The following is a 72,089-nucleotide window of genomic DNA, read 5'->3' on the forward strand; positions in this document are numbered from 1 at the left end:
GGTTTACATATTTCACTTATAGCCCTGAGGCTGCTCCCATTCTAATGTTTTTGTTTTCTATGTGTTTTGGAAAGGTTTGCCTTAAGATGATAGAGACTGATATGATGGTAGATGTTGGTAGGTGCATTTCCACTCTTTTTATTTTAAGACATATCTAGCCTAGATGTAACCTATCGGTCAAGTTCACCTTTAAATAAACAATAAACATGTTTTGTAACACATTTATCTCAGTTGATCTCTAATTAATGTAACCGCTAAAATGGACAGTCGTACTATTTTGAAACAATGATGTATGTTTTAAATATGTTTTTCTTTTTCATGCTGAAATGACATTAGTGTTGATGATGCTTGAGCTGCTTTACTGACTATAGATTAAATTAACTACTAGTGGGTTAAATTAGCAAATGTGGAGAATTTGATTGGAAGTTCTCTGCGGCGTCACGTGATTTGGGTCACTCGCAGAATATCAAAGCTCTTGGAGCCGGCTGCGCACGTGGGTGATGCTAGGGCCAGCCCTCTCCGGGGTCCCTTTTGTTTAACCATCAAACATAAGCACCTTCCAAGATCCCGAGGGCTTCAGATGAGAAACGGACAGTATCTTGTTCAAGGACCAATACTGACTGACCGCATATAATTCTGCAGCCATGTCTAGGTCCTTTTATGTCGATTCTTTGATTATCAAGGACACAGTGCGACCAGTTCCTCTAAACGAGCATCCTGGACAAGACTTCCTGATCCCTATCAGCATGCACTCGCCCACTATGATGACAGTCACTGGGCCGGTGTGCCAGTCTAGGAAGAACGGCACTTTCTGCGTCTGCCCGCTTTGCGTCACGTCCCACCTCCACTCTCCCCGCGGGGGTATAGCGATGCTGAAGACTCAGTTCCCGGGAGCGGAGGCCCAATATTGTCAGAGGATATCACACCACCAACAGACTCCAGGGCTAACGCACCCGGGACATGCACCTGTCTGCACGCCCACGTACAGCGTCACAGACCCAAGGAGGTACCACTGTCTCTCCATAGGTAAGCCTATGGTCTCTCAACCACCGGTATACAACATTACAACAATACAACAACCTGGTTAATTCGATCTTCAAACAAATTATATATCTTAATTGCAACACTAGATATTCATGTTATTTTCTTTATTTTTTTGCATATCAAATCTACCCAATTACGCATAATTACGCGCGTATTGCATAGATTATAGAGTGCTGATACACTGTACATGTTGATTTGGAAATGTAATATTTGTCTGAATCATTGTCCTGTCTCCAACAGGTGCTTCGGAGAGCAGTCACATTCAGAATGGCAAGAGGATGCGCACGGCTTTCACCAGCACGCAACTGTTGGAACTGGAAAGGGAGTTCTCATCCAATATGTATCTTTCCCGGCTCAGAAGAATCGAAATAGCGACGTATCTGAATCTCTCAGAGAAGCAAGTGAAGATCTGGTTTCAGAACAGGAGGGTGAAACACAAGAAGGAGGGCAAAGGTACACAGAGGAGCGCGCACAGCGGTTGCAAGTGCGCTAGCGGTCACACGGACTACCCAAGGTCTGAGGACGAGGAATCTCTATCCCCTGAATCAGCGTCAGAGGAAAAAGAGATATCCCCTATCTGAGGGCATCCAATCTTACACCACAGACTTCCGTTAAACACTGGCACTTGTTCTACCCTGGTTCAATACGGATTCAGTTACACCAGACGAGCTCAGGGCCCAGAAATGATACTTCCAGAAGAAGTCTTGGGAATATCTCTTTCCCTGGGTTGTAGGCCTATTTTAATTTTAGGTTAGCTGTCCAATATGAACAACTTGTGATTAGACTACATGTTTTATTTGTTAAAACATTTAGAATCATAAATGTGATGTTAAATCCTCCAGAGTTCAAGCCAACGTCAAATGTTGTGAGTAGCTGTCATACAATGTTTTGTATTCTTCCCCATGCGCTTATAGAAACATATCATATCAGTGTGGCTATGACGCTGTTGATCCACTCCGGTTCATATCTGATTTCTGCACGTGAATTTGTATGTGTATATAAACTGATTATGTAAATAATATGTACATTTGTATTTATTCTAATAAAACGTTGCTAAGTTGTATCTCAGTTATATATGTACTGGGTGGATTTTATATTGCTGGTTATATATCGCTATAAATACTTAGCAGGTTTTAGTTTGATTGATAGTTTTGTCAATTTACTTAAAATAATTACAGATTGATTATACAGATTTGAGACAATTTTTCAAGGGACACGTGCATGTTAACCAGTTGATATGAAGAACCAAGATTAAAATGATTGGATTTCCGCTCTTTCACTTTAATTTAATAGCCTGATGCAAAGGAGGTGTTTGATCTTGCGGCTGGGGTTGACCGTGCCCAGCCTAAGCCTCCTTGGTTTAAACATGTTATTTTGTCCCACTGTTTGGAGGTGCAGGTTGATAAGCGCAACCAAGGAGTAAGCGGCCACTATTATTAATGATATTGACACTTAAACAGTTTCAATTTGTTAGGGAAGGTTTCACTTTGTTGTTTACACCTAAAGGCTCTCTGAAAACAGGTATAGGTATCCGAACTTGAGCTGCCAAATTTAAGATGATTTGCCGTTAGTAGACATTGCACGCATCTATTCTCAGCGGAACTCTGGGTAGTCTCATTTACCTTTTGATTGAACGATTTTAGTAAAGTAGAAGGTATACAGACGTATAGGTTGACAATGTCCAAAACCGTAAAAATAACAACACGGTTTTAATGTTTTATTACTTTCCAGAAAATTAAGAGTAGGTTTTGTATGATACTGATTCTGATACTGAGTGCCTTGGTTTCATCTTTGATTCTGAAGTAGTTGACCATAGTGTCGCCATCCAGCCCATGCCTCCAGGAGCCTCAGTTATCAGGCAAGTCACTATTCCTCGCCCTACACCCTAAACAAAAAGGTAGCTAAAGATGTTATTCTGGTGTCCCCATATGATATCCCTTTAAATTACACTTTTCGGCTTTATTTGGAACCTTATTTGGTTTTATAACGTACCGGTTCCTTTATGGAACCCTTGAGTTCCATGAAGGGGGGTTGCCTTCTTGGTAGTTCAATTGTACGAATGGAAGGGTTTGCACGTTTTAACGGGAAATGATGGGAGGGGCGCTACATTCATGAGGTGGGCACATTATTTTATATTACACCTTGAGTTCCAACACCAATTATTTGTTTTGCAACACCTCAGACTCCCTGAGAAGCTGTGTAGCGCAAAATTTGCAACATCTCGGACTCCCTGAGAAGGCGTTTAGCACAAAAAAATCGAAATATATTCTAGTGTTTTTCCTCTTGCCAGAGCTTTAAATAGTGCAAAATGACTTAACAGTTAAACATAACTGGTCAAGTATTGTTTTCCATTGCAATTAATTAATTTGCGTTGGATTGCTATAGGCCTAAACATCGCATAAAAGAAAAGTTAGTCTCAGAATAGGTGCACTAACTTTCAGCACTTAATAATTAGTGTTTCATAAGAGTTAAGACATTCTCAACATTTATTTTACATTCATATCGTGATATTTGGCTTCATTTTATTCGTTTAGGCTACAGGTCTATATTTCCCCTGGACAAATGTGGTGGGGGCCGAATCTCCATACTAAACCAGGGTAATTGCCTTATTTATCCATGTTAAGTTCGGTTTTGAAGAGATTTCCCTTGTCCAAAAGCAGTTTAATTGCAGTTTCAGTCCCACGTTAGTTGATTATGCTGCAATTCCTTCGAAACAAGGAACAAGGATGCGTATACAGAACTGGGCGAAGGCTTTGACAGGTTAGATTGTCCTGCTTTGGGACTCGCATTTTGCGCTGGACCCCCGACCGCTGCAGACTCTGAGGGCTTTGAAGAAACAACTACAGGGTTCCCCCGAGTGCGAGAGAACGATTTAGTCACTGTTTCATTAAGCACTATTTGAACCTTTCAATTTATGGTAAATTGAGGGGTGCCCTGAAAATGGAAGGATTACGTAGGAAGGACGATAGGAAATTAACTAACGGTTAATTTAACTCGTTTCAGTCGGAGTTTGGGATACATTCCTAATTGAGAGGGGAAGCAGGTGAAGTTTTGATCCCACGCAGGCCCATTCAGACCCGGAATAAATGGTCTCTTTTCAGCTCCCGCTGGTGATCATATATTATTGAGGGAAAGCCACCTAATGAATATATACTGAAGTTCCTATTAATCGAATTAGAGTTCCCTCTTGCAGGTGTGAGAGTAAAAGACCACCGGCCCATTAAAACCAATGGACAATGGAGGTAACTGCATATTTGGGTAAGTCTCCCCCTTTTCAGACCAACGGGCGCTGACCTCGAACTGTCAGTTCGCTATTATAGCCCGAAGCTTGGAGTGTATTTGGAGTGTATTAACCTTTCAGGCCATGACAAGATTTTCTGGGGGACACAGTCTAAATTCTTAAAAATAATAAAAAACACGTGTAGACCTGTAGCGTTTTTGGCACCATCGAAAGAAAACAAATAATTAAGCAATAAAAATTAACTGGCAGGCATTAGAAATTCGACGCAATTTAGTTATGACTTATGCTGCCAATCACCACCACGATGTTATGGAATGTAAAATGTTGGTATTTATACCTTAATTTGGATTAATTATGAAACCTTGTAAATACAGCAACCACCAAAATCACCACTAGAAAGGGGATTTAATAGCTAAGCCTGTTTAAAATGTGTCAATTAGGCAACGCATGACAAAAGACAATGAACACGACTGCTTTTCAGCAGTGTGCAGCTGCTGTCTCGTGTGGAGATCTGCTGTAGGAGGAAACAAAGTGCCAATGCGCTAAAAAAAAAGAAAGAAAAAGTTTTGTCTCTGCCCGCGGAGACCTTTGGCTTGGTCATGAATCTGCAAGTACAATTTTGGCTCTCGATAGATGTGACAACCCTCTCTTCTGTGTTTAAGGGCTTGGAGTGGACATGAATCATGCTCGCCCAGTGTAAAGCATGGGGCCTAGGAGTGCCCAGTGACGAGCTTGTTTCCAATGATGATGAAACTGAATTCTGGACACGTGTCTCATCAATGCTGTCTTTGGTGACTTAATCTAGTGGGAGCCCGGTCACCACACAATATGTGCCATGAGCTTTTGTCATGCTCTTCAGAATAGTGCTTTTCTAAAGTGTCAACCACTAGACCATTAAAATGCAATCTTTTGTTGGGTTAGAGCGTGCCTCTTAAATCATCAACTGCATTTAGTGGATGAATAAATATAGCACCCCAAAAGGGCTGAATATTAGGATACTTTATATCGTTAAAACAGACAGAAGTACACATAGCCCAAATAGCAGAACAATTAATAACAATAATGACATAATAACAATGACGAATAGTATTGAAAAACCCAGTAACACTTGACATAACCTAAGAGTAATTACAGCACACAATTATTTGTTATTGGACAATTGTTGGAGGCATTTATAGTGTATAACTAATATTGTGGTGTGTAGGAGGGACAAAGAGAAACAGTATCAATCACTGCCCTACTTAGATATGTTCCCCCTTGTTCCATAAAAGTGCCGTTTATTTTATCAGCTTAGCCACTCATGGTGAATGACAGCTTTACATATTTACAAAGGAAATTAAATACACACCATTTGATTACGAAAGGTGGCTGGACTGCATGTCAAGCAAAAAGTTATTTTACCTCCCTGAATATTCCACCTGACAAAAAATAAAAATGTCGGCCTCCAATGCATCCATGTCGAAATAATATACAGGCCTACAATGCTAATATAAATAGAATTTCATTCAGTAAATATTAAGCATGGCGTGTTAAGGTAACTGTAAGGTTTCGAAGTGGGTCAAGATTATTCTGTTCCCTAACAAAGAGTCTATTCTTGAAGGTGAAAGATGAAGGCAGGTTAATGATGACAATGAAGTAAGTTTGTGATTTATTTACCTCTGGAAATAACTGATTCAACTACCCACTGTAGCTAAAACCCTGGCATATCTGGCATGTAGCCAGTATCCCGTTTCGTGCCAATCACGTGACTAGGGCCAGATATCCACTAATAGGTACACTCCAGGCTGTTGCCTCACTTGAAAGATACATTGCCGTACATGGACGTCATATAAAAAGTACGCCGGGGAAAATATAGGGTACTCAATAATGGATACTTCGGATGTTTATTATGATGATGGGAGAGTTCAACTACCGTCAGCTGAGTATGACTATAACCCTCCCTCTTGTCGCTACAGCTGTGACATTGAGCAGGTACGGATCCCAATTCCCTCTCATGCCTCTGTCCAACACCGGAGCAACCGGACTTTGCTGCCTTCCGAGCTACCTAACTGTCAGTACTCAAATCCTGTTCAGGCACACACCCAGGAACAGGATTTCTTGACTAGTCCTTGTCGTGTGCCTGACCACTACCATCCAGGAGACAGCCCTGCGGTGGGGGCCGAATCACCAGGAGACATGTCATTCCCCTGGATGAGGAGTTCCAGAGTTCAGTCATACCAATCATTCCCAGGTGAGCAAGACACTTTGCTATTAACATTTTTGTTTGTCTACATATCAACCAAACATGTAGTAGCTCTTTTTATGTAAGTCTGGATGTACCTATAGCTCATCTGATTGAATTAGACGGGGGAACAATGCAGAAGGCCTCATAACTAGGCCTTACCTACAATAATTAAGTTTATAGTATTAAAACGAAAAAAAAAAGTACAGCCTTCACAATCAGACAAATACAATAAATAAAAATAATAACATCGTATTTGCATTTTCGTCTTTTAAGGTGTTTTTTCCAAAAACGCAGAAGAAATCAAGCGAAACCGTACGGCATATAGTCGGGCTCAGTTACTGGAACTGGAGAAGGAGTTCCTCTTTAACAAGTACATCTCCAGGCCACGCAGATACGAACTGGCCACTACACTCAACCTGACCGAGAGGCATATCAAAATCTGGTTCCAGAATCGGCGGATGAAATGGAAAAAAGAAGAAACGAAAAAACGAAGGAGTCCCTCTGGTCAACAAGAACCGAATTCCTCCAAAAAGAATGTATAAAACATTTGGATAGCAGCATATGACCACTGGTTTTAAATCCATGCCGGATAGTTTTTTTGCACTTGCCTACATTAGGCCTATGGTTGAAGGAACAGTTTAACATAATTTTCATAAGCATATAGCTAACTATAATTAATTATTTTTAATAATTGCCAAATTTTATTAAATGGACAACTGTACTCGTCTCCTTCATTGTGTTATTTATTTTATACACTTTAGGGGCCATTTTTACCAGTCCTTAACGTAGGCTATAGGTTACGCCTAATTATGCTATAGCCTACATATGATCAATACATGGCTGTGTTGAATAACTGAAATATATCACTATTTGACCCCTTAATTAAAATATAGGCCTAAGTCACAAAATATGTATTGGGCCAGAAGCATGGTTGGTTCTATACGTCCAAAAGCCATCTGCAAAGGGTTAATCGCAAGGTTGTCAAGATGTGTAATTTACATGATTCATTAGTGGTTGAAGATAGGATTACATCTTTTGGTTGTGGGCTAACACTGAACACATTTAAGATAGAAATCATTTTGAAAGTGAAGAACAATGCATATTGCAGCATTTTCTCTTTCAGCAACATTCGGCCTCGGTCAGAAATTACACGAAAAAAAGGGAATAATGACGAAGATCTAAAACAAGTAGCCTAGGCCTATGACTTTTGCCCGGATGTTTGAGCAAACATTTAAGTCACTGTGTCACCTCCACTGGTCGCGCAAGTGCAGGTCGCCCAGCAACACTAATAAACATATATCAACAATACCTTCTACAACCGGTCAGATTAAGGGCAATATTAGTAGAAGTCTGGTATTCGTAAAACATTAACGTTGTTTGATATGAACAAGTATTTTATCATATCAAATCAAGATTTGTCGTCTATTGTGGATTATGATATTTTTATATATTCCTTGGTAGCCTACATTCCCCGTATTACTCCAACATTTAAAATCACCACTATCAGTTATTCAGATCAATTCATGCTTGTACTCAGAGATCATCCTACCAAACTGGTATGCAAAAGATAGACAGACAATCGATTTTCATTTTGTTAAAATGCTACGATTAAGACGTGTTTTTGCTTGGAGTGGATTTAACTGCACCATACCCCCTGCAGTTGTCAGGGCACGTTTCAGAACGCTGGACAGCGCTTGAGTCGACACATAGCTCGACACATACCGACATTGACCACTGGACACTCTCAAGTCTAGGGACATAACCTTAGTTAAAATATTATAATATAAATATACGTAATGTTTGAATGCTTGGTGACCTTAAATATAAACAGTCAATGAGACGAGTTTTAGTGGTCTATCTGCAAATGTGTCAAATTTCCTTAGCCTACATTAGGTGTAGCCTAATATGTTTTCATAGGCCTATAGCAAGTAAATGTCAACGAGATGGTCCTTTTAATTTTCAGATACTTTCATTTTTTTTTGTGATTTTTTTTTTGCCTGTTCTAATGTCAATACAAATATTTACGCATGCATTGAGGTCAATGGAAGATATGTGTGAAGATTTAAGTTGATACATTCTGAGAGACAATTCCCACCAACAAAAAGCAATATCCATTCAGCATTATTAATGATAGATATTTCGGATATTTCATATAGCGCAATTACAAATGGTTTTGCCTAGTACCTACACGTAGCCAAATAAATACATTATACGCTTTCCTAAAACGTTTTAGCCTACACGTCTCAGTGTCAAATTTCCGTTGGCTGATTATGTTATTTTAATGTCAGTTTGACTGATGCTCAAACCCGTCTGGAAAGAAACTTACTCTAGGGGCTCAATTATTGACCAAACAACTCACGTCCATTTGAAACCTAAAACATTTGAAGGCCCCCTTGTGGACGCTGGGTTCTAATCAGATGTATGCCAATTCCACTGACCAATGTGATAATCTTGTGCTCAGGACTTGACTGTAGTGTGCTAAACAAATGTCATTTCCAGAATGGTTATTACAGTAAGTTATGATGTATGAATTTGGACTCGCGGGGAATTGAGTGTGCTCACGAACTATTCTAAACAGCACGTCTGGGTGCCATAGATGACATTTCCCAGTTTGGAATGTTGAATAAACATCCAAATTAAATCATATCACATCCATAAAATGTACTCTTACTTGTTTACAAACACACACACACTCGTTTACAAACATATAAAGTGATAAATGAGGTACGAGAAAGAGCTTCAGATTAACCAGTTATCACAAACAACATCCCCAAGGACCAGCTTACATGACATTTCATAGTTGGTAAAAGTCACACTTAGGCTATTATGGCCATGAAAAAATACAAAGACCAGAAAATGTTCGACATTGAGCGCTAGCTGGCTTATAGATCTATTTATTATGTGGTTGAAAGCTATTTTATACACAGGACTATAAGATATGTCTCAGAATTGTCTCAGAATTCAAAAAAAGTCGAAAGGGAAGGTTTTGGGAGGAACATAAGGGTTAAAATTAAGAGACCACTGCAAATTGAACGCTTCTGTTCCTCACTCAAAACTTTCCTTTTCAATGTTTTTGGAAAGGAAAGAAAAAGGTGCAGTGGTCTTAATTTTTTCCGGTGCTGTATGTCCGTATAGCACTGTTGCTCACAGACAATAACCACTTCCAAATGTTAAATCAAATGGACGTTAATAACTGGACTATTTCAATGGACTAAAGTTTTCAAAGTTTTGTTGTGGAGAGTAAATTGAGAGTAGCTAGGTGCCATAACCTCTACCGGTTTTGTATTCTAAACTGGGATTCGTTTATTTGGAAGAAAAGAGAACAAGGGACCCCGTTCTTTTGAGCGTTTCAGTTGAAGGAACATGTGGAATCAATCGTGTTAGTGGCTGGAGAGACCTGTTGCTCTGCAAGAAAGGCTGCGGTGCGGCCGCTGGGCATCACTGGAAGTCCTGCTGAGAGAGATGTTGGGGGTGATCAGCCCGGGGCTCCATGAACACCGGCCTGGTCGGCTGACTTGACTGCATCGCTGAGTGCAGCGAGATAGGTAATTCATAATTACCCTTTATCCCAGCCTGGTGGGGCCGTTAGAAGAGCCTCAGGGCCAGGGAAAAGGAGGGGTCCGGAGTCGCATAGCCTATCACACTCACACAGTTACAACATGTGCAACAGTATGCCAAAACTGGCACAAAAAAAAATACTTAACTACAATTTATTTGTTTTTCTGAATAAGAAATCGCAACAACAACAGCAACAACAAAGGAATTAATGGACGTTCCTCATTGACAAAGAGTTTAATGAAGTCAGTATGCGGTTGAGAGAAACATGTATTCAGTGGTGTAGTGCGTGATGTTGGAGCGCCCCCTGTATGCAACGGAGGCTTAAACGTTCATGTTTCTAAGCCTCAGTTTTTTGAAAAACTACCGATGTACACAAATGTTGTTGGAAGAAAACGTAATCGCGTAAATCTAGTTTTACTATTTATAACTATTTGTTACCGAACAATAACATTTAGCCGATTGTTTCAATTCTTAAAATGGTAGCCTATATTTTAAAGTCTAAGCTATTGCTTAGTTTTGCGTCATAGATCAATGGTCATGTACACTCATTAATTGCTTTATGAGTCAACTTTATGTTGTTTGTTTGTAAAAAAAAATATATAGCATAAATAACCGAATATTGTGCGTTGTAAATTCCTCCCTTTTCTACATCACAAAACAACAAAGAAATTTGACTCCTGTTCCAGTCGCACTCAGAGAAGTTAGGACTCTTATTTTGAAGAGAAACTCAGTGCTAGGGGGAAGAAGAGGGGGTCATTTCCTGAGAGTTATTTACTTTGAGCCAGATGATTAGTTTTTTTTTGGGAAGGATGGACTGAAACATTGAATCAATTACTGGTCGCTGTAGCTCAAGCGCATTTGTGAGCGCGGCTGTAGACGCGGACGCTGGGGCGCACATATGCTAGCTCTCACAGTGAAGGATCGTGGCAATAGGATTACTAATACAACTGCAATTGAACCGATCCGAAAGATTTTATGCTCCAAATTTCCTTTTACTGGGATTTAATACTGGCACATAATCCAAGGGAATATAAAAGGTTTGTATTTTAGACAAAATAGCATATTTTCCTTTTTATTTTAACGAGAAACGTTGGCCTCCTAATTGAGAGAATTTCAAATCTGTAAAAATGTAAGTTAAAAAAGTTACTCTGGACTAGACAGCTTATAGACATAAATATGTCCTACCTGAAAGTTCTCAAATTTGTCAGTTGTTTTTATTACGGCACAATACAAGAAATTATTTTAACTAAAACAAGAGTAAATCTTTCCGGATTATTCACACTTTGGGGTTTTTCATTAAGCCTCATTTCGCTACGAGGACACGTTTTACCAAACTTCGTGAAAGTTTGAAGATGAATACGTATCAAGAGATGCATAATGCATTATGCATTGGACTGGTTTGACTTTTCCATGCAACATATGGTCTCCTCCAGTTGCAGAGCGGAGAGATGTCGCTGACTCGACTGGATAAAAGCGCTCAATTTCGGCCTCACAGCTGGAGGTGTCACCTCGAGGACTGAGGCTCCATTGTTGGATGCTGCTGCCTGCCCTGGCACCTAATGGGAAACACATTGGAAATTGGATTTCAACTTGTATTCGTTTCTGCGCTTGGAATGTTTGGAATTAAATGGAATATTGGGCATTGGGAGTTGCTGGCTGATATGAGGCACAGGCTGTATAGCTGAATGGAATTTTAATTTTACTGAATACTTGGAACTTAAAAAATGAGGGTAATCAAGAAGACCGGATTTCTGATTGGATTTCATTTCAGTGTTGCGCCAGAAAACACAATAAGCGACCCGTAGGCCTACATTGGCGAAAATTCAATTATTAGTAATTAGCCTACAGTTTAATTATCGTTTATAATAGCCTATGCACAACATCTGGACATATTCCTTACTACTGCAAGTATATATATATATATATATATATATATATATATATATATATATATATATATATATATATACACACACACACACACACACACACACACACATACACACTGCACGAATGTAACTGTCAAGATGAACAAAAAAATCTGTGAAACTCACTCCAATGCTCCAATTCTGAATGCTATCTTTAGATAACTATTATAATTCCCTTAAAACATTTTTATACACGTGCACATTTTTAAGTATATGCGGGGGACAGTGAGCGAATAAATTCCCTCAGCTGATACGCCTTTGCTCCAGTGTCCAGGCCTGAATGCGGCGTTTGGTAGGCTGCGTTTGGTAAGAAAAGGAGAGGGACAGCCAAGCCGACAATAGGCTACCCACATTTGCACATCCAACTGGAAGAGAAACTCCCTTAAATAAAAGGAACAGGGTAAAACACGATGTCCGTAAACGTTTGTCAGTGGATAAATCAGCATTTGCACTTAAATCAATTTAGAGGGGTGTCTCTTAATTAAATTCCACCAGTAACTCTATATTGAATGGTTTTAGATGAGACACATCGAACTAGGTAAATCAAATAAAAATACAAAAGTAGCAGCATAGTGTTTTGATCCATTTAATCTTGCTAATGGAATATTAAAATTAGAAGGTAAAAAAGTATTGTCGCTAGTCACATTCGGTTAGTAATCATATTCGACAAAAACCTGTAAAACAAGGCCTGGGTCTACACGATAGCAAAGTCCTCTGCCTCCATCGCGGGACACTTATCTCAGCTGCGTCTCTCTCCGCTCTCGCAATCATGTAGGCCAATCCATGGTTTGAACACCGCGGGGTCGCACACGCAAGGTAGATGATACAGCCAGACCAGGTGAACCACTTTTGAACAGGGCATGACCAAACTTCAACACACAAAAAAACATAGGCAAGCTAATTAACAGCGACTTATTTACTATTTCATTGTTTTTAGAGCTCAACACAATCAATTTGTGTTGATTGATGGTAGATTTCCAATTCTCTTAGGTTTATAAACCTATAAACCTGAAAGACGATCAAACTCAAAGTAAAGACCAGATTTCAAAATGCAAAACAATAAGAGATGTTTTATTATTGCGGATCCAACTATGTTGCGCCTCTCTGTATGGATATAATAAATCGTTGCAAGTTTGTAGCCCACCCTGCCACATTCAATCTATTTGTAACGGGCTACAAGACACTGAACAATGCAACTGGCCTGCTGGATAAAGACGTTACACCCAGCATTTAAAGCGTGTACTATGTCGCCCCCTTGCGACATCAATGTCTGAATTGAACTCAAGTTCATTTGCTAAAAATAGGCATCGGCGCCACTACGATGATTCGACTTTGTCCAATGTTTTTATACACATCCCCCTAGACAAAACCAAAGCAATCATCACCCTGCTCCGTTTGGTGACTCAATGTCTTGATGTGACAGTTTAATATGAAGACAATAGAAAGCCTGTCAGTCTAACTGCTGGGCTAGAGCAGCAGGCTGCAATCGATCTATTGATTATAATATTATCAAAATTACTTAGGTATTGGAGACAGTGATATCTTGTCACAAGAAGTCAATGTATGTTCTCTAATAGTTTTACATTTTTTTTTGGTACTTGATGGTTGCAACGGCTGGTGGAGCCAATTCTGACTTGCTGGTATTTCTATTTTTCTAGCTGAATTAACCATCCCTGACCATGGATGATGCAAGGACATGTCTCATCCTTGGGATTATTTTATGCGGGATTATATCAGGTACGAATTTAATCTAGATAACACTTTTGATTGGTTCCTTCTACTGGCTGTCTCCAATAACGAAATTGTTGGTAATTATCTAGTCTGCACAACATCCAATTAACAGTTTTTTGTGTTTTCTATTAGTTACCTGTGGACGGACGCCACCAGCAATTGTATCAACTGAAGATACGTTTTTTGTCAAGCCACATTCCATGTTCAACATCAGCTGTACTGGCAAAATGCAAGTTATCTGGGTCGAGCCCCTGCCGGACAACGCATTCGTTATGCCTGGATACTACACAGCCACGCTCTTCATCTACAACGCTTCCGTGGCAAACACCGGACATTACACCTGCAAATATGAAGGCGATGAAGATGATAATGAGGAAAATATGGCGTCAATATACATTTTTGTCCCAGGTAAATATGGTACAAAAAAAAATATATATATATTTATTTTCCATCATCTATACATAGAAGCTTTTGCCAGAGGATTCGGACTAATGGGGGAAATAAAATGAGCCAGCTGTTAACACCCAGGCAGTGCATGATTACCATTGAGGGAGAGAGAAAAAACGAAGTGACCTCACTGCATGAGAAATGATGTCATGTAATTTGTGCCATGGGTGATTACTGCACAGGGTTGTTGTCAGAGTGAATGTGACGGCATCAGCCTGCAGGGTGACTTCATGACTGTCAGGGAAAGCAGTTGGCCATACAGAGGCCTGTTAAGATGACCGTCTGGTCGCTGGTTGACCTTGGCTCTTCCCTTCTTGTTGGTAATACAGAGATTGAGGACTTCAATGTAGAGGTGAAGGCCAGCGAGGAGGCAGTGAGACTTGGGGAGTCCTTCAACATCACCTGTGTAGCTCCTCTAGGACTGCCCTACCAGCAGCAGTGGCTCCACCCCAGGAAACAGGCAAGGACCTCATCTGTGTGTCTCTCCTTCTCTGTCTCCCCATCCTTGCTTATACTTGTCTTTGAGTATTATCTGAAGTTTTCTATCTCTGTCATTATTTCTCCATGGGGGTTAGTGTTTCTCATTGGGGGTTAGTGTAATATGACACTGTGGACGGGGGAGTCTTAGTGGATAAAGGTGTGTGTCACTACGTACAGCTGGATCCCAGCGGCGGGTTTACTACCAGGGCTGGAGCTGAGCCGGTCCATAATGCTAACTTAACCCAAGCCCTCTGGCAGACAGACAGCAGGACTGAGTGAGACAGGTGTCCACCCTGGTTTTCTGGCAGTCAGACAGACAGGGGGAAGGCGGTAAGACGGGTGTTTGTTAAAAATGAGTCAAATGAGAAGGAGGAAGTTGAAAGAAGAGGAGCGACAGTAAATCACTTGACCTATGTGACCTCTGGATATGTAGAACAGATATATGGCTCCTCCTCCTCGTAACCTAACCTAACCCTAACCCTTACTTAGGATGTGTGTATGTGTGTGACCACTGACTTTAGGTCCAGGTGGGTGTATGTGGGTTAACTGGTGTCCATTCACGTGGATGGTTACGCTACATTTAGATAATTTAAGTTGACGGTGATAGTGAGGGGAAAGGATGCCTTTTTTTCCTGAAATGGTGTCTGCGTGTGCATAGATGCGTGTGTGTGCGTGTGTGTACGTGCGCTGTGGGGTAATCCCTGCAGCACGTTGTGACAGAGCGTCTGTTTTAGTGGTGGCATTCCTCTAAGCCCTTTTCCAGAGACAGTTTGGCTAAGAAGAGCGCAGGATTCCTGACTCCTGGTAGAGGTCTCAGTTGCAATTACATGCTTTTAAAGGCTCTGTGATCCTGATTTATCTCCCATGGACCAGCACGTGTTTTAACCATCAGTTTACAAAGACCCGTAGAAACATTCTCTGACAGAATTTAACTCTTAACCTGGAGAAAGGTGGAGAAGCATAGAGACATTGGATTTCCTTGATATGTAGATAGACAGTCTGCAGGATCGTGACTATAGGGTTTAATATCCCATCCTCTTGTTGTTGTTTTTTTAATCTAGGCTGTGGATGCCGTCCAGATGAAGCAGACCATGCCTGACAGAGTGGTTTACATACTCAGTTTCCCAGCAGCCTCCTCTCAGGACAGTGGGGTGTATGAGTGCTCCATCGCCAATAACTTCACTGGAGAGATCAGAGCCAACCGGGTGTCGGTCACTGTTTTTGGTATGCTCTCACCTCCTTACGGCCAATCCCCTTAACTCTTATTGGAAACATTAACATAAGCAATGTCTGTTGCCAGCCAAAGCAGATTTTTTCTGTCAGTTCATTGGCTTCCCTTCAACATTTCTCAGTGCTACAAATTCCACTTTGTAGTGGATGTGTTAAACAGAACCAACATGGGAATTTCGGAAGACATTTTAATTTGGATACTTTTTTGGGGGCGACTTTTAAAGTAGTGGGTGAATTCCTCCAGTCCATCTCTGTCTGGGGTGTGAGATGGAAGCCCTGCGGCTGTCTCTACAAGACAGTAGAGGCATACCTCTGCTTTCATCATCAGCAGCACTAACCCTGTATGGGATGGCTTCAGCAGATTTGTGCCAGACTTAAATTTTTTGTTTTCTGTGTATCCCATCCTTCTTCCTGTACCACACATTTTCATCGCTGTACCTCTCCCTCTTTCTTTCCCCCTCTTCCCGTTCTCCACTTTTTCTCTCCGTAGGGGAGAGCTCCTTTGTTAAGTTAGACCACAGGGGGATCGGAGCAGTGGAGTTTGTCAGTGTGATGGAGGAGACAGAGTTCAACATTTTTATGGAAGCATTCCCTGCCCCTAAAGTCACCTGGCTGAAAGATGGTATCGCCGTCACCGAGAACAGCTACCTACTCACTAAGACCAGCCACCTGGAGGGCAGCCGGTAAGATCCTTGTCTTTACTCCACGACTGGTTTATTTGTCTGTATTTGTGGAGCTCTGTGAGCTAGGCTGAGCAAAGTGCTTCTTTGTCCATCTCTCAGGTATCAGGGCACTCTGACTCTTCGGCAGCCCCTAGAGAAGGACAGTGGTAACTACACCGTTGTTGTCCTGAGCAGCCCTCACGTAGCCCAGTTCTCCTTCACCCTCAAAGTGAAAGGTGAGCAGACCCAAACCTAAGTAAGTGAACGCGTCTGTATCTCTGCAGTATCTAGCTAGGTCTAACTGTGTGTGTCTTTCAGCCTCAGGTCTGGACATGTTCCAGCCTGCTTCGGCCCCGGTGTTGTTCCCCCAGGAAGAGGAGATGGTTGTGCCCCTTCACACCCCCTTCACCTTGATCTGCCGGGGCGAGGCCGAGCTGGCCTGGGACACACCCGTCTACCTACCCGAACAGAGGGAGGAGGACAACAGCGGCCTGTTCGTCACCACGGTTACCGTGGATAACGCCACAGCAGCCCACACGGGCCTTTACAGCTGCTACTACAACAGCGGAAACTCTACCGAGGAGGGCGATGAAAGCAGCATCTATGTCTATGTGCCAGGTGTGTAGAGGGAGGCCCTCCGCGATCAGGACAAGTCTGACGTTTGAAGGTCTGTCGTAACGGGCCCTCTCCTCACTCCCACAGATCCAGAGGTGCCTTTCGTGCCCTCCCCGCTGGTGTTCAACAATCACGTCCTGAGCGGCCACGACGAGATGGAGATCCAGTGCCGCGTGTCGGACCCCGCCGCCAACGTAACCCTCATCAACGCCGACACCCAGCAGCCCGTGCCAATAACCGCTTACAACAGCAAGAGGGGCGCGGTGGGGTTCTTCAACGCGGGAACCTACGTGTGCGTGGCCGTCATCGACGGCGAGGAGCACTTCAGCGAGGAGTACATTGTTCACGGCTGGGTGGCGGGAATGGACCTGCGCGTGGAGCTGAAGGCCCAGAAGACTGCCCTCCTGGTGGGGGACACCATCACTGTGACCTGTGTGGCTCGAGGCTCTGAGATCCTGGATGACCACTGGAAGTACCCTGGGAAACTGGTAAGCGACGGCACATAATGACTCTTTGGAGAGAACATTTAAAACTGAATTTAGGTGGATTGATTGTGAATACATCCTGTGCTTGTCAGGCCAACCGTGGCTCCAAGGCGGTGCGGGAGAACAAGAGGGACCAGGAGATTGAGTACACCCTGACCATCCCCCGAGCCACGGCCAAAGACAGTGGCGTCTACGCCTGCTCTATCACTGACATCATCAGCAACGAAAGCCAGACCAAGGAGCTGACCATCAATGTCTATGGTACGCAGTTATTACCCACAACTGGGGGCTTTCGTTCCATTTTTATTAAACTCACTAAGCATATATTGAAAAGAATAACTTACTCCCTCATTCGAAAACAGATTCCCAAAGGGTTATTCAGCCGTCCCAAATAGAGAAATGGTTCCCCTTTGAACCAAAAAAGTGTCATCATACAAGGAGGGTTATCTATTTTGCCAGGAAGTGTAACTGCTGTCTTTTTTCAACTGGTAGATTGTTTAAACTGGCTGTCATCTGTACCTGTATACATTGTATTCTTGGCTCTCTCCAACCCTGCCTGGACAGAGAGGCCATTCGTGTCACTGCATCCAAGGTTCACCTCCCAGGAGTCAGCAGAGCTGGATGAGGTCAAAGATTTCCAAGCTGAAATTGACTCCTTCCCCAGCGCCCAGGTCACATGGCTCAAAGATGGCCTCCCCCTCAACGACGTGGCTGCTGAGATAATCACCACCATCCAGCAGGTTAGCGAGACCAGGTGAGAAAGACTTCCTTTACTATTGCTAAGAAGCCCTTCAGTAGTTGCAGACTGGCTAATTTGCTAATATATGTTGAGGTCAGTGAAGGACAGGACATAGCCGTCTTCCACAATACACTCTGTAATAATATATGTTCAGGTCAGTTAAAGACAGGACATAGCCGTCTTCCACAATACACTCTGTAATAATATATGTTCAGGTCAGTTAAAGACAGGACATAGCCGTCTTCCACAATACACTCTGTAATAATAGGTTCCTAGTTCACCTATGAAGGATATTTAGATGTTTGTTATTAAGGTCTGCTGTTGTTCTGAGATGTTTTAGGGGAACTGGTCTGTGGTTACAGCACTCATGTGAGTTTGTAACTTTCAATGGTGTTTGGTAGGTACCAGAGTGTTCTGACCCTGATCCGGGCCAAGGAGGAGGACTGTGGAAACTACACCATCCGAGTGCACAATGGAAACCAGACGCGCAGTCACACCTTTAGCCTACAGGTCAAAGGTGAGACAGTTATGCTCCAACCCCTCAATTTGGATTTACCTTGATGTCGCTGGCTCCTCCCATTAACACCAGGGATGCCATAACATTGTGTCTCTCGCTCTCTCTCTGTATTATTGTGTGACCCTGTTGTCTTGGCATGTGTCCAGTGCCTGCAGTCATTGTGAACCTGATGGACCTCCACCAAGGCTCAGTCTCTGGTCAGTCCGTAGTGTGTATTGCTGGGGGCATGCCCACTCCTCAGGTGGACTGGTTTATCTGCAAGAACATCAAACTGTAAGCATCTCATCATTCTCTCTCTTGTAACTCCGACAACAGCCGTTTTCCCTCCGTTAATTCTTGAACAAGTTAAAAAGAAATGAAAATGGTTTCTTGTTAAGTAAACTTAAAGTATGATGTTAATCCTAATGGTGACAGTCTCTTGGTATATGGCCTGACGTCTCTACCCTTCTGATCCTGTCCAGCTGTGCCAACGATTCATCTCAGTGGTTGCCCCTGCCAACCAACAACACAGAGATCACCGTGGAGACGCACATTGACCAAGACAACCTGCTGGAGAGTCAGGTGATCTTCGGGCGGCTGGATAACACCCTGGCTGTCCGCTGCCTGGCCAGAAACGAGATGGCCACCGTCAGCAGGGAAGTCAAGCTGGTGTCAGCAGGTGAGACATCCAATCAGTCGCTCCTATCACAGTTAAAAATACAACCTGGCTGGCAGATCCTGGTAAATAGCTTCACAGCATCGATGAGGGACAGTTTGTCTCAGACAGTATATATTTCCTATAACCTCCCTTTTTATTACCTTATCGCTTCCCTTTGTGACACTTGGAAGTGTGATGGCTGTGCTGGCCTGACAGTGCTGAGGCAGCTGTCCGGTAAAATGCCTATGGTGGGGACAGCTGATCTCAAGCTGTCACTGTGCAGGTCTGCTTTATCCTGGTAGACTTTTACTGTGAAAAGTGAATACCTGGTCGCTTTGGCCATTTGGCCCCTCCAGCTGTGTTCTTTTTTCCCCGCCCCTCCCCTTAATCCTTTCAGAACACCTTTTGGTCTGGATAATCTGATCCCCCACTGGCCTGGCTAATTAGGTGCGAGGCTCCATGCTGTAATGTACTAATTAAATAGGGTATTTGGATTATTGCAGTGCTTCCTTTGGGACCTCATATCGGGTTTTTCGTAGGAACTCATCTTAACTAACATTTCCACACCGTCTCACATTGACGTCTCCGTGCTCTGCTCTTCATCTCGTGTGTGTGTGTGTGTGTGTGTGTGTGGTGGTTCTCCTGGACAGGCCATCGCTCTGAGCTGACCGTAGCCGCCGCTGTCCTGGTACTGCTGGTCATTGTCATCATCTCACTCATTGTCCTCGTCATTATCTGGAAACAGGTAGCGCGGCTCAGCAATGCGTCTCACACATGCAAAGCCTCTCCCTTTCATCCACTCTCCCTCTCTCCCTCGCCGACTCGCCCCTTCACTCAGACCTTCACGCTCCCTCACAGGCTTATTGACTCATTCAACTGATCCCATCCAATCTGTCCTAGATTCGGAGTGTTTACCCGTTTGCGTGTCCTCTGTCCTGCAGAAGCCTCGCTATGAGATCCGTTGGAGAGTGATCGAGTCGGTGAGCCCTGACGGTCATGAGTACATCTACGTGGACCCCATGCAGCTGCCCTACGACTCCAGATGGGAGTTCTCCCGCGATGGCCTCGTCCTGGGTAAGCCGACCGCTTCGCTCCCTCTCCCTCTGCTGTCTCACGGTGGTCGTTTTGCGGTCGGGGAGTCACATCACTGTGGTCGTGTTGCGGTCAGAGAGTCACATCCCCCAGTGGTTGTGTTGTGGTCAGAGTCGCGTTGCCACAGTCCGGCGGCCATGTCGTGCTTGGCCTGTGGTCTGGATGTCTCCCTGTGGTCTTTGATCATATGATAAGGCCATCTGGTCTGGCCTGCAGAGAGGCTGGGGTGGGCTGCCTGGGCTTGGCCTGTGACTCACTGATCAAAGAGGAACTCACCCACTGGGGATCTGGGAAGTCTTAGATGACAGGGCAGAGGCAGACTGGTGTGTTTGCGCATGCCTCTGTGTGTGTGTGTGTGTTTGTGTGTTTGTTTGCCTGTCTATGTTTTGAGTACATTTTAACCATTTGTGTCAACTGTTGGCGTCTCCTATCTCTTCTCGTGTCGGCAGGTCGTATCCTAGGCTCTGGGGCCTTTGGGAAGGTGGTGGAGGGAACTGCATACGGACTCAGCCGCTCCCAGCCCGTCATGAAGGTGGCTGTGAAGATGCTCAAACGTAAGTTGACCACAGGCGGCTAAAGAGTTGACCGCAGACGGCTAAAGAGTTGACCGCAGACGGCTAAAGAGTTGACCAATGACAGATGTAGAGACAGAAATCTCTAGAGACAACCAGCTCTGGAGACAGACAGCTACTGAGTGAACCACAGGCATGTATAGAGGAGACTGTAGACACTCATACAGACTGACAGCTATAAATAGCCCCATTATAGCCTGGCTAGCGGCGGGCTGGAACTCGTCAGTCTCAACGCCACCTTGCATTGTGATTGATGGAACTGTGACAGTCCCTGATGGATGCTGTTGGTGTTGATATGTTTGTTATGGTCCAATAGCACTGTGATTGATTGGTTGAGTGATATTCTGGTCCTCTCCACAGCCACAGCCCGTTCCAGTGAAAAACAGGCCCTGATGTCAGAGCTGAAGATCATGACTCATCTGGGCCCTCATCTCAACATCGTCAACCTGCTGGGGGCCTGCACTAAGTCAGGTGGATACACGCACACACACACACACACACGCATGCACGCGCACACACACACGTTACCCCACACAAGTAAGATTTTAACAACCAAGAAGGGTGGTTGCTACTCTTGGAACCTGTGTTTGCTGTGCTATTTTAGTAGGTGTTTTGTGAGAGTGTAAAGGCCTCTTGACAGTGGTTTTAGCTTTTACGAGACACTGATAAGATTAGCCAGCAGACTGACGCCCCGTTCTCTATCTCTGCGCTTCATTGCCATGCAGGCCCCACCTACATCATCACTGAGTACTGTTTCTATGGAGACCTGGTCAACTATCTGCACAAGAACAGAGAGAACTTCCTCAACCTGCACCCGGAGAAGACCAAGAAAGACCTAGATATCTTTGGCATCAACCCTGCAGACGAGAGCAGCAGGAGGTAAAGACATATGGTTGAGTCACTACATTATTTTGTAGTGCTACATTCTGTGGTTGCATAGGTCGGCCCCTCCCAAAGTGTTGCAGTATAGAGAAAAATAAGTTAGAATTTAACAGGTGTTTCTTTCATTTTGAGTGGGAAAGGGAAGTTTCATGCCATGAATTAAACATCACTTTACTAAAAATGACTACGCAAGTGAAACCCTTGCTGTTTAAAAATAAATTGCAAAGCAGGATTCCAGCTGAGCAAATTAAGAAATAACCTTAAAACCCATTTGAAATACTTTGCTCATCCTCAGGGTGGGGACATTAAAGTCTAGTGTGGATGGCAGGAATAATAATAAAAATGATCGAAACGTCCTCAACTAAAATATTACAGAGACAGATGCTATATAAATGTGGGAAGCAATCATGTTTTTAGTGTACAGGATAATTTCCAGGATATAATGAAATATATTCCCAACTAGATTAAAATTGTCTATTGTAATAACTTCAAGTTATTAGGGGGAGAAAAACATTATTACATGAGGTAGTTTAGAGGGAAACCTAACATCTTGCTGGGCGTACTTTGCAATGTAAAGAAAACAAGTGAGTTTGACAGATGCTGCTGTCAGTTCGAGAACGAAAAACTGATTAGAAAAATCCTTAAAATGTAGTTAAACTGCTCATCAGCAAGCTGGGTGCATTTACATGTGGTGGGGAAGGCTGGAATAATAATTATCATCTAAAATTCCTCAACTGAAATCTTCTGGCAACTATACATTTGGGAGCTAAGTGTTTAAAGGCATAGAACCATCTCCCAAAACATACACACAGTGGCACTCACACACACACAAACACACTCTCTCTTTATACAAACACACACACATGCTCCTCCTCTAATCCCCATTCAGTTGCTTGACGCAAACCTTCCCCCTTCCTTCCTAATGGAAGAGGAAGTCATCTGGTGTCTTTCGCTTATCAAATCTGGGCCTGAAGTGGTGCTCGGCTTTCATCCTCATTACATTACCCCTGTGTGGTACCTGTTAATGGTCTCCGTCCAGACGAGCAGAGGGGGAGGCACTAGGAGATGCCTGGACGCTCTGCTCGTCTGTGTTGACGGATGACTCACAATGACCACGGCTCAGAGTGGCACCATGATTGAATCTCCACCACCACCGCGACTGTCCACCACACCCAGCCTCCATGCACAGCTAGAGGCCACCTCACAACAGGCACCGGGTCAAATATGCGCTTCTTCGTATATGTCCGGTTCCAACACGATTGCGTTGGTGTGAAATGGAAACGTTTTTTTACTTTGTTGCGTATTCCCGCTCGCCATGAGAGCGACAGATCGGCCTCTGCCGTGGTTGTCATCGACCTCTTGTCTCCGTGCAGCTACGTGATCCTGTCCTTCGAGGCTGGCCGAGGGGACTACATGGACATGAAGCAGGCAGACACCATGCAGTACGTACCCATGCTGGAGATGAGTGACGCCTCCAAGTACTCTGACATCCAGAGGACTGAATATGACCACCCGCCATCACAGAAGGGGGGTGAGTACACAGACTAACAGCCTCCCTCCCTCTTCTCCTGCCTTTTTCTCTGGCAGCTCAGTTTGGTTGGCCAAGGTGCAGGGTTTGAGTCAGCGCCGGTTGTGTTTTTCAAGGGGTCCACCCTCCTCAGTATGTAGGGCCCAGCAGAGCCCAACTGTAATTACATAGATAGGGTAATTGTAGCACATAATAACGCCTAGTTCTCCCTGCCATTAGGAAAAGCCGTGTACAGTAGCCAGTGCTATATTTACGTGTATATAAACATGCAGTACAAACACACAATATTATTTTTTTCCACGGGAAACTAAATGTACGTGTGTGCTCGTGTTTTCCCGATCCAGAGAACGAGATGGACAGCCTCCTGTCAGATGACGGAAGCGAGGGCCTCAGCACCTTAGACCTTCTCAGCTTTACCTACCAGGTGGCCAGAGGCATGGAGTTCCTATCCTCTAAGAACGTGAGTGGCGACAAGGTTATGAGATCAGTGACAGTAATAATGCAAGGTTAGCTCAGGGCGGAAGGCTGGAGAAAACCAACCTCCTGGAATACAAAAGCAAACCAGGAAGTTGATGAACTAGACTAGAGACACCAATGTGAGCCTACGATGCCTTAGTTAAACTCAACATCCCGACTTACCGACTAGCGAAGGAAATGGAGGTCAAATCTTTTCCATGGGCTTAGCAAGCCGGTGTCCTCGCTGTTTGGTGCCCAGGAGGGAGTGGGTGGGTTGCCACGTCAGCCCTTCCCGCCTGTACGTTCCGGGGCTAACCACGGTAATGATGGCAGGCAGGTTGTGGGCTGCCGTTGTGCTTGATGACAGCTGCGAAAGCCAAGAGGTTGGCTAAATCAGGGGTTGGGTGATAAGCGGCCCTGTGAAGGCTGAGCTCAGTGCTCAGGAGACAGGCCAGGTCTTTATATAGAAACACCCAGTGGGCTGGAATTACACTGGGTAGAAAGCAGCTATAAGCTCTTCATGCAGGCCTCCATCCTAGTTATTATACAGGAGTGGTCAGTCAAGGCCATGTCTTAGGCTGGCCTGTTGCCATGGGGAGAACCGGGAGAAATCCAAAGCCCGAGCGTGTTTTCTTTGTGCCGCTGAGTGATTGGGCTGTCTCTGTGTTGGCGGTGTAGTGTGTGCATCGGGACCTGGCAGCCAGGAACGTCCTTCTATCTCAGGGGAAGATAGTTAAGATCTGTGACTTCGGCCTGGCCAGAGACATCATGCATGACAATAACTACGTCTCCAAAGGCAGTGTGAGTATTTCTCTGGGATCATACGGGCTGTTTTGCCTGTGAAGGTTGAATATTTCATTCTGGTCCAGCTTTGTGTTGACCGTGTTCTGTCCTGCTTTGTGTCTGACCGTGTTCTGTCCTGCTTTGTGTTTGACCCATCTGCTCCCACAGACCTTCCTGCCTGTGAAATGGATGGCTCCTGAGAGTATCTTTGACAACATGTACACCTCCCTCAGTGACGTCTGGTCCTACGGCATCCTCCTCTGGGAGATCTTCTCTCTAGGTGTGCATTAGACCTGTGTAAAGCAACCTTTTTAGAAGACGGCTGACCCCAGAGCTGTGTACAGCAACCTTTTTAGAAAATGGCTGACCCCAGACCTGTGTACAGCAGGGTGTTAGGAGACGACTGACCCGAAGCCCTTTGTACAGCACTCTGTTAGGAGACAACTGACCCCAGACCTGTGTACAGCAGGGTGTTAGGAGATGATTGACTCCAGACCTGTGTACAGCAGGGTGTTAGGAGATGGCTGACCCCAGACCTGTGTACAGCAGGGTGTTAGGAGATGGCTGACCCCAGACCTGTGTACAGCAGGGTGTTAGGAGATGGCTGACCCCAGACTGGCTCCAGTTGGTCATGTAGATTCAGCATGGGTTAACAGAAAACCAGGTGTACTGATGGCAGTGTGTTTGGCATTAGGTGGGACTCCATATCCAGGAATGGTGGTGGACTCCAGCTTCTACAACAAGATCAAGAGTGGTTACAGGATGGCCAAACCAGAGCACGCCCCGGCTGATTTGTACGTTCATGTTTTTCAGTAAAGTAACTTGACATTGTGTCGTGCATATTATAATGTTAAAACATTTCCATCACATTTTGACATGCTGGAGTCAGGAACATTTGGCCTAGGAGTCATTCATAATTTTTACATTTGAGACATGTGGCAGGAGAGTTAGCACTCACGAGCGCATTTATTTTTTGTACTTAATCGAAATAATACTGAATCCTGATATACTACTTCTGTAAACATCTAACATAGCGGGCAAAACTGAGACATCAAATGCCATGACGTAAGACTAAAATATAAACCTGTTCTCTTTATCTTGTTTGGCAGAAATTCTAAAGTATTATTTTCTGTTCACCATTGAATTTGCTGCTGACAGGTTTATAACAGCCACATGGGACCTCAGTGGGACGTGGCCATTATATCATGGCTGATGGCAGTATTCAGTCACTGGTTTTGTGCCCTAAGCCATGTTATAATGGCAATATGCCACCCCCTAGATGACTTAATTATAGCATGCCATTCAAATCTGTACTACTCTGTTCTTTCTGATTAACCTGGGGATGTTCTCCATTCCAGGTATGACATGATGATGAAATGCTGGAACAGTGAGCCTGAGAAGAGGCCCTCCTTTTACAGCTTGAGTGAGAGCGTTGTGTCCCTGCTGCCCTCCGGCTACAAGAGGGTATATAGTTTCCCCTTATGACATTTGACATCACTGGCCTCTCCCCGGGCCCTTAACACCTGCTTTGTCCCTCTCTCTTTCATTCCTGACTTCTGACCTCTGATGTCTGGAACTTCTCCCTCTATAACCATTCATATCTGTCTATTTGTATTTCTTGTATTTCTATTTCTTCAGTAGCCTACTAACAGAGTGAAGAACTTCTTTTCAAATCAGACTCATAAACTTTAACCACTTCCACCCAACTCTGCCAAGCTGTGTGTGTTTCTGTGGGCTCGGCCAGTTGAGTGTGTATCTGAGTGTGTTTCTGCGGGTTGTGTCGAAGCCCAGCCCAGCGGTGATTAGAAGGCCTAATGCTCCAGCTGGCGGTCATGGTGGCCAGGCCCAACCAGGGTGGCGACGCAGCCCCAGGTCCCGGGATTCATCTCCCTTCCACAGGCTAGGCTAACCATAATAAGGCTATTAAAGAGTGCCACACATGGCACATCAAACTTTCTGCCTCCTACCCCCAATCTGCTTTAATGGGCCAGGAGCGTGGAGGAACAGGCTACCGGTTTAACACCTCGGCCTGGGGTTGGCTGGGCTAGGGTGGGCTGGGACGTTCACTGTATGACTCTCACCACTTGGCTAACAGACTGACTGAAAACACATTCACCAGTGGTAGGGATTCATGGGATTCATGTTTTGTGATTATACAATTTTGGAGTGATGAATGGAAGTTACCAGAATGCTAAAAACTCAGGCCAAAATGTCCTACCGACACAGCTACTCTATGTTTTTGGTTTAACATGGTCCTGTTAGTGGACTTTCTGCTCCAATACTTAAAAATAGGTTGTTTTTCATTAATTATGCTCTCTCTATCTTCCACTCTGTCTGTCTCTCTCTGTTGTGCAGTGCTTTGAAAGGGTGAACCATGAGTTTCTGAAGAGTGACCACCCGGCCGTGACCAGGGTCCAGGTGGAGAGTGACGATGCCTACATTGGGATCACCTATAAGAACCAGGGCAAGTCCAAGGACAGGGAGAGTGGCTTCGACGAGCAGCGCCTCAGCTCTGACAGCGGTTACATCATCCCGCTCCCCGACCTGGACCCTTTGTCTGACGACGAGTACGGCAAGAGGAACCGCCACAGGTGTGCGAGCCCTTCAATCACACACTTCCGCCAATATTCTCAGACTCATACACTTGGTAGAGATTGACAGGGCTTTTTTTACAACATGGCAGTCAGGTTTAGCAAATAGAAACGTCCGGAAAATGATATTCCATTCTTATTAATGAACTTTATCCTTGTAAATTTGCAACTCTGTCCGCTCGCATATGCCGTTCAGCAACCTGACGTGTTCCACTGTCCCGTGTAGCTCCCAGACATCCGAGGAGAGTGCCATAGAGACAGGCTCCAGTTCCACACTGACCAAGAGGGAAGGAGAGACCCTGGAGGACATCACCTTATTGGATGAAATGTGTCTGGACTCAGAGCTGGTGGAGGATAGCTTTCTGTGACAAAGAGAAGACTAAAACATGCCAAAGAGATACTGGCGGGTTGAGGTGGAGTGGGGGGTGAACAGAAACTCTCAGACCACCCCCAAAGAACCCGCCCCGCCAACCGCCTATCTCAGTACCCCCCTCCTCCCCCGCCCGAATACCTTCCCTTTGAAGGGGACAGAGCAAAACCACTTCACTGCTTGGACGAGTCTGTGGACAAATTATGGTATGATCGCCTGCCATTCCCTCCTCGGACAGACGGCGCCCCCTGTGGGCCCGGGGGTGCAGGCAGCGTGGTTAGTTGGTATGCTGAGTACTCGCCACTTTCCGGAGGGCGGGGCCTCTTTGGAACGTTCTACTGTTGGGTGGGACTAACTGGACTTGAATATGGAGGAAGATTGTTTTTGTTCGATAAATGTACTGAATCTTATCCTAATGGGCATTCCCGAAAACAGCAATATAAGCGTGGATGGATGAAGGGATCGGAATGAATCCGGCTTGAATATCGAAAACCCAGAATGACCAGCAGTTTATCTCAGCCGTGCTGAACCACTACACCCAGACCCACTATTTAAAGCCCGTCACACCTGTACCAGCTTACAGCAGGCTTTACATCCCAACTCCCCTACCTGGAGCTTACAATAAATACACTACATCTGATGCTGGCACAATCAGTAGCTATACTTTAAAGATTAAAAGCACAATCTGTATGTTTATATACATGACCATATGACATACAGTAATTGAACTCAATAGCTAAATAAGTGCAGCAGTTCGAGTATATTTTTGTACTTTTTATCCTTTTATCCCGTATAGTGTTTTAAAGATGTGTTATTGGTGATACTGGGTTGAGGAGGTGATGGTAAGTTTCAAAGACGACTATAACTATCATAATGTGCAAGTCGCATGCAGCTTAATGACATTAGCGAACTCCAAAGACAAGATGTTTATACTAATACGTTTCCCGTGTTTTCTCCTGTCACATATCTAGATATGTATAGGAAAGGCCCCAGTGTGATTGTAATGTAAATAGTGGTAGAGTTTTATATATATATGCGAAAAGAACTGGAGGTTAAATGCCAGTATCATATGCGACCCAATTTGAACCTGTGAAACCTATCTTTCAAAACTATAGACTCCTTTTCTGTAACCCTCACGATATACACAAATAACCATAGAGCATAATCCATTACATTTTGAATCTGTAACTTGTGTATGTTGTGAAATTTGACCCTTTTTATTTTTTTTATTCACATGGTAAAATGAGTGTGAATGACATTGAAGCTGGGCCAAGGTACATGTATGTGTGTGTTAGTACAGCATGAAAGACTCGTTGTTGTTTTCAAGCTTTGAGCTAACACCGTTCTAATAATAATACTGTTCAACTGACCTGAATTATAAACACAAAAGCTGAAAACACCAAAACCATTTGATTTGATGCTTGTGCAGTCCTCAGGCTTCTTAAAGCCGAGGAACTAGCGGAAAGGTAATCATCCAAATCAAAAAGTTTTTTTGCTATGGGCAGCAGTGAACTGAATGATGTCATATCTACAGCCCACTCACTGTCATGCACGGTGGAAATGGCACAGGTGTTGTAATCAATGTATAATACACTAGTTTACCAGACATAACGTGAGGTCATACGTCATTAAGTGTATGCTCACTGTTTAATCCTTCAGTATCTCCTACCAGCTGTCCTCACTGCCTCTGTCCGTCCCTACTGTCAAACTGTGCTGTTCTCTGACATCACATTTAGACTGTTGCACTTTTTTTTCCCTTTAGTTTTCCTGGTATATGATGTGAGAAATGACTGGGTTTTTTATTTGAGAGAATGGCTCACTGGGCTCTGGAAGGTTTCCTCTTTACTGCAGCAGCGTTGTGAATGTGGAAGAGAAGAAAAGGGGGAAGGGCGATGAAGTATAATCCATGGTACAGTATCTGTCTTTATAGGTAGTTATCCCCAATGCCTGGAAGTTATCCTCATGTTTCATTATGCATTATGTACATTCAGATGATTTATATTTCAATAAAAGATTTAATAGTGTCTCTTTGTTTTCTCGTTTGACATTTTTTTGTCATCTTGTTTGTTTTTCTTTTCCCCCCTCTTTTACAGTGTATATATTCTTCCACTGTGACTTTGATTGAATTGAGCCCTAAACATTTTAATAGAGGGCCCTGTGTAATTATGGTTTGGTAGATGAGAGGAGTCAGGAGTTATTTAACCTGGCTGACGTCCCTTCTTATTTTCTTACGGTGTTCCAGTTGTACTAGCCAAAGGCTTTGACCACACTGGTCATTCTTTCTTAGCAAATGTTTCTTTTAATTTTAGTTTCAAGTTTATTTGTTTTTATTCTTGGAACTGGCTTGTTTTGTTCTGCTCACCGTTTCTTAACTTGCACTGCAGTTAGTCTACAAAAGTAAGATGTTGAAGAGATTGGATTCGTTTATTCCTCTGTATTTCTCTCATTTAAGAACTAGACAGAGCTAGTTCTAGTCCTCAGGTAAGTAGTCTAGTGGTGTGGATGGTTGTGCCAGTACCTGGAAGGTTGCTAGTTCTAGTCCTCAGGTAAGTAGTCTAGTGGTGTGGATGTTTGTGCCAGTACCTGAAAGGTTGCCAGTTCTAGTCCTCAGGCTAACAAGGTACAAAGGGTCTGTTGGGACCTTGAGCAAGGCAATTTGTCCTTTTTGCTTGTGTAAATGGCCTCAAGAGCATTTCATTTCCAAAATAGTATATGGGTGTGGCAGATCTCAAAACTCTTCAGTGGTGGAATCCACATGAACATCCTCCATTGGCGTTTTAAGAGGGGACCGCATTCTTCCCTAACAAATTGACAACTTCAGCACAGTCACAGATGGGAGAGCATTTAGGTGGGACATCTGTCCAAATTACATAAAAAGGATCTATTTAATCAAACCTCCATTGCACAGTAGATGTTTCTCCGATGACGAAATGGGTACTGTAAAAAAGAAAAAGCAACATTTTCGAGGATGATACATCACACATATGCTTTACTGTCTTAGAAGTGTGCTTACATGGAAATGAATGTTGAAAATAAAAGCTCTGTGTACAAACAAACATGATCCCTTAAGAATAACATCACTGAAAGCGGTCTCAGAGATGACCAATAGGGAGCATGATATACCCACCATGCAGATTATTAGTCAAATCTATTAACGCAGATTAAAAGTAAATGGTTTGTGGATTTTTGTATTATTTCATAAAAACACTATACAAAATATTGTTGATTCATAAACAAAATATTTTCAAACATCAGTATAAATCTATAATTAAATGTTTGAATATCAACTCACCACCAGAGGGAGATATTACATAAATTGTTCTTAGATACAAATGGCCAGTTTTACGCCTAAGAACGGTGGCCTCACTTAAATGTTGGTTTAGAAATTACTTTCAAAGAAAAAACACAATTCAGAAAATGCTCAATGTTTGTGGTATGTTGTGGATTATTTGGCTCTGAAACATTTTTTTTGAAGCTTTTGAATATATGAAATAGACTTACAGACTTTGGTAAAATTTACTCATCTTCTCATAGTGTTTGAGTTCATGTTCAGTATAATAATTCATGTTAAACAGAATGTCAACATGTTATAATAACATTTGGTTAGGCTATGTATTCTTGTGTGTTTTTGTGCGTGTGTGTATGTGTGTGTGTGTGTGTGTGTACGTGTGTGTGTGTATGCGTGCGCATGAGAGAGAGAGGAGGGAGAGCAGGGATTATCTAAACACCTTTTGTCAGCAGCATATCGATCACCTTGGTCTTCCCATGGCCAGTTGTTTGGAGGTATACAAATAGTCCATTGTTCACAATCACATCAACAGTTTGGAGGGTGTATCTTCACCAGTATGGAAAAGACTAGGCTGATGCTGATTTCCAGGGAATGACCCCAGAGAGATAAGCCGTCTGAGCCTGGAGAGAGAGTAAAGCTGGAGGTGTCTGTGTTTTTCTCATGAACTATGCAAAGTGCTCTGCCTGAGAGACAAGGCAAACTCACCTCTTCAAAATAACTTACTGCTAGAGGGTGTGTAGAAGTGGTGGAGTGGTGGAGTAAACACAAAGAAACTCAATTGACCTGCCCTTTTTTATATTCCATGAATGATTACCTCCTTTAGTGGAAAAAGCATTACAATTATTGGAAGCTACAGTTAGGCCCGGAATGTTTCTTTCTGACACAAGTTTTTAAATGTTGTCTGTTTACCAACATATATGCAAGTTACAGTTAAATAATGAATATGGGCTTGAAGTGCAGACTCTCAGCTTTAATTTGAGCGTATTAAGAATTACAGCTCTTGAATATGTAGCCTCCTCTTTTTCAAGGGACCAAAAGTAATTGGACAATTTACTCAAAAGCTGTTTCATGGACAGGTCTGGGCTATTCCTTCGTTATTTCTTCATCAGTTAAGCAGGGAAAAGGTCTGGAGTTGATTCCAGGTGTGGCATTTGCATTTGGAAGCTGTTGCTATGAACCCACAACATGTGGTCAAAGGAGATTTCAATGCAAGTAAAACAGGCCACCATCAGGCTGCAAAAAAAACTATCAAAAAGATAGCAGGAAAATTAGGAGTGGCCAAATCAACAGTTTGGTACATTCTGAGTTTGGTACATTGGTGAGCTCTGTAACACAAAAAGGCTTGGACATCCACAACAGTGGTGGATGATTGTAATGTAGGATCCTTTAGGGGTGAAGAAAAACCCTTAACAACATCCAGCCAAATGAAGAACACTCTCCAGGAGGTAGGCATGTCATTATCCAAGTCTACCATACAGAGAAGACTTCACAAGAGCAAATACAGAAGGTTCACCACAAGGTGCAAACCATTCATAAGCCTCAAGAATAGAAAGGCCAGATTAGACTGCCAAAAAAACTCTAAAAATGCCAGCCCAGTTCTGGAACAGCGTTATTTGGACAGATGAAACTAAGATCAACCTGTACCAGAATGATGGGAAGAAAAAAGTATAGAGAAGGCTTGGTCCGAAGCATACCACATCATCTGTAAAACATGGTGGAGGCAGTGGGATGGACTGGGCATGCATGGCTTCCAATGGCACTGGGTTACTAGTGTTTATTGATGATGTGACAGAACACAGAAGCAGCCAGATGAATACTGAAGTGTATAGGGATATATTGTCTACTTAGATTCAGCCAAATTCAGTGAAGTTGATTGGACAGTGCTTCACTTAACAGATGGACAATGACCAAAGACATACCCAGGAGTTTTTCAAGGCAAAGAAGTGGAATATTCTGCAAAGGCAGAGTCAATCACCTTGTTTGCAGGAAGACCCACAAACAACAATGGAAGACAACTGCAGTAAAGGCAGGGCAAAGAATCACAAAGGAGGAAACCCAGCGTTTGGTGATGTTCATGCGTTCCAGACTTCAAGCAGTCGTTGCCTGCAAATGATTCTCAACAAAGTATTAAAAATGATTTATTTATGATTGTGTTAATTTGTCCAATTACATTTGATCCCCTGAAATAAGGGGACTGTGTATGAAAATGGTTACACTTCCTAAACGTTTCATACAATATTTTTGTTCAACCCCTTGAATTAAAGCTGAAAGTCTGCACTTCAATTGCATCTTGGTTGTTTCACTTCGAATCCATTGTGGTGGTGTACAGAGCCAAAATTATGAAATTGTGTCAGTGTCCAAATATTTCCAGACCTAAATGTATGTCTTTTTAACATGATTCGGTCTAGACTTGCCAAAAGAGGAAGCTATTTGTTCTAATACAGATGAGGGTAGTGTTATTTGACTAAATCCTTTGCCACATTGTCTGTGGGAGATGACAGCTTGGTATTTATGTGCCCCTGTCCGACAAGAGACTAGACGAAGAACAGTCTGAACAAAAAACTAATAGTGGAACTGGTATAGCCAAGCTCCCTGATGTACAATGTTATTATTTTGGATGTGGTAGCTTATGAATTGGCAGGTAAACATCATTTCAAATAGCAGTCAATGAATAAAAACAAATGCAAACAAATAAACCAGAAGATAGCAACATCATTTCTTTAATGTCTACTATCAAATTGATATTGGATCAGATATAAAATGAGGAATATGGATCCGATTTAACGGTAAGCCATTCTGGGCCAGAGACCCACAGTGCCATAACTCAGATGGCCAAGTGGGGCAGAAAAAAAGGGAAATTCAATTGTAATGTTTTACTTTATGAGAGTGAGAGAGAATCAGATTTTGATGTATTTGGCCGTATGAGCGAGTGCGAGACAATTAGGTTAGTAATCTCTTTGGCTTGTTTGATATGTAACATCAGTCTCTTTGGTGAAACTCGAAGCCAGGCGTCTGAGAAAACTGCTGTTGTGGAGCTCCACCGTCCTGTGCTTCTCCACTCCGTGGGGAGAGCTCGTTCAGCGTTTGCACTGCTCTGATGTAAAAGGGATTCGTCTCTTAGGCCCCAGAAGATCCCAAAGGTGCATATCCAGTTACAAGTGTGTCTCCGTGGACTGGTGCTTTGCCAGGCTTTTGTTTAACAGAGGCAACACGTCCAGATTAAAACACAATTTCTGTAAGTGATACTTCCATTGATTCATCACTTAGATCAGAACCACTGCCACAACAATATACAGAACCACTATTCCTGTTCTTGTTCTTTAACTCCATTTGCGATATCCAAATAACAACAATTTTTCCAGGAACATATTTTCACCGGCTGGTCTCATAGAGTCAAATGCAAATATACTCAAATTGGTATATGTTACAACCACTAGGGGAAGACGTGAGCACTATTAGATTGACAGTTTCCCAATTGCTAAGATACTTAAATGAAACTTTTAATGAAACTGGCATCCAGTTGATCTTCATCATAACCTAATAAGCACAGCAGTAGTTTGCTGCCATACAATTTTAACTGAGAAAGTTATGATCCTTACTATTTCGGCCATCCATACTAGAGCTAATGAGGAATGCACCTGAGGTGTTTTTTTAGGCTATAGTCGCATTTTCATTTCCTTTTTTGCTCAGCTGGAATTTTGTTTTGCAATCTACAGCGACATTTTCACCAGGCAACTTTTTTACTGACCCAGGTTGATCACGTTCAATTCATTGGCACAAAACGTAGGCTATACAAAAACATTCCCTTCAGTTTCACTTGGTATTCAGCACAGATTTTTTCATTTTTATTTCTCAAACTGAGAACAGCACCTGTCAAACTGACTTGTTCCAATAGCAATGTGCGAACAGCAGCTTGACCAGCCCCTTATCAGTTTCCTCTATCTAGACGTTTTATGGGTCCCAGAATTTGATATCCTGTCCCCAGATAGCTTTACTAGCAAAATGTCCCTTGTTTGCCATCAGAAAGAAAAAAGCTATTACAGTTTTTCTCAGTTGCAAAGACATTTGTAATGAAAGTCGGAACAAGTTGATCATCATCATAACAAGCAGAACAGTATTCTTTTTCTGCAGAACAGTGAGTAATTGCTCATATACAATGCAAATGCTAAACAAATTTTTGCCAAAGGTCAATACAACTCTCTTCATACAAAAAGTCAAGTAATTATGTCAAACAAAATTTTAATATTTGGTCACAGCTGACTAAAATAACCCCCTAGAATCTGAACCTTTCCAGCACATGTATTAAAATGGTTAAATCCGCATGAATTCCTTATTCATGCAAACAAAAGGTCACCAGTGAGTTGCTATTTGCAAAAATTGACAAAGCAAGAGGGAAATCAAAGAAAAAGAAGAGATAGAGCAGCCCTACAAGAGAGTGGGGTTCAGATGCATGTTGATGGAGTAACTCAAATGAGAACGCTAAGAGCTATAGTCTTAGATAACATTTGTGCCATAATTACTGATCATTACCAGTCAAGGCCATTCCACGTGAGAAGCCTGGCAGCAGTTCCAGCCCTGTGTCAGTAGATGAACTATGGCATCAAATGTTAGAATATCAAAACATTACAATAGTACTGTACACAGTACAATATACGTGCTTAATACAATTTTGAGATGGCTTTGTTTTTGCAATGATTTATAAACTTGGTGTCTTTTATTTGTATTCTGGGTTTATACAGCATTATTTAGTTTGTTAAGGTAATAAATGGAAAAAGGTATAAAAGCCTTCTGCTTTTGGATTTTTATACTCTTGAGTGACAGGGTTTCAGCATTAGCCATTGGTAAAATAAGTTTAAGGAAAAAGAATACAGCCAATGCTATGACAATGTGTTTATTTGGCTTTCATGGTACATACTGCAATTATAGTATCAACCAATGGCACAAACATATACAGTTTATCTCTATTGCTGAAATACTTTTACAGTTTTTCACATTTGTTTACACACTAAAACTGGCCCATGTCTCAATGACCCAAACCTGTTATTCATTTAGCAGAACCAAACATGAAATCACTAATGCTTCTGGCACATTTTTTGCTTTACAATCAGATTACAGAACAGATTATCCAATTTTATTACAAATATTTGGCGAAACACAACACACACAACATTTGGCACGACATTCACAATGAAAATCTCTTGGGTGCAAATGAATAGAAACACTGTTCAACAAGTTAAGCCGAATTAACAATTTATAAATGTAATGTGCAAACACTAATTGCATAAATTTTCACTTTGAAACTGGACCTTTAGTATGGATTAAAAGGCCAACAGTGATTACTTTGGTGTTTGGAGAACAATGAAAGCAAACTTGTCAGAGAGCAGTTGAAGTGGAGGTGGAGGTGGAGGAAGAGGTGGAGGAAGACCGAGACCGAGGAGAGTCATCTCTGATGGTGTTCGGGCAACTGTGGTGGACCATGGGGTCAGCCACACAAGATGAACATTTTACACATTATATTTGTAAATAATGCTGTAAGACTGCCAGAAATCATTGACCTGACCAGCACAGGGAAATGTCACCATGTGCAGAGCTACAAGCCAGAATTCGGTCATCCACCGCAATGCAACCCTTGGACATTGATACAACACTGCCCATCTCCTTCATCTTCTTCTGCCAGAAGAAAGAGGCTCCAGGTGATCCTGAGCAGTATATGTTCTAATTTGAGACAATATGAGTTTCCATCAGGCGGCTCAATTCCGTGACTGTTTTTTCCAGCATGGCAGTGAAAGGTGTATAATTGCAAAGTACACGAATGCGTGGCCCTTCTACAGACAATGGAGGATCCCTGTGGTGACATTCCTGTCAAAGGTGGATGAGTCATGACAGAAGATATTCACCCCTCAGTCTGGACAAGGAGAATATAACCTGCGATACGGATGAAATCAGTGGACGGGCCAAAACATGATATTTCTCTTTGCAATAGAGTATTTGTTTGTTGACATACGATTTTCATTTTATTATATTCTGACAGTTTATTTAGGTGTTCCATACAATTGATGTACCATACAGTACAGCAGTAGAAACAGGCCCTTTTTTTCTTCCTTTGCATATCGCCGCTTTCTGTTGAAAACCTCTTACCTCCAAAAGAGACACTAACATACAATTATGGACCTTCAGAATAATTTTCTCAGAACATGAGTCATAAATGGGTTCTGCCAATAAATGTGTCAATGGGAAGGGGGTCATCTTTCAATATATGTGAAAAAATTGAAAAACAAAATTGGAGTTTGAGTACCTGACATTTAGCTCCTGCAAATGTGTTAACAATTGAGAAAAAATTTAATGAAACTGGACACCTGTTCATCTCCATTATACCCTTATGAGCCCAGTCATATTTATTTATTGCAAATCTGCTGTTACAAACTATTTCCTTAAATCTGAACCCCTTGCACATATATAAAAACCTCTTAGCACACTTGTTAAAACAGCAAATAAGAGAGGTCACCAAGCAAGGGGATAGGAAGAGAGGTTCGGATGGGTGGTGGAGTAGCTCCATGTGAAATAGAAAGAAACATAGTTCTAAATTAAATTTGTAGGCTCGTCAGCAAGTTCTCTCAACATGACCAATGGTGGCATCAGTGTTAAGAATATTCAAGAATGACTGTAGGTACAGTGGGGAGAACAAGTATTTGATACACTGCTGATTTTGCAGGTTTTCCTACTTACAAAGCATGTAGAGGTCTGTAATTTTTATCATAGTTACACTTCAACTGTGACAGACAGAATCAAAAAACAAAAATCCAGAAAATCACATTGAATGATTTTTAAATAATAATTTGCATTTTATTGCATGACATAAGTATTTGATCACGTACCAACCAGTAAGAATTCCAGCTCTCACAGACCTGTTCATTTTTTTTAAGAAGCCCTCCTGTTCTCCACTCATTATGTGTATTAACTGCACCTGTTTGAACTCGTTACCTGTATAAAAGACACCTGTCATCACACTCAATCAAACAGACTCCAACCTCTCCACAATGGCCAAGACCAGAGAGCTGTGTAAGGACATCAGGGATAAAATTGTAGACCTGCACAAGGCTGGGATGGGCTACAGGACAATAGGCAAGCAGCTTGGTGTGAAGGCAACAACTGTTGGCGCAATTATTAGAAAATGGAAGAAGTTCAAGATGACGGTCAATCTCCCTCTGTCTGGGGCTCCATGCAAGATCTCACCTAGTGGGGCATCAATGATGATGAGGAAGGTGAGGGATCAGCCAAGAACTACACTGCCAGGACTTGGTCAATGACCTGAAGAGAGCTGGGACCACAGTCTCAAAGGAAATCATTAGTAACACATTACGCTGTCATGGCTTAAAATCCTGCAGCGCACGTAAGGTCCCCCTGCTCAAGCCAGCGCATGTCCAGGCCCGTCTGAAGTTTGCCAATGACCATCTGGATGATCAAGAGGAGGAATGCGAGAAGGTCATGTGGTCTGATGAGACCAAAATAGAGCTATTTGGTCTAAACTCCACTCGCCGTGTTTAGAGGAAGGAGAAGGATGAGTACAACCCTGAGAACACCATTCCAACCGTGAAGCATGGAGGTGGAAACATCATTCTTTGGGGATACTTTTCTGCAAAGGGGATAGGATGACTGCACCGTATTGAGGGGAGGATGGATGGGGCCATGTATTGCGAGATCTTGGCCAACAACCTCCTTCCCTCAGTAAGAGCATTGAAAACACACAGCCAGGGCAACTAAGGAGTGGCTCCGTAAGAAGCATCTCAAGGTCCTGGAGTGGCGTAGCCAGTTTCCAGACCTGAATTCAATAGAAAATCTTTGGAGGGAGCTGAAAGTCTGTATTGCCCAGCGAAAGCCCCGAAACCTGAAGGATCTGGAGAAGGTCTTTATGGAGGAGTGGGCCAAAATCCCTACTGCACTGTGTGCAAACCTGGTCAAGAACTACAGGAAACATATGATCTCTGTAATTGCAAACAAAGGTTTCTGTACCAAATATTAAGTTCTGCTTTTCTGATGTATCAAATACTTATGTCATGCAATAAAATGCAAATGAATTATTTAAAAATCATAGTGTGATTTTCTGGATTTTTGTTTTAGATTCCATCACTCACCGTTGAAGAGTACCTATGATAAAAATGACATACTTCTACATGTTTTGTAAGTGGGAAAACTGGCAAAATCGGCAGTGTATCAAATACTTGTTCTCCCTACTGTAAGTGACATTCCATACTGTATAGAGTATAGTATGTGTACTAAACATTTCTGAAAGACAGCTTTGTGGGCTTCCTGTTCAAGCCAATTAGTTACATTTAATCAAATTATATATGACATGTACCATAATAGATTGGGGTTCCCTTATGTGGTGTTTTTGCTGGGACAGAACATTAGTTTTTCACATAGATAATTGTTGTTTCACAAAATTCAAACCAATAGTTTTATGGGAGTTGGGCAATATAACCAGACGACACAGCACAGAGTGAGAGAGTTGCGCGCATAGAGAGACATTCCTATAATTACTTAAACGATTCATGAACATTGACAAAGTGTAGATATTTGTAGTTATTCCCCTTTAAGACCAGAAGGAAGAATGCCCAGAATCGTTTTCAACAACATCTGGCCTCCCATCCTGGAACTGATCAGGACAAAACCTGATTTGCTGCAGAGGCAAGCTGAAAGTCATTAAACGTAGAGTATTTTTTACACTTTTATTGTATATTTCCATTCATGAAAATGCTGGTCCTGCACTGCACTGTTTTAGACACTTGTTTATTTTTTTTTGTATAGCAAGTGGTCAACAAGAGCACCATTTAAAGGGATGGCTTGACAATCAGATGACAACATAATGACTGGTCCTGTTAGTGCCATAATACAAGGTAATGGTAGAAGTTATGACAAATATGCCTGGGCCTGTCGGCATTAATTAAGAGGGTATTTAAATCTATGAACTATAAACCGTGTAGGAATGACAGCCTTTTCATCCATAAGCTCCTAAATCTTCTTCAAATTTAGCATGAAGATTATTAGTGTTGTCTGGGAATGCACCATAAAGACACAAATAGTATTTTGTAATTCAATTTTGTACCTTTTCCTCAGAATTGGTTCCATATTTTAGGACTTCGGCATACTCAGATCTTATGTAGTATGCAGAACATTTAGCCGAAGAATTGTAAAAAAAAACAATGGGTTTTGAAAATTATATTTAGAATGCAGCTGCGTGAATGAAATAATTTTCCCTTTTATTAAATAGTTGATGAAATCAGACCAAGACTAATGTCAGTGTAACATAGATTATCTTAGGTAGTGGTGAGTTCTTCCAGATAGAGCCGTACATGAATAAAGTGTGGCCACATTTCAGGAATTTATGGATGAGGTCCCAAATCACAAAGGAGTGTATAATTATAAGGGTTGTTGTAATAAATTTCCCTTTTTTTTTTACTGAAACTAAATGATGAAGGTCAAGGTAGGACAAACAACAGATTTACAAAAATGCACAACCCATTGTCAGATAGCTCTTAACTGGTGGGTTGGCAGGTTAGCCTATTGGTTAGAGCATCTGACTAATAAAAGGAAAGTGTGATGGGTAGAACCCCCATGCCAGTAACACAGTTGAGTAGCCATGTCCTTAAACATCTGACCAGTAACTGAAAGGTAGTTAGATCAAATCCCTGAACCTGCAATGTGAAAAATATGTTGTTCTGTCCCTCAGAAAGGCAATTAAATTGCTTCCAGGTTGTGGCTGAGAGTGAGAATGTCAGTCAACTTGCATGGCAAAATAACAGTAATAATATCTGCTCAGCCCAGCCTCTGTTTTAATTTCATAAAATTGAGCCGATGGTATTAAGCATCCTAAAGAGGGAAGGTGATGAGGATTTGATAAAGGAAAATACTGTCAGTGTTTAATGAAATAACTGGCCCAAACTACAATTCCAGTTGCGATTCCAGTTTAGTAGAAAAATGGCTGACAAAAAGGTGCAACCACTAATCCTTACCATTTCTATATATAGACAGACACTCATCCAGATTGATTTATACATGCAATTAAGCTTACACGCTGAAGGGCACAACGACAGATAATGAGTTGTATTTTAGGTTGTCATCTTCAGGTACTGGACCCACTAGGATCTTGTCTAGTTTTTGAATTTCCCATTTCAGGGAGATCAGCTTCTTGTTAGATTCCTTTCTTTTAGCTGTAGAGAATAATATGATGTGCCTTCTGTCAAATGCCTTAAAGTACACCATATAATAGGTATATACATTCTCACTCTGTTAGTTTTATAAAATGTATTAGGAAGTTGTTTTGAACATTTCAACTTATTCAGCAAATATTAGGAGAATGATCTGACAATTCCAGGTAAGTATTAACATTGGGACCAAAATGTGAGAGGTTGTACGGAATGAAAAAAATGATTCGATAAATACAATGGATTGGGATGTAGTCCCTACGTAGGTGATCTCTGCACCTCACAGCAACCCTGATCTCTAGCATTATGGATCAAGGCCTTGGTCTTCCTACAGAGAAGACTTGTCAAGTGATGTACCAAGGCTACAATTAGAATCGCCAATCCTCAATTACTGGAATCTACTGCAAATTAATCATCTTCAAAGCAATCTCCCATGGGCAAACGTAAAGTTGACCACATTATGCAAGAATTTACTTCAAAGTAATATAAATGAAGAACTTTTAATGGGCCATAAGGGTTGAATTACACCACTTCCTCTTGATTCGGCATGCCCCTTTTCAATACATATCATGCCTCTGTGTCAGATTGTGTGAAATAATGAATCTGAAATGGATCTAAAGCAGACATAGTTTAGGACTCTATCCAACTAATTAACTGACACAAGTTAACATTTGGATAAATATAACTAAGCTTGAATGAATTAATTGATGTAAGTCTTATGCAAATGTCTTGGGATTCTAATGAAAGATTTGTTATAAATATAACACATGCCACTACACAGAGAGAGGAAGTGGAGAGAGAGGTAGAGGGAAGAGAGAACAGCTGATTTAATACAGTTCTGCTACATGGTTGTCATCCAATTGCTGCAAGGTAAGACATAATACTAAGAGAAGAGAAAGAATGCTTATCTTATGACTGATGTAAGACCCATGTGAGACCCTGCTTCTGGGCAGGACAATTCAGGAATTATACAAAGTCCTGTTTTATAATTGTATAGGCCATATTGGCATGAAACCTCTTTCATCTTTAAAACAAATTAATTCGACATAGCATCAGTTAATTAATTGATCCAGTTGAAGTCCTCCACCAGCTGTTCGGTCCAGCTCACAGTGATCCGTTCTAGTATTGTCTTTGTGGTTTGTAGTTTCTCTAATTCAAGAATTCCCAAATTCTACAACAGGATATCATGAACAATTGGAGCAAAGACATTTTGCTCGGAAACAATACACTCATCATCATCATCATCATTTTCCTCCGCTTATCCGAGGCCGGGTCGCGGGGGCAGCAGTCTAAGCAGAGATGCCCAGACTTCCCTCTCTCTAGACACTTCCTCCAGCTCTTCCGGGGGGACACTGAGGCGTTCCCAGGCCAGCCGGGAGACATTGTCCCTCCAGCGTGTCCTAGGTCTTCCCCGGGGGTCTCCTCCCGGTGGGACGAGACAGGAACACCTTCCCAGGAAAGCGTTCCGGAGGCATCCGAAACAGATGCCCAAGCCACCTCAGCTGACCCCTCTCGATGTGAAGGAGCAGCGGCTCTACTCTGAGCTCCTCCCGGGTGACCAAGCTTTTCACCCTATCTCTAAGGGATCGCCCAGCCACCCTGCGGAGAAAGCAAATTTTGGCCGCCTGTATCCGGGATCTTGTCCTTTCGGTCATGACCCAAAGCTCATGACCATAGGTGAGAGTAGGAACGTAGATTGACCAGTAAATCGAGAGCTTCGCCTTGCGGCTCAGCTCATTCTTCACCACGACAGACCGATACATCGACCGCATTACTGCAGAAGCTGCACCGATCCATCTGTCAATCTCCCGTTCCATCCTTCCCTCACTCGTGAACAAGACCCCTTAAACTCCTCCACTTGAGGCAGGCACTCTCCACCAACCTGAAGTGGGCAAGCCACCCTTTTCCGACTGAGGACCATGGCCTCGGATTTGGAGGTACTGATTCTCATCCCCACCGCTTCACACTCGGCTGCAAACCGTCCCAGTGCATGCTGAAGGTCCTGGTTTGAAGGGGCCAACACGACAACATCATCCGCAAAGAGCAGAGACGAAATCGTGTGGTCCCCAAACCTGACACCCTCCGGCCCCTGGCTGCGCCTAGAAATTCTGTCCATAAAAATTACGAACAGAACCGGCAACAAAGGACAGCCCTGCCGGAGTCCAACATGCACTGAGAACAAGTCTGACTTACTGCCGGCAATGCGGACCAAGCTCCTGCTTCGGTCGTACAGGGACCTGACAGCCCTTAGCAAAGGACCCAGGACCCCATATTCCCGAAGCACTCTCCACAGGACGCCGCGAGGGACACAGTCAAATGCCTTTTCCAAATCCACAAAACACATGTGGATTGGTTGGGCAAACTCCCATGAACCCTCCACCACCCCGTAGAGGGTATAGAGCTGGTTCAGTGTTCCACGGCCCGGACGAAAACCACACTGTTCCTCTTGAACTCCTCAGCCGGCTCCCCCGCCGGCCCCTGCTCCTCAGCCGGCTCCTCTGCCGGCCCCGGCTCCCCCGCCGGCACCTGCTCCTCAGCCGGCTCCCCCGCCGGGCCCTGCTCCTCAGCCGGCTCCCCCGCCGGCCCCTGCTCCTCAGCCGGCTCCTCCGCCGGCCCCGGCTCCCCCGCCGGCCCCGGCTCCCCCGCCGGCCCCTGCTCCGCAGCCGTCTCCCCCGCCGGCACCTGCTCCTCAGCCGGCTCCCCCGCCGGTCCCTGCTCCTCAGCCGGCTCCCCCGCCGGCCCCTGCTCCTCAGCCGGCTCCCCCGCCGGCCCCGGCTCCCCCGCCGGCCCCTGCTCCGCAGCCGTCTCCCCCGCCGGCACCTGCTCCTCAGCCGGCTCCCCCGCCGGTCCCTGCTCCTCAGCCGGCTCCCCCGCCGGCCCCTGCTCCTCAGCCGGCTCCCCCGCCGGCCCCTGCTCCTCCGCCGGCCCCTGCTCCTCCGCCGGCCCCTCCGCCGGCTCTCCTGGCTCCTGCCCCTCCGCCGGCTCTCCTGGCTCCAGCCCCTCAGCCGGCTCCTGACCCTCAGCCGGCTCCTGACCCTCCGCCGAGTCCCAGACCTTCGCCTGCTCCCCCGGCTGCCGGTCCTCCCCTGGCTGCCGGTCCTCCCCCGGCTGCCGGCTCCCCCCCGGCTGCCGGTCCTCCGCCGGCCTCCTCGGCTCTCGAACCTCCGCCGGCCTCCCCGGCTCCCGAACCTCCGCCGGCCTCCCCGGCTCCCGAACCTCCGCCAGCTATCCCGGCTCCCGAAACCCCGCCGGCCATCCAGGTTTCTGATTCCCGGCTCCAGACGCCGGACCCGCCTCCGGCTCCCCCTGGTCCCGACCCGCCTCCGGCTCCCCCTGGTCCCGACCCGCCTCCGGCTCCCCCTGGTCCCGGCCCGCCTCAGACTCCCCCTGGTCCCGGCCCGCCTCAGACTCCCCCTGGTCCCGGCCCGCCTCAGACTCCCCCTGGTCCCGGCTCTCCCAGCTCCCGACCCGCCGCCAGCTGTCCCGGCCGGGGCTCCTGGTTCCTTGGGGCCGCCGGATCAGGGCTCTGCTAGGGGGCTCCCTTCGGTTCCAGTCCCTGGTCCCCGTCCTGGGGCCGAGCCTCCGCCTTGGTGCCCTGCCCGTCCCCCCCCTTTTGGGGGTGTGGGCGCGTCCGGGTGTCCGCGCCTTTGGGGGGGGGTACTGTAATGGCCCCTTCCGGAAGGGACCATTCCGCTTCGTGTTTTCTGTGTGTCCTTGTCTTATCCTTATATGGTTTTTCCTGTTCGGAATATTCAGTTCACCTGTGTTTAGCCCCCACCTGTTTCTGTTCTCCTCGTTTCTCAGTGTATTTAGTTCAGCCCTTTTCTCCTCGTCATCGTTGGTCATTGTGTGTGTATATGTGTATGTACACCTGTCGTGCCCCTGTGCCCCTGTGCCCCTGTGCCCCTGTGCCCCTGTGCCCCTGTGCCCCTGTGCCCCTGCGCCCCTGCGCCACGGACCCATTGGACTTTTGGGACTTATCATTGTGCCCGGCACTCAGTTTAGTTGATTCATTATTTTTGTTTAATAAAAGGGGGAAACCCTCGAACTTCTGCGCTTGCCTCCGTCTCCATATCTACCATCGTGACAAATACCAGTGTCAACAGAAATTGAATTTGAGTTCAGAAATAATTTGAATAAAAAAATAAAAAAATAAATTGTAATCCATACATTGAATAATTTAATTCCAAAATTGAAAATTATGTTTGCAATTACATGTCATTCCATGGATTGTTATAAACACAAACCCTTCACACCTTTTGGCCTGTTTCATGATGTTTGTTCACGAGACAAATAAATGTTCTGATATCATCTAGTCTAAAGCTGCACAATTTGGTGAGATCATAGTATGTGAAGATCATCTTAAAACCGCCTGATTTAGCATTATGTGTTCATTTGTCTGCTGATCCAGGTTTCTAAGTTGTTTAGAGCTGTGGATAATAAAGTAAGCTATTTGTTTTTTCTCTTCCCAACAGCTGCAGATGTAAAGTAAAAAATGTCAGCAACCTAATTTGCTGAAGACTTGACATCAACAAGATGGATGTATCCTGGTAGCCAGTGGCTATCTTCTGCAACAAACTGAGCTACAGTAGTTACAGTAGTGGTGAGTATTCATTATATTTCTTTTGCAGGGTCATTTTCTGACACCCTTCAAAGTCTGCCGGATCCAGACATGTGGATGCAGACATTTGGATTTGACACTTTAGCCTCCCTATTATGTGCACTGTATATTTATTTGTATTTCGGTATAACTGTATAGCAATATATAAATATGTACACTGAACAGCCATAACATCATGACCACTGACAGGTGAAGTGAATAACACTGATAATCTTGTCATGATGGCACCTGCCCTTGGGTGGGATATATTAGGTGGCAAGTGAACATTCTGTCCTCAAAGTTGATGTGTTAGAAGCAGGAAAAATGGGCAAGCGTAAGGATCTTAGACGAGGGCCAAATTGTGATGGCTGGACGACTGGGTCAGAGCATCTCCAAAACTGCAGCCATTGATGCACATGGGGAGCGAATGCTGGCCTGTGTGGTCCAATCCAATAGACGAGCTACGGTAGATAAAATTGCTGAAAATGTTAATGCTGGCACTGATAGAAAGGTGTCAGAACACACAGTGCATTGCAGTTTGTTGTGTATGGGGCTGCAAGGTGGCAGACCAGTCAGGGTGTCCATGCTGACCCCTGTCCACTGTCAAAAGCGCCTACAATGGGCAGGTGAGCATCACAACTGGACCATGGAGCAATGGAAGAAGGTGGCCTGGTCTGAGGAATCACGTTTCCTTTTACATCACGTGGATGGCCGAATGCGTGTGCGTTGCTTTGCTTGAGAACACATGGCACCAGGATGCACTATGGGAAGAAGGCAAGCTGGCGGAGGCAGTGTGATGCTTTGGGCAATGTTCTGCTGGGATATCTTTGGTCCTGCCATTCATGTGGATGTTACTTTGACACGTACCACCTACCTGAGCATTGTTGCAAACCATGTGCAACCTTTCATGGCAACGGTATTCCCTGATGGCATTGGCCTCTTTCAGCAGGATAATGTGCACTGCAAAAAAGCAAAAATGATTCAAGAATGATTTGAAGAACACAACAAGTTCAAGGTGTTGACTTGGCCACCAAATTCCCCAGATCTTAATCCAATCGAGCATCTCCGGGATGTGCTGGACAAACAGGTCCGATCCACGGAGGCACCCACCTCACAAGTTACAAGACATAATGGATCTGCTGCTAAAATCTTGGTGCCAGATTGTGGCAGCTGATCCATCATGGCGCTGCATGCTTTCTGCCTCTCCGGCGCTCCACCTTGCAGGTGTTCTAACTGCCAGCTGGAGCAGATAGCAGCAGCAGTGCACCCTTCACTCCCGCACACCCGTTTTCAATTAACAATTAGGATGCCTATTTAGTACTCATTTTCACCCACACCTCGTTTTGGTGTCCATGTTGTTCGAGACCGTGTGGTGCTTTGTTTTTGTCAGATAAAGAGAAGAGCGTTATCCTTCGTGTCCGTGTTGTTTTGTTACTGTTGTTTTTTGCCTCTCCATTTCGCACTCGCACCTCACATAGATACCACAGCACACCTTCAGAGGTCTAGTGGAATCTATGCCTCCACGGGTTAGGGATGGATATATATGGACACCGACATCATCTGTACGCCACCACAGTGGATTTGAAATTAAACCACCGAGATGCAGTTTAAGTGCAGACATCCAGCTTTAATTCAAGGGGTGTAACAAAAATATTGTATGAAACGTTGAGGAATTGCAACCATTTTCATACACAGTCCCCTTATTTCCAGGGCTCAAATGTAGTTGGACAAATTAACAATCATAATATATCTTTTTTTTTTAATACTTTCTCGAGAATCCTTTGCAAGTATTGACCGCTTGAACTCTGGAAAGCATGGACCAAATGCTGCGTTTCCTGCTTTCTGATGCTTTGCCAGGCCTTTACAGCAGCTGTCTTCAGTTGTTGTTTGTTCGTGGGTCTTTCTGACTTAAGTTTTGTCTTCAGCAAGTGAAATCCATGCTCTATCGGGTTAAGATCATGTGATTGACTTCACCATTGCATAATATTCCACTTGTTTGCCATAAAAAACATCCTGGGTTGCTTTCGCGGTATGTTTTGGGTCAATGTCCATCTGAAAAGAGAAGCACCATCCAATCAACTTCACTGTATTTGGCTGAATCTGAGCAGACAATATATCCCTATACACTTCAGAATTCATCCAGCTGCTTCTGTGTTCTGCCATCAATAAACACCTGTGACCCAGTGCCATTGGAAGCCATGCATGCCCATGCCATCACACAGCCTACACTGTGTTTTACAGATGATGTGGTATGCTTCGGATCATGAGCCATTCCAAGCCTTCTCTATACTTTTTTCTTCATTTCATTCTGGTACAGGATGTTCTTATTTTTTTGTATTTTGCCAAGGAGGTTTTGCATTGCATTGCAACTCCTGTAAAGTAGAGCCTAAATCAATTAAATAATTAAATTCTACATGAAATAGAAATCAGACTGAACATACACTCAAAATGGCGAAAGTGCAAGAATAGGACAAATAAAAGGAACCTTATGTGCATCCGTGTCGGCTTGGTAATCTGTATTCTACAATGTCTTGTCTTGTTAATGCATCACACATTCGCTGTAGCCTGAGGTTTGCCTCCTCCTCCTACATTTGAATTACGCAACTTCCCACAGGTCATTATAGCCTATCAAGTAACAGTGAAAATTTGAAAATTACACTTTCAGTGGACAATTCCAGACTTTGCCATGTCCTTATTGGCACCCTGTTCAGATGCAGATAAAGAACAACATCCAGGACGTTCTGCAGGAGTCAGCTGCTTGCATTTAGCCCATCAAGGCAACCTTGTTGAGACTGAACATGCCATACACAACAATGTAGGTGTCTGGCCTGTTCCCTTCAGCTGTTTCACTGTTGGGCATGTTGCAGTATCTCATAGTTCAATACTAGAAGAACCTTGACCTGCATCCCTGTTTGCTGGGAGCAAGACTGATATTTTTTTCCCATGGTTGTGTGTGTGTGTATTTGTTTTTGTCCCTGTGTGTGCTTGTTTTTGTGTGTGCCTGTGACCGCGTCACAGTCATGTGCTGTCTCTGAGTTGAGCTTTAGCCTGGAGATGCAACCCCTTTGCTCATGTGATTATTGAGGGTGGTGCAAGCCCAAGGGTTGGAGGCTGACGGTGGATGATTGTTCCGTTTGCAAATCAGAAGAACTGAAGCAAATTTTCCACACCGTGCAAATTCTTTAACGTATTCAAAATAGTTTCTTCTAATATTTTATCTTCAGGATATGTTTGGTACTGGACCCCAGTGAAACCCAAATATAGCATGGGTTAAAACAAGTTTTCTGTATTTTGCCAATTGGGCAAATATAGTATTGGTGTGGAGTAGGTTTTACGGAAATGTGTCTTTACACTGACATCTTTCCAAGCTGTCCTGCTTCTTATCTCATTAGTCACTCGACAAGGAAGTGTTCATCCTCACATTTATAAATATTTGACGTAAATTGATATGATGTCAGAACATTCTGTTAGCTGGTTAAGTCATTGTATCTACTCTGTGAAATAACTCTTGCAACGTGAACCCTGGAGGAGATTACATTCCCCGGCAAACCACCTCACAGGTGCCCGACTGACGATAAGTACTTGCCGGACAATGATGACAAAAGGCAGCCAAGCCCGACATCTACCCCAAATAATGCTGAGACAATTTACTTTTACTTCTGCAAGACCCCTGAGTACTGTTGATATGCCACAACCTAGCTAGCAAGACTATGCTAGCATAGTTAGCTGTATTAACTAATATTATTTTTACTTTATGAAATATATGATTTGCTTTGAAAATCCAGCACATAGCTATGAAATCTCCAAAGAAAACAATTGGCAATGCAATGGGTTATACTGAGGATCTCAGTGACTTTAAACCTGGCACTCTCTGGCAGTCTGCTGGACGAATTCGGGTGTGGCGGATGCCAGGAGAATGCTACCTATCGGAAATCATAGTGCGTACTGTAAAGTTTGGTGGTGGAGGGATAATGGCCTTGGGACTGTGTTTCAGGTTTTGGGCTAGCCCCCTTAGTTCCAAGGTTGAAAGGTCCTCCATGAACTGCCACCTTAACGTAGTGGAGGGGTTTGAGTACCCGAGTGACCCTAGGAGCTATGTTGTCTGGGGCTATATGCCCCTGGTAGGGTCTCCCAAGGCAAACAGGTCCTAGGCGACGGGTCAGACTAAGAGCGGTTCAAAACACCCCTTAATGATGAAAAATTATTTGAGTTCCGTGACGTCGCCCAGTATGGCGCAGCCGGGGCCCTACCCTGGAGCCAGGCCCGGGGTTGGGGCTCGCACGCGAGCGCCTGGTGGCCGGGCCTTTCCCCATGGGGCCCGGCCGGGCATAGCCCGAAGGAGCGACGTGGGGCCGCCTTCCCGTGGGCTCACCACCCACAGGAGGGACCATAAGGGGTCGGTGCGTAGAGGATCGGGCGGCAGTCGAAGGCAGGGGCCTAGGCAACCCGATCCCTGGACACGGAAACTAGCTCTAGGGACGTGAAACGTCACCTCGCTGGCGGGGAAGGAGCCTGAGATAGTGCGTGAGGTTGAGAGGTTCCGACTGGAGGTAGTCGGGATCACCTCTACGCACGGCTTGGGCTCTGGAACCACACTCCTTGAGAGAGGATGGACTCTTCACCACTCTGGAGTTGCCCATGGTGAGAGGCGGCGGGCTGGTGTGGGTTTGCTTATAGCTCCCCAGCTCTGCCGCCATGTGTTGGAGTTTACCCCGGTGAACGAGAGGGTCGTTTCCCTTCGCCTTCGGGTCGGGGATAGGTCTCTCACTGTTGTTTGTGCCTATGGGCCGAATGGCAGTGCAGAGTACCCGACCTTCTTGGAGTCTCTGGGAGGGGTGCTGGAAAGTGCTCCAACTGGGGACTCTATCGTTCTACTGGGGGACTTCAACGCCCACGTGGGCAACGACAGTGACACTTGGAGGGGTGTGATTGGAAGGAACGGCCCCCCTGATCTGAACCCGAGTGGTGTTCAGTTATTGGACTTCTGTGCTAGTCACAGTTTGTCCATAACGAACACCATGTTCAAGCATAAGGGTGTCCATCAGTGCACATGGCACCAGGACACCCTAGGCCGCAGGTCGATGATCGACTTTGTTGTCGTTTCATCTGACCTGCGGCCGTATGTCTTGGACACTCGGGTGAAGAGAGGGGCGGAGCTGTCAACTGATCACCACCTGGTGGTGAGTTGGATCCGATGGCGAGGGAGGAAGCTGGACAGACTCGGCAGGCCCAAGCGTACTGTAAGGGTCTGCTGGGAACGTCTGGCCGAGTCTCCTGTCAGAGAGATCTTTAACTCCCACCTCCGACAGAGCTTCGACTGGATCCCGAGGGAGGCTGGAGATATTGAGTCCGAGTGGACCATGTTCTCCACCGCCATTGTCGAAGCGGCCGTTCGGAGCTGTGGCCGTAAGGTCTCTGGTGCCTGTCGAGGCGGCAATCCCCGAACCCGGTGGTGGACACCGGAAGTAAGGGATGCCGTCAAGCTGAAGAAGGAGTCCTATCAGGCCTGGTTGGCTTGTGGGACTCCTGAGGCAGCTGACGGGTACCGACAGGCCAAGCGGACTGCAGCCCGGGTGGTTGTGGAGGCAAAAACTCGGGCCTGGGAGGAGTTCGGTGAGGCCATGGAGAAGGACTATCGGCTGGCCTCGAAGAGATTCTGGCAAACCGTCCGGCGCCACAGGAGAGGGAAACAGTGCCCTACCAACGCTGTTTACAGTAGAGGTGGGCAGCTGTTGACCTCAACTGGGGATGTCGTCGGGCGGTGGAAGGAGTACTTCGAGGATCTCCTCAATCCCGCTGTCACTTCTTCCATTGAGGAAGCAGAGGATGAGGGCTCAGAGGTGGACTCGTCCATCACCCGGGCTGAAGTCACTGAGGTGGTCAAGAAACTCCTCGGTGGCAAGGCACCGGGGGTGGATGAGATCCGCCCTGAGTACCTCAAGTCTCTGGATGTTGTGGGGCTGTCTTGGTTGACACGCCTGTGCAACATCGCGTGGCGGTCGGGGACAGTGCCTCTGGGATGGCAGACCGGGGTGGTGGTCCCTCTTTTTAAGAAGGGGGACCGGAGGGTGTGTTCCAACTATAGGGGGATCACACTTCTCAGCCTCCCCGGGAAAGTCTATGCCAGGGTTCTGGAGAGGAGAATACGGCCAATAGTAGAACCTCGGATTCAGGAGGAACAGTGTGGTTTTCGTCCGGGCCGTGGAACACTGGACCAGCTCTATACCCTCTACAGGGTGGTGGAGGGTTCATGGGAGTTTGCCCAACCAATCCACATGTGTTTTGTGGATTTGGAAAAGGCATTCGACTGTGTCCCTCGCGGCATCCTGTGGAGAGTGCCTCGGGAATATGGGGTCCTGGGTCCTTTGCTAAGGGCTGTCAGGTCCCTGTACGACCGAAGCAGGAGCTTGGTCCGCATTGCCGGCAGTAAGTCAGACTTGTTCCCAGTGCATGTTGGACTCCGGCAGGGCTGTCCTTTGTTGCCGGTTCTGTTCGTAATTTTTATGGACAGAATTTCTAGGCACAGCCAGGGGCCGGAGGGTGTCAGGTTTGTGGACCACACGATCTCGTCTCTGCTCTTTGCGGATGATGTTGTCGTGTTGGCCTCTTCAAGCCAGGACCTTCAGCATGCGCTGGGACGGTTTGCTGCCGAGTGTGAAGCGGTGGGGATGAGAATCAGTACCTCCAAATCCGAGGCCATGGTCCTCAGTCGGAAAAGGGTGGCTTGCTCACTTCAGGTTGGTGGAGAGTGCCTGCCTCAAGTGGAGGAGTTTAAGTATCTAGGGGTCTTGTTCACGAGTGAGGGAAGGATGGAACGGGAGATTGACAGACGGATCGGTGCAGCTTCTGCAGTAATGCGGTCGATGTATCGGTCTGTCGTGGTGAAGAAAGAGCTGAGCCGCAAGGCGAAGCTCTCGATTTACCGGTCAATCTACGTTCCTACTCTCACCTATGGTCATGAGCTTTGGGTCATGACCGAAAGGACAAGATCCCGGATACAGGCGGCCGAAATGAGCTTTCTCCGTAGGGTGGCTGGGCGTTCCCTTAGAGATAGGGTGAGAAGCTCGGTCACCCGGGAGGAGCTCAGAGTAGAGCCGCTGCTCCTCCACATCGAGAGGGGTCAGCTGAGGTGGCTTGGGCATCTGTTTCGGATGCCTCCGGAACGCCTTCCTGGGAAGGTGTTCCGGTCCCGTCCCACCGGGAGGAGACCCCGGGGAAGACCTAGGACACGCTGGAGGGACTATGTCTCCTGGCTGGCCTGGGAACGCCTCGGTGTCCCCCCGGAAGAGCTGGAGGAAGTGTCTGGGGAGAGGGAAGTCTGGGCATCTCTGCTTAGACTGCTGCCCCCGCGACCCGGCCCCGGATGAAGCGGAAGAAGATGCTGCTGCTGCTGCTTAGTTCCAAGGTTGAAAGGTCCTCTTAATGCTACACAAAACAAAGGCAATGCTACACATACAAAGACATTTCTCGAATCATCCTTAATGTTTGCAAACCAGTAAGTGCATTTCTCGAAACAATTTGTTCAAATAGCACCACACAATGGATTACCTGCAAAAGCCTGGAACTCAAAATCTTAAGTTCATCTCTTAAAAGTAAATATTTATGTCAATGGACATATCATTGCCATCAGAATGATTGCAATGATAGTCCTTGTGTCATTGTTCACAGACAAGATAGTCAAAGTGCTTAGCCATGTTATCAATGAAACAGTCTACTCTGTAGGTATTTTCTGATGTAAACTATGGCTATTGTTTTGATCACAATGATTGAAAATGCACAAGGCTGCATTTTTTCTGCATGGCATATATCAATTGCAGCAGTACAACGTTATACATTACTGTATGTGGGATATTGATTGCAAGAGATTGAGCAGGATTCATATTTATGTTTTTACTGGTGGTGTGTCAAGAAATTACAGTACAATGTCTTTGCATACAGAAAAGAAAAAGACAAGACTATATTACAGCACAAAGGGAAAAAAGACAAAATTAGAAAGTTAAACATAGGAAACACCCCTTAGGCAGAACAGTACATTCAGCGCTGTATGGGGAATTACAGTGTAGTCTTCCCTTGCAATGCTGCGCTGAAAGAACCTCTTCGAAAGTCATATCCAGCCTCTGCAGGTGTCTGCTGTGATGTCCTGACATTCTGCATTAATGGCAGCCAGCAGGGTCATCTGATTGATGTGGCTGGCGATTGTTGACCTTCCACCTCTACTTTTAATTGCACCCAATTAGAGGAAGTTGCCTCATGTTGCTTCCAATTGGGGACCCTATTTAAGTTGTCCTTTTGGGCTTTTGTGTTTCTGGTTCTTTGTTTGCGTTATGTGCTTAAGGTTGCTGCCTCTCCTTTTGTCATTTTTGTAGTTTCTACAAGGAATAAAAGGAATTATTCTCTTCAGCTCTGCGCCTTGTGTCCTGCCTACCCTTGACCGTGACAAGTAGTACACAACATTGTACGAGATCTTCAGTTTCTTGGCAATTTCTAGCAAAGAATAGCCTTCATTTCTCAGAAAAAGAATAGACTGATGAGTTTCAGAACAACGTTCTTTGTCTCTGGCCATTTTGAGCCTGTAATCGAACCCACAAGTACTGATGCTGAAAATACTGAACTAGTCTAAAGAAGTCCAGTTTTATTGCTTCTTTAATCAGCACAACAGTTTCCAGCTGTACTAACGTAATGGCAAAAGGGTTTCTAATGATCGTTTTCAAAATGATTCACTTGGATTAGCAAACACTTGGATTAGCCATTGGAACATAGGATTGATGGTTGCTGATAATGGGCCTCTGTACGCCTGTGTAGATATTCCATAAAAAATCCTCAATTTCCAGCTGCAATAGTCCTTTACAACATTAACAATATTTACACTGTGTTTCTGATCAATTTGATGTTATTTTAATGTTCATAAAATGTACTTTTCTTTTGAAAAACAAGGACATTTATAAGTGACCCCCGAACTTTTCAACGGTAGTTTATATTTATTCACGAACAGTACATTTCTTTTAAAAGTTCCTGTGCTGGTCAGGGTCAACTTTGCAGCAGGTGGCCCTAAGCAACCTTTTATGTCACTTACACCTGGAGCCGGGCTTGTTTTCTAGCACAGGGACTGTTTAAACAAAGAAATTGATTGTTTATACAAACCAAACTAGGTCCTGAAATGAGGTTTATTCCTGGCATCTTGGTCTGAGCAGGGGTGCCATACAGCAGCTTTAGTGATTTAGCACAGTGATTTAGCAGAGGACCTGCCATAGGCTGATGAGACCAGGCACTGATCTCACCAACACCCTCATTATTCTCATCCACAAGGAAACAATTGCAAAACTATTTCCTTATTCCCAGCTCCTTATAGGGTACACTAACTTCTTCTGAACTTTCAAACAAGCAACATGGGTACCATAATTAGTCAATTTTGTACTATCAGGCCTGACTTACAAAGTCAGTACAGTAAACATTTCAACATATCAACATGATCTCCCCTACTGTAATTCTTCAATGAGAAGTCTGTAAGTTCCTCCCTCTAGGGTCTGATAGGAGAATAGCAGAAACAATGCATGTATAACACTAGCTATAGCAGCAAACAATATAATGATTCTCTTGCTGCAGTGTTTGATTTGTTTTAAAGTCGATTCTGCCCATGGTGTACAGTAACTATAATTGAATCAACATACACTTTTCCCAGGCTAGTGTGGCGCAGGACAGAGATATATTATGGGTAGCTTACCTTTTACATTGTAGCTAGCTTGGTTAATAATGATAACTCGTAAATTATGAATGATTTACAAATACATTAATTAACAGTGTTTTGTCATTTGTTCATGTTGACACAGGACATAAACACATGTTTTTTGTTTTTTTTTACGGGAACACACAGTTTGTACTGTAATTGTTTAATGTTGATGCCGGACATGAATTAATTTAGCTAGTTGTTGGCATGAATACTGTAGGCTAAGTGCTATACATTATTCTTAAGATAATCCAATTTGTTAATATGATTACAGTGCATCAACCATTACTAAGGTAGGCTGGCTACCTGCGTCTTAAAATAGATGTGACGTGCACAAAACGTATGGTCGCATTTAGGTTATGTATTGTTTGAAATGGCGATACATTACTTATATTAAAGGACACTTACTATGGTTGGCCAGTAGGGGGTAGAGAGACGTGGTCGCGTTGCATTTGGACTGAATTCGATCCAAACAAACGCCTGCGCGTTCTGGTAAATCCTGAATAAAAAGCCATGTTTTCTTTCTAATAATTTATCCTGTTTTCCAGGTCAGTAATGTACAAAGGTAGACTGGACATGTCGATACTGGCCTGTTAAAGTGTATGTATAGAGTTGGAATAGCATGGTAATTTTATAACTATGAACTAGACAGAAAACCCATGTTGAATGTAAAATGCCATGATGGTGGTGCCTTCCTTTGAAAAAAAAACCGAATTTGTTACAGTACTGCATGCATTTTTTTTCTTCCAAAAACACTCCTGACAATATCCCTAGTATTAATATAATTTTATTTTGTAATTGTATTGTTTAGAGACTTTGCCATTGTTGCACTGTAAGGTTTAGCGATTAGCTAGATCCTGTTAGCTGGCTGCAGTTAGCAGTATGCTAGCTCCAGTCAAGTGTTTGGATAGCCCTTTGCTAGCTTGCTCAGCCATATTATATTCGTGTTAACTTTAAGGTAATTTGAAATTGTGTAATTATTTTACTAGATATTACTACGCTAGCTGAACGTGAAGGTGTTTTCCATATAAGTACATTACTGCTGTATAATAATTTTGTGAAATGCCTGATGTAAAAAGGGCTTGGCAACATTTTATTTGATAGACTGATTCATGTGACTGTTTATTTTTTGCATGAGACTTGCCTGTTTACACTTCTACTGAAAATACATTACTCATCTCTTCCTTCATAATGTCCATGTGCCCAGAGTGGTTGTTTTACAAATTGTCTTGATAGCCTACACTTTTAGTTAATCCTTTCATTTTTGAAGGGAGGATTATGTGCTATCACATGTATTCTAACACCAAGCCATTAGTTCATACTCTTTTGGCCCACTGAGTAACCATTGAGCCAAAATAAAGCATTAACAAAGAATACCTCACTATTAGGTCATTAGTTTGTGTCCCTTTAAGTAAAGTGATGAATTATTTTACCTTAACAATCACTTACTAATGACACATGGGTAGCTATAAACCCTTAATAACTGATACTTCACTATTAGTTTATCATATTGTGTCCTAAGGAAGGTGATGAATTGTTCTACTTTAACAATCACTAACTAATGACACATGGTTAGCTATAAACCCTTAATAACTGATACTACACCATTATGTAATTATTTTGTGGCCCTTTAAGTAAAGTGATGAATTATACATTAATAATCACTAACTAATGACATGAGTTCATGTTCTGTCTTAACACGAACAAATGACGCTACGCTCTGTTAGTTAATGCATTTGTAAACCATTAATAAAGTAGGGGTTATTATTAAACTGTTTGTTTATTTCTTTGTTCATCATTTGTTCATGTTAACTACTGCATTTGTTAATGGTATTTCATGTACCCTTATTAGTGTTAACATCTAGGCTAGACTTTTCTTCATATTAGATAGTTTAGATTTCATTGTTTTCCCATTGTGAATGCAATGTTCTTACATTAATAATGGGAAAACTATAAAATGTAAATTTTATGTACAAAAAAAATACAATAATATAATGGTTTACAAAAAACAGTAAATGTAATCTGTTGTGTTGCCAGCAAAATGTAATTGTATTAAAGACACTTTGGGACATAACTTTGTCACAAGAAAACCTGATAAATAATTTCTCAATTCAGATAGAACTTGTCTTGATGGCTACTCTATGTTTAAAGCAGACTGGTCTCGGGACATATGTATATCCTTTTACGTAAAGCTTTGACGTCTAATTCGAAAAACACATTTTACGTTAGGTCAAGTTAGAGTACAGAACAACCACTGGGGGCATTGCTGAGTGCAGTTAAATATCATTGTGGTTAAGGATGTTGGATGGGTGAAAACATCCTCAACTTTCACTCCAATGTTTGGATGTTCGAATACAACCAGAGGCGATTTTCTTTTTCTTACAGTAGCCCAAATATTACCTTATGTATACCCTAACCCCAGTACTATGATACCTTACCTTAACCATAACCTAATCTGTTTTCTTTTTCTAACCATAACCCTAACCTTAACCCCAGTAGTGTAATCCCTAACCTTAAATTACATTTGTATCATATCATATGTTTTTTAAAATGTGTAATATTTTATACATTTTAGTAGAATTTCTAACATTGATACCTTTTAGCAAATTCGTAACATATAGGTTTTGGAAACTCATGGTGACATAATATATCATAAGAAATTGTGCCAGCATGTACCCAACATATTCTCTTGAGACTACGTTGGTTAAAGATTATGTGAATGAAAATGCAACATACTGGAGTTTCTTAAGACATTCAATGTCAGCGGACAGCACTCACGTTAAGCTAATACGACTGGTATAAATGCTGGTGGTTGCCAGGTAGGCACTTTTGAAAACCACAATGGTATTGTAGTGTATGGGCGATAAGCTATGGATACCATATGCATCACTTTCTACCAGACCCCTGGAATAATTTGCATGCAGGAATCGAATCCTTGTCTTGCAAAGTATCATTAATTTTAACAGGGCCGTGAAAACGTATTGCTAGATTATGGCAGTATAGTAAGAAAACATGACGGCAGTATAGTAATAAACACTGAAATGAACTAGAAAAATAAGTCCTATCAAAGATTGTCCCCCACCTCCTAAAAATTTTATAATGCTGTATGATTGATGAATATATGCAAAACTATTTTATTTTTTAAAAACATACACATTGAAACTAGGCCAGGCATTTTATGTGATTAATGGGAGTTATTCAGAAAAAAAAATTTCTCAGAGGAAGTGCTTTAAAAAAAAAACAAATGTTCCACAAATAATTTTTTTACCAACAGGCCAGAGTGTAAATATTCAAAATGTCAAATGACATGAGAGAGAGAACATGACCCATTGTAAGCTCGATTGGATTGCCCATTCTTTTTACAGAGCCCAGTGACAGTTTTACTACTGCACATCCAGAATGTGTGTGTTGAACTCTGGGAACTTTTGTATTATTGTACAACAGATACAGTGGGGAGAACAAGTATTTGATACACTGCCGATTTTGCAGGTTTTCCCACTTAAAAAGCATGTAGAAGTCTGTAATTTTTATCATAGGTACACTTCAACTGTGAGTAATGGAATCTAAAACAAAAATCCAGAAAATCACATTGTATGATTTTTAAGTAATACATTTGCATTTTATTGCATGACATAAGTATTTGATACATCAGAAAAGCAGAACTTAACATTTGGTACCGAAACCTTTGTTTGCAATTACAGAGACCATACGTTTCCTGTAGTTCTAGACCAGGTTTGCACACACTGCAGCAGGGATTTTGGCCCTCTCCTCCATACAGATCTTTCAGGTTTTGGGGCTGTTGCTGGGCAATACGGACTTTCAGCTCCCTCCAAAGATTTTCTATTGGGTTCAGGTCTGGATACTGGCTTGGCCACTCCAGGATCTTGAGATGCTCCTTAGTTGCCCTGGCTGTGTGTTTCGGGTCATTGTCATGTTGGAAGACCCAGCCGTGACCCATCTTCAATGCTCTTACTGAGGGAAGGAGGTTGTTGGCCAAGATCTCGCAATACATGGTCCCATCCATCCTCCCCTCAAAACGGTGCAGTCGTCATGTCCCCTTTGCAGAAAAGCATCCCCAAAGAATGATGTTTCCACCTCCATGCTTCACGGTTGGGATGGTGTTCTTGGGGTTGTACTCATCCTTCTTCTTCCTCCAAACGGCGAGTGGAGTTTAGACCAAAAAGCTCTATTTTTGTCTCATCAGACCACATGACCTTCTCGCATTCCTCCTCTGGATCATCCAGATGGTCATTAGCAAACTTCAGATGGGCCTGGACATGCGCTGGCTTGAGCTGGGGGACCTTGCGTGCGCTGCAGGATTTTAATCCTTGACGGCGTAGTGTGTTACTAATGGTTTTCTTTGAGACTGTGGTCCCAGCTCTCTTCAGGTCATTGACCAGGTCCTGCCGTGTAGTGCTGGGCTGATCCCTCACCTTCCTCATGATCATTGATGCCTCATGAAGTGAGATGGAGCCCCAGACTGAGGGAGATTGACCGTCATCTTGAACTTCTTCCATTTTCTAATAATTGCGCCAACAGTTGTTGCCTTCTCACCAAGCTGTTTGCCTATTGTCCTGTAGCCCATCCCAGCCTTGTGCAGGTCTACAATTTTATCCCTGATGTCCTTACACAGCTCTCTGTTCTTAGCCATTGTGGAGAGGTTGGAGTCTGTTTGATTGAGTGTGTGGACAGGTGTCTTTCATACAGGGGGAGAGTGGAGAACAGGAGGACTTCTTAAAGAAAATCTAACAGGTCTGTGAGAGCTGGAATTCTTACTGGTTGGTAGGTGATCAAATACTTATGTCATGCAATAAAATGCTAATTAATTATTTAAAAATCATACAATGTGATCTTCTGGATTTTTGTTTTAGATTCCGTCTCTCACAGTTGAAGTGTACCTATGATAAAAATTACAGACCTCTACATGCTTTGTAAGTAGGAAAACCTGCTAAATCAGCAGTGTATCAAATACTTGTTCTCCCCAATGTAGGTATTACTGTGAAATGACACTTGTTATTCTGCAATGCGCATAAAATGCAGGGAAATAGCACTTTTTATTTAAACATCATGCATACTTTCATGCTGTCTTTATTTGAATGCCTTACTATTATTCCCCTTGATCGACTGTACTGTGCTTCTTAAGTACAATTTTGTAGTTTACTTCCGAAAGGCTCGGGATTAACACATGCATAGACTCTGCAAACAGGCAAATACTTTTTTAGGACAAGATACGCCCGATTACCCAAAGTAAAAATTGAGAGCCAGTTTTACCACTAGGATTTTAACAATAACAAAGGATTCACCCCACCTGTGTTTTTGGATAAACAAAAATCGATGTAGAAACTAAAGATCCCAGCTTTACATTGGACAATTGAGAGAGAGAAGCAGAGCAAAAAAGAACAGGAGATAGAGGGAGAGATACATAAATAAATAGGAGTATGTGTAAGCCTGTGTTTTGTATTGTTTTTCTGCCAGTCATCCGGTTTGACAGACTAGTAGATCCGTGAGCAGCAACTACTCAGCATGAAATCCCTCCAACCAACCAAGCAGGAAATAATCCTTGAGTCCTCCACATTTTGATTGCCATGAGCAAACATACCCACCCCTCTTCACCAGAGTTCCTTACTAGCTTTTTTCCAAGTGCTTTACTCTGCACATTAGCACAACCAATAACCAACAGTGCTGTATGCCAAGGGAGGTAGCTAAAACTCACAGGATTCTGGGTTATTCTGTTCTATTCTGTGACAGTCATTATGCAGAAATTATTAGGCAGCTTAGTCATTATGAATGCAGGTCTTTGATTTGTCTAATGTAGACGTTTATCTGTGTGGATAATGAGATGATCCTGGTGAGTAGAAAATAGTTCTACTGTCTATTTCAGAAGCATTGACAGTTAAACTATTACCATGAAATAATTTCCACAGCTGTGGCAACTTAAGAATATTTATTCCTGATATACGGGACAATCAGATGTCTTCAGGACAGATACACAGGGCACCTAATCTAAATGTAAAAGGCCACAAAACCAACACACTTAGAAAGCGTAAAATTTTTATGGAGGAATGCGTCCCTCTTAAACAACAGTATCCAATGAACAGCAGTGTAAGCAAACATTGTGTTGCAGAATATTTTTTTGTTTATAGTGGCATTTAGCGTTTAATTTGAGAATTCATGCTCTCTCATCTATTAGTTGCTACAGATGCAACCCAGTCTTTGGTTCTATTAGTTGTACATTTATGGACACTCTGCATAATCACTATGCAGTCCGGTAAAATGTTTCACTTCTCCCTAGATTTCACATGGGACAATTTTATTGGTTTATAGGCCTAAATGTCACAAATAATATAAGCAAACATTTACTAATATAAATTACATGTTTTCAGCAATGCCTCGCCCTGTTGCAACGTTCATTATTTCTGAGTTAATTGCAATAAATGTATAAGTATATAAGTATTCTGACCATTTATTCAGTGCCTTGTAGCAATGCCTTTGGCAGAGATCGCAGATTCAAATCTCATTGGGAATGTCTTTACCAGCTTTGTACACCTGGATTTGGGCAGTTTCTCCAATTCTTGTGGGAGTAGTTTGCATTCAAAACAATATTTTTTTTGCAGATTACTGTCCATAGAGAGATTTTGTTTGCATCTTAGTGAGTAAATTTATCTCCTGAATCTACACTATTAACACTGAGAAAACAACAGTACTGGTGGCCAAGTTGCTGTGCAGGGATCGTTTTTCAACAGTATGTGTCAAATAAAGTAAGATTTAAAAAATTGTTGTTGAAAAAGACATGCAATTACCACAGCAATGAGTGAAAAAAACAGACTTCATAATTGTTCATCGTTCTCAAAGCACCCTCACCAACTCCTGATTAATGCTTTGTGGTATAAAAGCACCAATACTGTAAAACTGCCTTCTCTTTCAATATCCTTTTTTAAACATCATAAACAGCTTACTGTGCCAGCTAAAAACTGCCCGCCTGGGAAAGTCATGTTATGGCCTCTTATCATATCAGCTGTCATAATGTCTGTCAGAAGTCACATTCACGGTGGCACAAAGTGTAGCTGTATATGGACAGATCTCACTCCTACTTACTTCCTCTCTCTCATGTCTGTCAGACGTGTTTATTACTACTCATTAGGCCCATGTTGAAGGGTTTACAACAGATCACAATCACCATTCTGTTTGTCAGAAAGACTGGCACATGATCCCGTGGGTTGTGTAGAGGAAACAATCCTCAGTGTTTCAGTGGCACCTCTTAAAAACTCATTGGAACAGTCCCTGATTTTATAAAGCTATAAATGCTGTGACCATAGCTTGCATGTAATGTAACACTAAATGAGACTGGCCCTTCTCTACCCCACAAAAGGATATTAATACAGTTATATAATTCAGGTGATATAGGCTGTTGTGCTGTATTGGTGTGTTTTTATTTTTACATCATTATTTAAAATCGTTATGTATTATGTTGTATCGTATTGTTGTCTACAGTCAACGGAGGGTCCCTTACCAAACACCCAGACATAGGAAATCTCCAGCACATTTCCATTTGTAGATTTACTGGTTTTTTGGGGAACATCTGGGATTTTAATAGTTTGGAGTAAATTCTGGGATTTTAATCACTTGAATCGGTTCAATGCGTGGCGCTACTTGGCAGCGTCAGACGCACCAATATATAACGTCCCAGAGGTTCTCAATTGGATTCCGGTCTGGGGAACGTGAGGGCCAGTCAATTGCATCAATTCCTTTGTCATCCAGGAACTGCCTACACACTTGTCCTGCACCAGGAGGAACCCAGGGCCCACTGCGTAAGGTCTGATTTTGGGTTAGAGGATTTCATCCTGGTACCTGTGCAACCCTGCGCGACTCACCAGGGACTTGCCTCCCATGACCATCACTGATCCACCGCCAAACCGGAAATGCTGGATGATGTTGCAGGCAGCATAACATTCACTACGGTGGTTCCAGACTCTTTCACCTCTGTCACATGTGCTCATGTGTGAACCTGCTCTCATCTGTGAAGAGAATGTGTCACCAAGGGCGGACCTGACAATTCTGGTGTTCTTGGAGAATGCCAGTCAAGCTGCATAGTACTGGGCTGTGAGCACCGGTCCCACTAGAGGATGGCGGGCCCTCATGCCACCCTCATGGAATCTGTTTCTGAGAGTTTGGTCAGAAACATGCACACCAGTAGTCCCCTGTAGGTCATTCTGTAGGGCTCTGGCAGCGCTCCTCCTGTTCTTCCTTGCACAAAGGAGCAGATCCCAGTCCTGCTGTTGGGTTGATGCCCTTCTACGGCCCTGTTCAGCTCTCCTCATGTAATGTCCTGTCTCCTGGTATCCCCTCCATGCTCTTGAGACTGTACTGGGAGACACTGCAAACCTTCTTGCGACGGCATGTATGGATGTGCCATCCTGGAGGAGCTGGACTGCCTGTGCAACTTGAATAGGCTGCAGGTACTGCCTCATGCTACCAGTAGTGACAAGGACACTAACAAAACAAAACACTAGAGAAGAATCAGTCAGGAAGGAGAGAGCAAGTCTGTGGCCACCACCTGCAAAATCATTCCCTTTTTGGGGGTTGTCTTGTTGTTGCCTCTCTAGTACACCTGTTGTCACTTTCATTTGCACACAATTGCTTACGCTTTCTAACTTAGAGATTGATATCCCTGAATTTTAATTGACTTGGTGTTACTGTGATAATTGTGTTCCCTTAATTTTTATGAGTAATGTATTTTCATGTAAAATAAAGTTTTGAGTAAAATGGTTTTAAATGTGTTTCATTCTCAACATTATTTGGCCCTACCATTTCTTACTGACCTTCCTTTGAAATCCAATCCCTTGAAAATAAGCTCAGGAAATAGTGGAGAATCAAACAAATAGTTGAGCATCTAATAAATGGAGAACCTGGGTGAGAGCACACATTCATGTGGGCACTCAGTTGCTGAGGAATAAAGAGCCCGAAATATGTTGTCTTGTTTTGGTCAGGAATTCAGTGGACAAATTCAGCTGAAAGACGTTGTATTTCAGTCATTCTGTGAAGATCAATCAATCAATCAAATGTATTTATAAAGCCCTTTTTACGACAGCAGTTGTCACAAAGGGCTTTTACAGAAACACCCGGCCTTAAACCCCAAGGAGCAAACAACAGTAGTGTTGAGTTTCAGTGGCTAGGAAAAACTCCCTAAGAAGGCCGAATTTTAAGAAGAAACCTAGAGAGGACCCAGGCTCAGAGGGGTGACCAGTCCTCTTCTGGCTGTGCCGGGTGAGATGTTAAGAGTCCAATTGGAATAATTAATAAATGCATGTGGACTAAATCCAGAGTCTATTTAAATTTAGACTAGGTCAGAAGTATGACCAGATGGACAAGGACAGGGACAGCAATGGGCCCCCCAAACCAGGTACTCCACAGGTGTGGACCAGGACCTCATGTCCTCCTAGTTTAAAACGGGTGAACATTCAGAAAATGTATTCCTCATATCAACAACGATTTATACGGGAGAAGGAGAACTTAGTGGGGAAGGAGAACTGACCCAATCCCCCAGCACAATAGTATAGCAGCGTAAGACCTTGGAACTGAGACGGGGGGTGGGGGTCCGGCGACACTGTGGCCCTACCCAGGGGAGGCCCGGACAGGGCCAAACAGGCAGGAAATCAATCCACCCACATTGCCAGGCATCAACCAAATGGTCACCCACCAACCGCAACCACCATGAATGAGGGCCGAGTATTGCCAGCAGAGTACAGCCCAATTGCACAAGTGCGCAACAGAGAGACAACAACAAGCCAGTGACTCTTCCCCCGAAAGGCATTGGAGGGAGGGCATCCCAGTGGCGACGAGAGCCCACCTGGCAAGACAGCAAGCCGTATCAAGCCTTTCTGGTCACCTTCACGCCCCCGGGGCAGGCTACACCTAATTATAAACCGTGCTGAAGATGTGTTGGAGAATGTTGCATCGGCTCATGGTCATAGTTTTGTCAACAGAATGGCTCTATAGGCAATCTGCAGCAGGTGAATGGGGGAGGTGGTTATCATTTTACATGGGACAAGAGTTGGTGCTTGTGTATTTTCTTGATCAGTCCTACAAGTTTGTAGTCGTTCAGGAAGGACGCTGTTTTGGGGAACTGGAACAACTGTGAATTATGTGACATATGCCATGAATAGGTCGATGTAAACAGACAAGCTCACATCTGTAAAGGGATTATAATGGGATTGTAAATACCATATTAAGTAATATTTTACCATCTATAAATGTTCAGGAGACAAGGTTTTGGATGAGGGTCAAGGACCCACTGTTTTCTGTTCCAGGGACAGAGTACCAAGGCATCACACCCAAAATGTATATGGTAAATAAAGTTGCTTGATGATACGTAAGTGTTCTTTGCATACACAATAAGTGTATTTAAAATGGTTTATAACTGGAGGTAGATAACCATTTCGCAAACACTGACACTATTGTACCTTTTTGACATGATATAATAGTTTGAAGATCATATAATAATTTATATATTGTTTATCATGGAATTATAAATGATTACATTTCCCGTAATAAGGTATTTAGAAGCACTTTATAACCCCTTTACAGATTTGACATTAGAACGTTTTTAATGTAATTATGCGAGTGTTGTCCATTGTATTTTGATGCCTTTGGTCTTCACTGAAAATGACCCAATAAAAGTATGAACAAAGGTTTTGCCACATGAGATGAAAAGTTATGTTAACAGCAACCTTCTGTCCTCCTCTCCTCTTTCCCTCTGTGGCCCATAGAGGTTTGGGAGAGTGTGTGGAACACAAACATCACTAACAGTGTTTCGACAAGCAAGAGGAACAAAGAGGAGTTGTTAATGCGGACAGACGGTAAAGGATGTTCCTCGAGGGACTTTTTTCCAGTAAATCACATGCTATAACAAGTTCTAACACCCAACTCGACCCTGTCTCTCCTTCAATGTGGGAAGAATGTTGTTCTGTCCCTAAAGTTAGGGTGACATGGAGTCTGTTATACACAAGAGCAGTGGTGTTCAACTCTTTTGACCCCTTTTAGGTCTGGAGTGTACAGAATTTAATGTCTACCTGGTTATTGCACCCGCCTGGTGTCACAGGTCTAAATCAATCCTGGAGTAGAGGGAAACAAATTGAGAAAAGCAATGGAAAACGCTTGGAGGAACGGTATGGTGTTTGAGAGCATGAGTAATGTACTGTATGTGGACATTCATCATTCTTGGACTCACTACCATGGGATTTAGTTACAACAGCATTTTTTTTCTGTCACCCTTTTGTTTTTCATTTTCCCACTCTCTCCAACCAAACACACACACACGATGCATTCATGCCAGCTGTGGGGACTGGAAGGTCATGTGAGAGAAGATCTTATCTTTATTTAGAAATAGTTTAAAAAATGTTTGGGCCCTGAGGACTAACATATACGTTATGAGCCACAGTAGAGGCTCTGTTTTAGGTGGGTAGTGGAAGGGGTTAATATCCAAGATTGAGAGAACATTGATTCCACACACCGAAGTGTTAAAACCAAAGTCTGATAATATTTTTATTTTTAAAGACACCTTTTCTGAATTACAAATAATGCGTAGTTATACAGTCAATGTGGTATAATTGGTCACAAAAAGCCATATTTTAACCTCAGTTTCTTGATAATTACATCATTGTAATGGGATAAAGTAATGGATATCATCACAAAATATGAAGAAACAATCGCATATTATTATAGTCTAACATTTTGTTGTAGAGACCTTGTACTTCCAGGTGATAATATCGTCTGGCGTCGTGTTTGACTGCCACTTTTCTTTGGATGTGTCTTTCTTTGTTTTGTTTTCTGTGTGTCCTCTTCTCAGCCCATTCAGTGTAATGGCCTCTTGTCTGCCTCATGTCTAGGCTAACTTTACTCTGACTCTGTTTATATATATACAGTGACACAATTCATAATCTTGGCTCTGTATGCCACCACAATGGATTTGAAATAAAACAACCAAGATGCAATTGAAGTCCAGACTTTCAGCTTTAATTCAAGGGGTTGAACAAAAATATTGTATGAAACATTTTGGAATTGCAACCATTGTCATACAGAGTCCCCTTAGTTCAGGGGCTCAAATGTAATTGGACAAATGAACATAATCATAAATAAAATGTTTTAAAACTTTGTTGTGAATCCTTTGCAGAAAATGACTGCTTGATGTCTGGAATGCATGGACATAAACAAACGTTACGTTTCCTCCTTTGTTATGCTTTGCCAGGCCTTTACTGTAGCTGTCATCAGTTGTTGTTGGTCTGGCTCTTTTAGATGTTTTTTGGCAAAGTCTCATCTGGCCTTTCTATTCTTGAGACTTACGAATGGTTTGCACCTTGTGGTGAACCCTCGGTATTTGCTCTTGTGAAGTCTTCTCTTTATGGAAGACTTTGATAATGATATGCCTACCTCGTGGAGAGTGTTCTTCACATGGCTGGATGTTGGGAAGGGGTTTTTCTTTACTATGGACAGGATCCTACGATCATCCACCACTGTTGTCTTCTAAGGACATCCAGGGCTTTTTGTGTTGCAGAGCTCTCCAGTGTGTTCTTTTGTTCTCAGAATGTACCAAACTGTTGATTTGGCCACTCGTAATGTTCCTGCTTTTTTATTTTGCAACCTAAGGGTGGCCTGTTTCACTTGCATTGAGAGCTCCTTTGACCGCATGTTGTGGGTTCACAGCAACAGCAAAAGTGAATGCCACATCTGGAATCGACTCTATTACTTTTACCTGCGTAACTGGTGAAGGAATAACAAAGGAATAGCCCACACCGGTCTATGTAACATCTTTTGCTGGTAACCTTGAAAAAGAAGGGCTTCATATTAAAGAGCTGTAATTCCTAAACCCTTCCTCCAATTTGGATGTGAATACCCTCAAATTAAAGCTGAGAGAACGAACTTCAAGCCCATATTCATGATTGTACTGCAACTTGAATATACAGCTCCGGAAAAAATGAAGAGACCACTGCACCTTTTTCTTTCCTTTCCAAAAAAGTTGAAAAGAAGGTTTTGAGTGAGGAACAGAAGGGTTAAAATTAAGAGACCACTGAAAATTGAACGCTTCTGTTCCTCACTCAGAACACAGTGCATCGCAGTTTGTTTTGTATGGGGCTGTGTAGCCGAAGAACAGGCACGGTGCCCATGCTGACCCCTGTCCACTGCCGAAGGTGCCTACATTGGGCATGTGAGCATCAGAACTGAACCACAGAGCCATGGAAGAAGGTGGCCTGGTCTGATGAATCACATTTCCTTTTACATCACATGGAGGGCCGGGTACATGGGCGTTGCTTTCCTGGAGAACACATGACACCACAATGCACTATGGGAAGAAAGGCCGGTGGAGGCAGTGTGATGCTTTGGGCAATGTTCTGCAGGGAAACCTTTGGTCCTGCCATTTATGTGGATGTTACTTTGACACGTACCACCTACCTGAGCATTGTTCCAGTCCAGAGGCGTTTCTAGGATCACAATACATTCGGAGCATAGCCCACCCACCCGCCCTGCCCAGGACAGAAAGTACAGGGTTTTGAATATACATGTGGAAAATTCCAATGTACACGCTAGTGGCCAACACATCTATATTGTCATAATGTGCGATCAGAATTATAGATTAATAGATCTATTTTCTTATGATTATTCTTTTTGGTCAGTTTGAGATCCGGGGCTATTCATAAAAGATCCAGGGCTATGGCTCCAGACGCCCTGGCCTAACACCACCACTGTTGCAGACCATGTGCACCCTTTCATGGCAACCGTATTCCTTGATGGCATTGGCCTTTTTCAGCAGGATAATGTGTCCTGTCACAAAGCAAGGAATGGTTTAAGGAATACCAACAACAAGTTCAATCCTATTGATCATCTGTGGGATGTGCTGGACAAACAGGTCCGATCCATGGAGGCCCCACCTTGCAATTTACAGGACTTAAAGGATCAGGTGCTAATGTCTTGGTGCCAGATACCACAGCACACCTTCAAAGGTCTAGTGGAGTCCATGCCTCAATGGGTCAGGGCTGTTTTGGTGACAAAAGAGGGAGCTACACAATATTAGGCATGTCTTTGTAATGTTATAGCTGATTGGTGTATATATAAACACAGTACATATGTTCAGTGTATATAAGGCACCTTTTGTTGCCTTACAACTTGAAATGAAAACACATAAAATCAGCATTTTATTCATGCTACTCACTGTAACACCAGTATACCAGTAAACCCCCCCCACCCAAAATAGGGAAAATGTTTTCAGATTAATACAGTAAAATACTGTTTTTGGACACAGGAACACCCTCCATTACAATTATAATTGCAAACTTGCTGAGATATAACATTCCAGATAACAAATCAAGCTAATTGGTTTCCATCTATGATGAAATGTACTGATTTTGATTAGTTCATAATAAAGGTAGTTGTTCATAGAGGACCCACGTGCATAATAATGCTAGTCAAAGAATCCACTATGGATAGAAATGTACTTTTAAAAGATCTAGAAGATAATGTTGTGCAAAGGCACAAGTCAGGGGATGGATATAAATAGATTTTGTCTAGCCTTTGAAATACAGTTAAAACCATTATTAAGAAGCGGAAAGCTCATGGCACCAACCAGACCTTACATAGATCAGGCCATCCCTCAAAACTGGATGACCGGGCAAGGAGGAGTCTGATCAGGGAGGCTACCAAGAAGATAATGTCAACTTTGAAGGAGCTGTAAGCCTTCATGGCAAAAACTTGTCAATGTGTGCATCTTTTATGAATAGCCACAGATCTCAAACTGACAAAAAAATAAATGGCCCCATTTATATTAATCTATAATTCTGATTGCGCATTATGACAATGTAGATGTGTGGGCTGCTGGCGTGTACATCGAAATCTTTGTCATGTACGTTCAAAACCCTGTTCTTTCTGTCCGAGGGGGTGGGGGGTTGGGGCTAAGCCCTCAATATATAATGATCCTAGCAACACCTCTGATCACAAGCACCCTCAAATCTGCCCTCTATGGGAGGCTGCCATGAAAAAAACTCCTCCAAAAACGCAACATCACGTCTCATTTGTCTTGTTTGAGCTTAGCCAAAAAGCACATCCTAGATTCCGAGGCCAAGAGGCAAAATGTGCTATGGTCAGATAAGACCTAAATTGTCAGCTCTGTTGTTATAGGGTGTTCCCATTAAGCAGGCCTGGAGCACATGTCAGGATAGAAGAGAGAATGGACTGTGCAAAATACCAACATATTCTTGAGGAGAACCGGCAGCCCACTGCCACATTGACAATGGGAAACTCCAGGTGTGCAAAGTTAGTAGAGATGTATTCAAACAGACCCATGACTATTATTCAAGCAAAATATGGTTCCACCAAGTATTAACTCAAAGGGATTGTTCACTTATCCAAAATAGTGTACTTTTACTGTTTAATTTAAATTAATTATTTTGATTTGATAATTAATTTTTTCACCTCGATATTGTGGTTTACAGTGTGTAAGTAGTCAGGTTCTATTTGTTTTCATTTTAAGCTGTAAGGAAACAAAAGCTGTACATTTTGAAAGGGTGTGGTGATGATCTTTACCCAGTATACAGGTGCTGGTCATAAAATTTGAATATCATCAAAAAGTTGATTTATTTCAGTAATTCCATTCAAAAAGTGAAACTTGTATAATGTCTACATTCATTCCACACAGACTGATATATTTCAAGTGTTTATTTCTTTTAATTTTGATGATTATAACTGACAACTAATGAAAACCCCAAATTCAGTATCTCAGAAAATTAGAATATTGTGAAAAGGTTCAATATTGAAGACACCTGGTGCCACATTCTAATCAGCTGATTAACTCAAAACACCTGCAAAGGCCTTTAAATTATCTCTCAGTCAAGTTCTGTAGGCTACACAATCATGGGGAAGACTGCTGACTTGACAGCTGTCCAAAAGGCAACCATTGACACCTTGCACAAGGAGGGCAAGACACAAAAGGTCATAGCTAAAGAGGCTGGCTGTTCACAGAGCTCTGTGTCCAAGCACATTAATAGAGAGGCGAAGGGAAGGAAAAGATGTGGTAGAGAAAAGCGTACAAGCAATAGGGATAACCGCACCCTGTAGAGGATTGTGAAACAAAACCCATTCAAAAATGTAGGGGAGGCTCACAAAGAGTGGACTGCAGCTGGAGTCAGTGCTACAAGAACCACCACGCACAGACGTATGCAAGACATGGCTTTCAGCTGTCGCATTCCTTGTGTCAAGCCACTCTTGAACAAGACACAGCATCAGAAGCGTCTTGCCTGGGCTAAAGACAAAAAGGACTGGACTGCTGCTGAGTTATGTTCTCTGATGAAAGTACATTTTGTATTTCTTTTGGAAATCAAGGTCCCAGAGTCTGGAGGAAGAGAGGAGAGGCACAGAATCCATGTTGCTTGAAGTCCAGTGTAACGTTTCCACAGTCAGTGATGGTTTGGGGTGCCAG

General features: G+C 43.4%; 3 protein-coding genes across 3 annotated transcripts; all 3 read left to right on the top strand.

Moving 5' to 3' along the window:
• The first annotated feature begins 594 nt into the window (after positions 1-594).
• gsx2 (GS homeobox 2) lies at positions 595-2,112 on the top strand. The gene is made up of 2 exons (XM_010872229.3): positions 595-1,026; positions 1,285-2,112. The coding sequence occupies exons 1-2, from the start codon at positions 645-647 to the stop codon at positions 1,623-1,625; spliced, it is 723 nt and encodes a 240-aa protein (XP_010870531.1). The 5' UTR covers positions 595-644; the 3' UTR covers positions 1,626-2,112.
• A 3,969-nt stretch (positions 2,113-6,081) lies between these two features.
• LOC105011835 (pancreas/duodenum homeobox protein 1) lies at positions 6,082-7,217 on the top strand. The gene is made up of 2 exons (XM_010872230.2): positions 6,082-6,515; positions 6,783-7,217. Exons 1-2 carry the CDS (start codon positions 6,152-6,154, stop codon positions 7,049-7,051), a joined length of 633 nt encoding a protein of 210 aa, XP_010870532.1. The 5' UTR covers positions 6,082-6,151; the 3' UTR covers positions 7,052-7,217.
• A 3,643-nt stretch (positions 7,218-10,860) lies between these two features.
• On the top strand, positions 10,861-29,836 carry pdgfra (platelet-derived growth factor receptor, alpha polypeptide). The gene is made up of 27 exons (XM_010872231.5): positions 10,861-11,104; positions 13,654-13,732; positions 13,859-14,134; positions 14,503-14,633; positions 15,715-15,877; positions 16,374-16,566; positions 16,666-16,781; positions 16,864-17,163; positions 17,248-17,648; positions 17,738-17,906; positions 18,210-18,399; positions 18,786-18,901; positions 19,048-19,174; positions 19,363-19,559; positions 20,189-20,283; positions 20,480-20,612; positions 21,080-21,184; positions 21,563-21,673; positions 21,928-22,081; positions 23,458-23,615; positions 23,957-24,072; positions 24,747-24,869; positions 25,020-25,131; positions 25,546-25,645; positions 26,210-26,315; positions 27,207-27,442; positions 27,669-29,836. The coding sequence occupies exons 2-27, from the start codon at positions 13,675-13,677 to the stop codon at positions 27,808-27,810; spliced, it is 4,128 nt and encodes a 1,375-aa protein (XP_010870533.1). The 5' UTR covers positions 10,861-11,104; positions 13,654-13,674; the 3' UTR covers positions 27,811-29,836.
• Positions 29,837-72,089: the final 42,253 nt, after the last annotated feature.

The sequence above is a fragment of the Esox lucius genome, chromosome 8 (assembly GCF_011004845.1).
Source record: "Esox lucius isolate fEsoLuc1 chromosome 8, fEsoLuc1.pri, whole genome shotgun sequence".
Classification (NCBI taxonomy): domain Eukaryota; kingdom Metazoa; phylum Chordata; class Actinopteri; order Esociformes; family Esocidae; genus Esox; species Esox lucius.

Bases quoted from the DNA above. Each gene is read 5' to 3' on its own strand.
- gsx2 (XM_010872229.3), top strand. From the start codon at position 645: ATGTCTAGGTCCTTTTATGTCGATTCTTTGATTATCAAGGACACAGTG. The intron at 1,027-1,284 runs GTAAGCCTATGG...TGTCTCCAACAG, and splicing joins GTACCACTGTCTCTCCATAG to GTGCTTCGGAGAGCAGTCAC.
- LOC105011835 (XM_010872230.2), top strand. From the start codon at position 6,152: ATGGATACTTCGGATGTTTATTATGATGATGGGAGAGTTCAACTACCG. The intron at 6,516-6,782 runs GTGAGCAAGACA...TCGTCTTTTAAG, and splicing joins GTCATACCAATCATTCCCAG to GTGTTTTTTCCAAAAACGCA.
- pdgfra (XM_010872231.5), top strand. From the start codon at position 13,675: ATGGATGATGCAAGGACATGTCTCATCCTTGGGATTATTTTATGCGGG. The intron at 21,185-21,562 runs GTAAGTTGACCA...TCCTCTCCACAG, and splicing joins GGCTGTGAAGATGCTCAAAC to CCACAGCCCGTTCCAGTGAA. The intron at 24,870-25,019 runs GTGAGTATTTCT...CTGCTCCCACAG, and splicing joins ACTACGTCTCCAAAGGCAGT to ACCTTCCTGCCTGTGAAATG.